Source organism: Arachis hypogaea, chromosome 16 (assembly GCF_003086295.3).
Source record: "Arachis hypogaea cultivar Tifrunner chromosome 16, arahy.Tifrunner.gnm2.J5K5, whole genome shotgun sequence".
NCBI classification, from domain to species: Eukaryota; Viridiplantae; Streptophyta; class Magnoliopsida; order Fabales; family Fabaceae; genus Arachis; species Arachis hypogaea.
Window position 1 is genome coordinate 59,462,492 of NC_092051.1, and position 72,089 is coordinate 59,534,580.

The 72,089-nt window shown below is 36.3% G+C and overlaps 2 protein-coding genes, 1 long non-coding RNA gene, 2 other non-coding genes and 1 pseudogene across 6 annotated transcripts; 2 read left to right on the forward strand and 4 right to left on the reverse strand.

Moving 5' to 3' along the window:
- The first annotated feature begins 3,914 nt into the window (after positions 1-3,914).
- LOC112761708 (small nucleolar RNA R71) lies at positions 3,915-4,022 on the forward strand. The gene has a single exon (XR_003182090.1). It is a non-coding gene; the product is annotated as a small nucleolar RNA R71 (small nucleolar RNA).
- Positions 4,023-11,298: 7,276 nt separating this feature from the next.
- Positions 11,299-11,402, reverse strand: LOC112761383 (small nucleolar RNA R71). The gene has a single exon (XR_003181780.1). It is a non-coding gene; the product is annotated as a small nucleolar RNA R71 (small nucleolar RNA).
- A 9,090-nt stretch (positions 11,403-20,492) lies between these two features.
- On the forward strand, positions 20,493-22,687 carry LOC112754286 (ras-related protein RABE1d). Its single transcript, XM_025801870.3, has 8 exons — positions 20,493-20,781; positions 21,116-21,188; positions 21,415-21,515; positions 21,626-21,691; positions 21,772-21,869; positions 21,966-22,028; positions 22,112-22,204; positions 22,294-22,687. Exons 1-8 carry the CDS (start codon positions 20,703-20,705, stop codon positions 22,384-22,386), a joined length of 666 nt encoding a protein of 221 aa, XP_025657655.1. The 5' UTR covers positions 20,493-20,702; the 3' UTR covers positions 22,387-22,687.
- Positions 22,552-26,029, reverse strand: LOC112754287 (ras-related protein RABC2a). 2 transcript variants are annotated; one of them, XM_025801872.3, is made up of 7 exons: positions 25,945-26,029; positions 25,627-25,871; positions 25,273-25,341; positions 24,999-25,064; positions 24,285-24,406; positions 23,379-23,507; positions 22,552-23,037 (listed from the first exon to the last, which is right to left on the reverse strand). In XM_025801872.3, the coding sequence occupies exons 2-7, from the start codon at positions 25,763-25,765 to the stop codon at positions 22,927-22,929; spliced, it is 636 nt and encodes a 211-aa protein (XP_025657657.1). In that variant the 5' UTR covers positions 25,766-25,871; positions 25,945-26,029; the 3' UTR covers positions 22,552-22,926. The 2 variants fall into 2 exon arrangements, with proteins under 2 accessions (XP_025657657.1, XP_025657656.1); XM_025801871.3 differs by lacking the exon at positions 25,945-26,029 and having other exon boundaries at positions 25,627-25,922.
- A 4,799-nt stretch (positions 26,030-30,828) lies between these two features.
- LOC112757106 (uncharacterized) lies at positions 30,829-31,268 on the reverse strand. The gene is made up of 3 exons (XR_011873624.1): positions 31,156-31,268; positions 31,012-31,080; positions 30,829-30,937 (listed from the first exon to the last, which is right to left on the reverse strand). It is a non-coding gene; the product is annotated as an uncharacterized lncRNA (long non-coding RNA).
- A 2,429-nt stretch (positions 31,269-33,697) lies between these two features.
- Positions 33,698-45,632, reverse strand: LOC140180128 (protein DA1-related 2-like; annotated as a pseudogene).
- Positions 45,633-72,089: the final 26,457 nt, after the last annotated feature.

Genomic DNA, 72,089 nt, shown 5'->3' on the forward strand with positions numbered 1-72,089 from the left:
ATATTCATAACTTTAAGACATAGTTACTAACTACTAATGATCATGTGATGAAGACACAAACATAGATAAGCACTTAGCATAGAAAACGAAAAACAGAAAGTGAGAACAAGGAATGAGTCCACCTTAGTGATGGTGACATTTTCTTCTTGAGGAACCAATGATGTCCTTGAGCTCTTCTATGTCTCTTCCTTGTCTTTGTTGCTCTTCCCTCATTACTTTTTGATCTTCTCTAATTTCACAAAGGATGATGGAGTGCTCTTGATGTTCCACCCTTAGTTGTCCCATGTTGGAACTTAATTCTCCTAGGGAGGTGTTGATTTGCTCCCAATAGTTTTGTGGAGAAAAATGCATTTGAGGCATCTCCGGGATCTCATGGTGATGAGCTTCCTGCGCCTCTTGAGCTCCATGAGTGGGCTCTCTTGCTTGCTCCATCTTTTTCTTAGTGATGGGCTTCTCTTCCTCAATGTGAATGTCTCCTTCTATGAAAGCTCCAGCTGAGTAACATAGATGGCAAATAAGATGAGGAAAAGCTAGCCTTGCCCCAGGGGAGGGCTTTTCGGCTATTTTGTAGAGTTCAAGGGAGATGACTTCATAAACTTCTACTTCCTCTCCAATCATGATGCTATGGATCATGATGGCCCGATCCACAATAACTTCAGATCGGTTGCTAGTGGGGATGATGGAGCGTTGGATGAACTCCAACCATCCTCTAGCCACAGGCTTGAGGTCCAGTCTTCTTAGTTGAACCGGCTTGCCTTTGGAGTCAATCTTCCATTGAGCTCCTTCCACACATATGTCCATGAGGACTTGGTCCAACCTTTGATTAAAGTTGACCCTTCTAGTGTAGGGGCGCTCATCTCCTTGCATCATAGGCAAGTTAAACGCCAACCTCACATTTTCCGGACTAAAATCTAAGTATTTCCCCCGAACCATTGTAACATAATTCTTTGGATTCGGGTTCTTACTTTGATCATGGTTCCTAGTGATCCATGCATTGGCATAGAACTCTTGAACCATTAGGATGCCGACTTGTTGGATGGGGTTTGTTAGAACTTCCCAACCTCTTCTTTGGATTTCATGACGGATCTCCGGATACTCATTTTTCTTGAGTTTGAAAGGGACCTCGGGGATCACCTTCTTCTTGGCCACAACATCATAGAAGTGGTCTTGATGGGCTTTGGAGATGAATCTTTCCATCTCCCATGACTCGGAGGTGGAAGCTTTTGTCTTCCCTTTCTCTTTTCTAGAGGATTCTCCGGTCTTAGGTGCCAACAATGGTAATGGAAAAACAAAAAGCTTATGCTTTTACCACACCAAACTTAGAATTTTGCTCGCCCTCGAGCAAGAGAAGAAAGAATAAATGAAGAAGAAGAAGAAAATATGGAGAGGAGGGGGGAGGTGTGTTTCGGCCAAGAAGAGAAAGGAGGGTTGTGTTGTGAGAAAATGAGGAAGAATGGAGGGGTATATATAGGGAAGGGAGGGGGGTAAGTTCGGCCATTTAGGGTGGGTTTGGGTGGGAAATTGATTTTGAATTTTGAAGGTAGGTGGAGTTTATGAGGTAGGTTTATGGGGAAGAGTGGATGGATGTGAGTGGTGAAGAGGTGATGGGGAAGAGAGATTGAGGTGATTGGTGAAGGGTTTTGGGGAAGAGTGTTTATGGGATTGTGTGAAAGAGGGGTGAGAAGAAGTGAGTGGAGGTAGGTGGGGATCCTGTGGGGTCCACAGATCCTGAGGTGTTCAAGGATTTACAATCTTGCACCAAATTGGGCATGCAAAATGCCCTTGCACACAACTCTGGGCGTTCAGCGCCAGATTGGTGCTTGTTCTGGGCGTTGAACGCCCATTTGTAGCCTATTTCTGGCGTTGAACGCCAGAACCATGCTTGTTCTGGGCGTTCAGCGCCAGCTCTTCTCCAGGGTGCATTTCTGGCGTTCAAACGCCCAGATGCTGCCCATTTCTGGCGTTTAGCGCCAGAACCATGCTCTGTTCTGGCGTTGAACGCCCAAAACATGCTTCTTACTGGCGTTTAAGGTCTTCCTCCAGGGTGTGATTTTTCTTCTGCTGTTTTTGATTCCGTTCTCAAATTTTTGATTTATTTTGTGACTCCACATGATCATGTACCTATAAAGACATATAACTAATAAAAATATAATTGAATAAAAATTGGGTTGCCTCCCAACAAGCACTTCTTTAATGTCAATAGCTTGACAGTGGGCTCTCATGGAGCCTCACAGATGTGCAGAGCTTTGTTGAGACCTCCCAACACCAAACTTAGAGTTTGGATATGGGGGTTTGACACCAAACTTAGAGTTTGGTTGTGGCCTCCCAACACCAAACTTAAAGTTTGACTGTGGGGGCTTTGTTTGACTCTGCTTTGAGAGAAGCTTTTTATGCTTCCTCTCCATGGATGCAGAGAGAGATCCTTGAGTTGTAAACACAAGGTTGTCCTCATTTATTTGAAGGATCAATTCTCCTCTGTCCACATCAATCACAGCTCTTGCTGTGGCTAGGAAGGGTCTTCCAAGGATGATGAATTCATCCTCATACTTCCCAGTATCTAGGACTATGAAATCAGCAGGGATGTAAAGGCCTTCAACCTTTACTAACACGTCCTCTACTTGTCCATAAGCTTGTTTTCTTGAATTGTCTGCCATCTCTAGTGAGATTTTAGTGGCTTGCACCCCAAAGATTCCCAGTTTCTCTATTACAGAAAGGGGCATTAGGTTTATTCCTGAACCAAGGTCACACAGAGCCTTAAAGATCATGGTGCCTATGGTACAAGGTATTAAGAACTTTCCAGGATCCTGTTTCTTCTGAGGTAATGTCAGTTGATCCATATCACTTAGTTCATTGGTGAACAAGGGAGGTTCATCTTCCCAGGTTTCAATACCAAATAATTTGGCATTCAGCTTCATGATTGCACCAAGGAACTTGGCAGCTTGCTCTTCAGTAACATCCTCATTCTCTTCAGAAGAGGAATACTCATCAGAGCTCATGAATGGCATAAGGAGGTTTAATGGAATCTCTATGGTCTCTAGATGAGTCTCAGATTCCTTTGGTTCCTCAAAGTGAAGCTCCTTATTGATCACTGGACGTCCCAGGAGGTCTTCCTCCTTGGGATTCACGTCCTCTCCTTCCTTCACAGGTTCGGCCATGGTACTTAATTCAATGGCCTTGCACTCTCCTTTTGGATTCTCTTCTGTATTGCTTGGGAGAGTTCTAGGAGGGATTTCAGTGATCTTTTTACTCAGCTGGCCCACTTGTCCCTCCAAATTTCTAATGGATGACCTTGTTTCATTCATGAAACTTACAGTGGCCTTAGATAGATCAGAGACTAAGTTAGCTAAATTAGAGGTATTTTGTTCAGAGTTCTCTGTCTATTGCTGAGTGGATGATGGAAAAGGCTTGCTATTGCTAAACCTGTTTCTTCCACCATTATTAAAGCCTTGTTGAGACTTTTGTTGATCCTTCCATGAGAAATTTGGATGATTTCTCCATGATGGATTATAGGTGTTTCCATAAGGTTCACCTAAGTAATTCACCTCTGCTATTGCAGGGTTCTCAGGATCATAGGCCTCTTCAGAGGGCACCTCTTGAGTACTGTTGGATGCAGCTTGCATTCCATTCAGACTCTGAGAAATCATATTGACTTGCTGAGTCAATATTTTATTCTGAGCCAATATGGCATTCAGAGTATTAATTTCAAGAACTCCCTTCTTCATAGGCGTCCCATTATTCACAGGATTCCTCTCAGAAGTGTACATGAACTGGTTATTAGCAACCATGTCAATGAGTTCTTGAGCTTCTGCAGGCATTTTCTTTAGGTGAATGGATCCACCTGCAGAAGTATCCAATGACATCTTTGATAGCTCAGATAAACCATCATAGAATATATCCAGGATGGTCCATTCTGAAAGCATGTCAGAAGGACACTTTTTGGTCAGCTGCTTGTATCTTTCCCAAGCTTCATAGAGGGATTCACCTTCTTTCTGTCTGAAGGTTTGAACATCCACTCTAAGCTTGCTCAGCTTTTGAGGAGGAAAGAACTTGGCTAAGAAAGCCGTGACCAGCTTGTCCCAAGAGTTCAGGCTATCTCTGGGTTGAGAATCCAACCACACTCTAGCTCTGTCTCTTACAGAAAAAGGGAAAAGCATGAGCCTGTAGACTTTAGGATCTACTCCATTAGTCTTAACAGTATCACATATCTACAAGAATTCAGTTAAGAACTGAAAAGGATCTTCAGATGGAAGTCCATGAAACTTGCAGTTCTGCTGCATTGGAGAAACTAGCTGAGGTTTCATCTCAAAGTTGTTTGCTCCAATGGCAGGAATGGAGATGCTTCTTCCATGTAAATTGGAATTAGGTGCAGTAAACTCACCAAGCATTCTCCTTGCATTATTATTATTTTCGGCTGCCATCTCCTCTTCCTGTTCGAAAATTTCTGAAAGGTTCTCTCTGGATTTTTGTAATTTAGCTTCTCTTAGTTTCCTTTTCAGAGTCTTTTCAGGTTCTGGATCTGCTTCAACAAGAATATTCTTGTCCTTGCTCCTGCTCATATGACAAAGAAGAGGGCATAGAAAAAATAATAATAATGGGGATCCTTTATACCACAGTATAGAGGTCCTTGTGTGAGTAGAAGAAAAGAAGAAGAAAATCTGAACTCAGAGAGAAAGAGGGAGTTCAGATTTTTGGTGAGTGATGTGAGAAAGAGATATTAGTAGATGAATAAATAATTAGAAGGAGATGAGGGAGAAGAGTTTTCGAAAATTATTTTTTGAAAAAAAGGGTTAGAGATTTTCGAAAATAGTTTTTGAAAAAGGTTAGTAATTTTCGAAAATTAAAATAAAAAATTAAAATAATTAGTTAATTAAAAAGAAATTTTGAAAAAGAGGGAAGATATTTTCGAAAATTAGAGAGAGAGGGAGTTAGTTAGGTAGTTTTGAAAAAGATAAGAAACAAACAAAAAGTTAGTTAGTTAGTTGAAACAAATTTGAAAATCAATTTTGAAGAGATAAGAGGATAAGAAGTTAGAAAGGATATTTTAAAATCAAATTTTGAAAAAGATAAGATAAAGAGATATTTTTTAAAAGATATGATTGAAATTAGTTTTGAAAAAGATTTGATTTTTAAAATCACAATAAATGACTTGATTCACAAGAAATCACAAGATATGATTCTAGAACTCAAAGTTTGAATCTTTCTTAACAAGCAAGTAACAAACTTGAAATTTTTGAATCAAAACATTAATTGATGATGTTATTTTCGAAAAGTATGAGGTAAAATTAAGAAAAAGATTTTGGAAAAATATTTTTGAAATTTTCGAAAATAACTAAGAAAATTGAAAAGGATTTGATTTTTGAAAAAGATTTTGAAAAAGATAGGATTTTAAATTGAAAATTTGATTTAACTCATAAAAACAACTAGATTTTAAAAATTTTTGAAAAAGTCAAATCTAATTTTTGAAATTTTAAGAGAGAAAAAGGGAAAGAAATTTTTTTTTTATGATGAGAGGGAAAAACATGAAAAAGATGCAATGCATGAAATTTTTAGATCAAAACAATGAATGCATGCAAGAATGCTATGGATGTCAAGATGAACACCAAGAACGCTTTGAATGTCAAGGTGAACATCAAGAACTTATTTTTGAAAATTTTTATATGCAAAGAAAACATGCAAGACACCAAACTTAGAAATCTTTCATGTTTAGACTCTATGAATGCAAAAATGCACATGTAAAACAAGAAAAGACACAAAACATGAAAACATCAAGATCAAACAAGAAGACTTACCAAGAACAACTTGAAGATCATGAAGAACACTATGAATGCATGAATTTTTCGAACAATGCAAGATGAATATGCAATTGACACCAAACTTTCAACTTGACTCAAGACTCAAACAAGAAACATGAAATATTTTTTATTTTTATGATTTTATGATTTTTTGTATTTTCTTTTAATTAAATTTTTTTTTTGAAAATTATTTTGAAAAAGAAAAATAAGGATTCCACAATTTTTAATATGAATTCCAGGAATCTTGTACTCTTATTCTAAAGCTCCAATCAAAGGGTCAGGCATGGCTTAATAGCCAGTCAAGCTTTAGTATGTAACTCAGACATGACACACCTGACATTCCCTACAGCCAGCCAGGCTTCAACATGCCTCATGAAACACTAGAATTCATTCTTAAAAATTCTGAAGAAAAATATATTTTTGAAAACATTTTTATTTTAAAATTTTTTTTCGAAAACAAAGGAGAAATTTTTGAAAGATTTTTTTTTTTTGAAAACTTTTTGAAAAGAAAACGAAAAGAAAGTTACCCAATCTGAGCAACAAGATGAACCGTCAGTTATCCAAACTCGAACAATCCCCGGCAACGGCGCCAAAAACTTGGTGTTGTTGCCGGATCAAAATTTGGCACTAATGTTACCGGACCAAAAGCTTGCCGAAAACTCGAACAATCCCCGGCAACGGCACCAAGAACTTGGTGCACGAAATTGTGATCTCTGGTAATGGCTCCAAAAACTTGGTACTCTAATCTCAATTCATAATTTGTCACAACTTCGATACAACTAACCAGCAAGTGCACTGGGTCGTCCAAGTAATAAACCTTACGTGAGTAAGGGTCGATCCCACGGAGATTGTTGGTATGAAGCAAGCTATGGTCACCTTGTAAATCTTAGTCAGGCGAATAATAATTGATTATGGAGTTTTCGAAAATTATACTAATTAAACAGAAAATAGGGATAGAAACACTTATGTAATTCATTGGTGAGAATTTCAGATAAGCGTGTAGAGATGCTTTCGTTCCTCTGAATCTCTGCTTTCCCGCTGTCTTCATCCAATCAGTCTTACTCCTTTCCATGGCTGGCTTTATGCAAGGGCATCACCGTTGTCAATGGTTACATCCCCTTCTCTTGTGAAAATGGTCCAAATGCTCTGTCACAGCACGGCTAATCATCTGAGGTTCCCGATCATGCTGGAATAGGATTCACCTCCTTTTGCGTCTGTCACTACGCCCAGCAATTGCGAGTTTGAAGCTCGTCACAGCCATTCAATCCCAGAATCCTACTCAGAATACCACAGACAAGGTTTAGACCTTCCAGATTCTCATGAATGCCGCCATCAATCTAGCTTACACCACGAAGATTCTGATTAAGAGATCTAAGAGATAATCATTCAATCGAAGGTAGAACGGAAGTGGTTGTCAGGCACGCGTTCATGGGGAATGATGATGATTGTCACGTTCATCACATTCAGGTTGAAGTGCGACTGAATATCTTAGAAGCGGAATAATTTGAATTGAATAGAAAACAGTAGTACTTTGCATTAATCTTTGAGGAACAGCAGAGCTCCACACCTTAATTTATGGAGTGTAGAAACTCTACCGTTAAAAATACATAAGTGAAAGGTCCAGGCATGGCCGAATGGCCAGCCCCCATGATCTAAGAACCAGGCGTCCAAAGATGTCTAATACAATAGTAAAAAGTCCTATTTATAATAAACTAGCTACTAGGGTTAACATAAGTAAGTAATTGATGCATAAATCCACTTCTGGGGCCCACTTGGTGTGTGCTTGGGCTGAGCTTGAATGTTACACGTGCAGAAGCTCTTTCTGGAGTTGAACGCCAGGTTGTAACGTATTTCTGGCGTTCAACTCTGGTTTGTGACGTGTTTCTGGCGTTTAACTCTAGATAGCAGCGTAGAACTGGCGTTCAACGCCCTTTTACGTCGTCTAAACTCGTTCAAAGTATGGACTATTATACATTGATAGAAAGCCCTGGATATCTACTTTCCAACACAATTGGAAGCGCGCCATTTGGAGTTCTGTAGCTCCAGAAAATCTACTTTGAGTGCAGGGAGGTCAGGATCCAACAGCATCAGCAGTCCTTCTTCAACCTCTGAATCTGATTTTTGCTCAAGTCCCTCAATTTCAGCCAGAAAATACCTGAAATCATAGAAAAAGACACAAACTCATAGTAAAGTCCAGAAATGTGAATTTAACATAAAAACTAATGAAAATATCCCTAAAAGTAACTAGATTCTACTAAAAACATACTAAAAATAATGCCAAAAAGCGTATAAATTATCCGCTCATCAGTTACTCGCTTAGCCAAGATCGTGTGCCTGACAACCACAAAGCACTCTACATGATGTTCAACGTAGTCATTGTACGATAGCCAGAGTATATTCTCTTGGATATCTAATACACGGACCAAGTCCGTGAGATTAGTATCTTCGTGGTATAAGCTAGAATTATTGGCAGCATTCCTGGAATCCAGAAAGTCTAAACCTTGTCTATGGTATTCCGAGTAGGATCTGGGAAGGGATGACTGTAAAGAGCTTCAAACCTGCGAATGTTGGGCACAAGTGACAGTGTGCAAAAGGAAAATGGTCCTATTCTGACGCTAGCGGGAACCGACAGATGATTAGCCGTGCGATGACAACACATATGGATTTGTTTTCATCCGAGAGGATCATACAGCTTGCCATGGAAGGAGGTAACGCATGGTTGGAAGAAAGAAATAGGAAAGCAGAGGTTCAGAAGCAACAACGCATCTCCATACGCTTATCTGAAATTCCCACCAGTGAATTACATAAGTATTTCTATCTTATTTTATGCTTTATTTATATTTTAATTATAAAAACTTCATAACCAATTTAATCCGCCTGACTGAGATTTACAAGGATGACCATAGCTTGCTTCAAGCCGACAATCTCCGTGGGATCGACCCTTACTCACGTAAGGTATTACTTGGACGACCCAGTGCACTTGCTGGTTAGTTGCATCGGAGTTGTGAAGAAGTGTTGAGATCACGATTTCACCATACCAAGTTTTTGAATCACAATTTCGTGCACCAAATTTTTGGCGCCGTTGCCGGGGATTGTTCGAGTTTGGACAACTGACGGTTCATCTTGTTGCTCAGATTAGGTAATTTTATTTTATTTTTAAGCATTTTATTTTTTTTCAAAAAATTCAAAAAAATATATATTTTATTTTTTTCTTCAAAATTTTTAAGAATGAATTCTAGAGTTTCATCATGATCTGTTGAAGCCTGGCTGGCTGTCAAGTCCATGTCTAAATTTTTTGGACCGAGGCTTCCACTTATCATTGCAAGAGCCTTTTGATTCCCATCAATTTGGCTGTTGTATGTAATGCTCTGCTGAAGCTTGGCTGGCCATTGGCCATGTCTAATCTTTTGGACCGAAGCTTTTACATGAGGCTTGCTGGCTATTAAGCCATGTCTAAATTTTTGGACCGAAGCTTTAGACTAACATTGAATGATTCCTGGAATTCTTATTAAAAATTTTGAATTTCCTTATTTTCTTTTCCTAAAATAATTTTCGAAAAATCCAAAAAGAAAAAAATTAATAAAATCATAAAAACCAAAAATATTTTGTGTTTCTTATTTGAGTCTAGTGTCAATTTTTAAGTTTGGTGTCAATTGCATCTTTTTTATTTTTCTTAAAATTTTCAAAAACTCATGCATGATGTTCTTCATGATCTTCAAGTTGTTCTTGATTGTTTCCCTATTTGATCTTTGCATTTTCTTGTTTTGTGTTTGTTTTTGTTTTTCATATGCATTTTCAATTTGTTAGTGTCTCAACATTAAAAATTTCTAAGTTTGGTGTCTTGCATGTTTTTCTTTTCTTAAAAATTTTTAAAAATAAGTTCTTGGTGTTCATCTTGACATTCAAAGTGTTCTTGCATGCATATTTTTGTTTTGATCTTAAATTTTTATGTCTTGTGTCATTTAGATGTTTTTCTCTCTTCTCATTAAAAACTCAAAAATAAAAAAAAATATCTTTCCCTTATTCTTCTCATAAATTTCGAAATTTTGATTGACTGAGTCAAAAAATTTTAAAATTTAGTTGTTTCTTATGAGTCAAGTCAAATTTTCAATTTAAAAATCTTATCTTTTCAATTATTTTTTCAACAATCAAATCTTTTTCATTTTTATCTTATTTTCGAAAATTTAAAAAAAAAATTTTCAAAATTTTTTTCTTATTTTTGTTTCATATTTTCGAAATTAATGCTAACAATTAATGTTTTGAGTCAACAAATTTCAAGTTGTTACTTGCCTATTAAGAAAGGTTCAATCTTTAATTTCTAAAATCATATCTTATAATTTCTTATTAGTCAAGTAATCAACTTTAATTTCAAAAATAAAATCTTTTTAATTTTTTTTTCAAATCTTTTTTCAAAATAAATTTCAATCATATCTTTTTCAAAACTTAATTTCAAAATATTTTCTAACTTCTTATCTTTTCAAAATTGATTTTCAAATCTTTTTCAATTAACCACTTAACTTTTTATTTGATTTTTAAAATTTTTATCTTTTTCAAAACTACCTAACTACTTTTCTCTCTCTAATTTTCGAAAACCCCTCACCATTTTTTTCAAAATTCCTTTTTAATTAACTAATTATTTGAAATTTTAATTTTTATTTTAATCCTTTTAATAATTTCGAATTCTAACTAATAATTAAAATAAAAACAAAAATATTTTTCTTTTCTTTTTAAATTAGTATTCGAATTCTTCTATCTCTCATCTCTTTCTATTTATTTATTTAATTACTAACACTTCTCTTCTCCTTATAATTCGAACCCTCTCCCTCTCTCTGTGTTCGAATTCTTCATCTCTTTTCTCTACATCATTCTTCTATTCTTCTCTTCTTCTCTTCTTCTACTCATATAAAGGAATCTCTATACTGTGACATAGAGGATTCTTCTTCTTTTCTGTTCTCTTCTTTTTCATATGAGCAGGAGCAAGGATAAGAATATTCTTGTTGAAGCTGATCCGGAACCTGAAAGGACTCTAAAGAGGAAACTAAGAGAAGCTAAAGCACAACACTCTAGAGAGGACCTGACAGAATTTTTCGAAAAAGAAGAAGAGATGGCCGAACCCAACAACAATGGTGGAGATGCAAGGAAGATGCTTGGTGACTTTATTGCACCCTCTTCTGACTTCTGTGGAAGGAGCATCTCAATTCCTATAATTGGAGCAAACAACTTTGAGCTTGAGCCTCAACTAGTTTCTCTAATGCAGCAGAATTGCAAGTTTCATGGACTTCCATTGGAAGATCCTCATCAGTTTTTAGCTGAATTCTTGCAAATATGTGACACTGTTAAGACCCATGGGGTTAATCCTGAGGTCTACAGACTTATGCTTTTCCCTTTTGCTGTAAGAGACAGAGCTAGGACATGGTTGAACTCACAACCTAAAGTAAGCCTGAACTCTTGGGAAAAGTTGGTCATTGCTTTCTTAGCCAAATTCTTTCCACCTCAAAAGTTGAGCAAGCTTAGAGTGGAAGTCCAAACCTTTAGACAGAAGGAAGGTAAATCCCTCTATGAAGCTTGGGAAAGATACAAGCAATTGACCAGAAGGTGTCCTTCTGGCATGCTTTCAGAATGGAGCATCATATACATATTCTATGATGGTCTGTATGAATTGTCCAAGATGTCATTGGACAACTCTGCTGGTGGATCTCTTCATCTGAAGAAAATGCCTGAAGAAGCCCAGGAACTCATTGAAATGGTTGCAAATAACCAGTTTATATACACTTCTGAAAGAAATCCTGTGAATAATGGGACAACTCAGAAGAAATGAGTTCTGGAGATTGATACTCTGAATGCCATATTGGCTCAGAATAAAATATTGACTCAGCAAGTCAATATGATATCTCAGAGTCTGATTGGAATGCAGGCTGCATCAGGCAGTACTAAGGAAGCCTCCTCTGAAGGAGAAGCTTATGACCCTGAGAATCCTGGAATGGAAGAAATGAATTACATGGTAGAATCCTATGGAAACACTTACAATCCTTCATGGAGGAATCATCCTAATCTCTTATGGAAGGATCAACAGAAGCCTAATCAAGGCTTCAATAATAATAATGGTGGAAGAAACAGGTTTGGCAATAGCAAACCTTTTCCATCATCTTCTCAGCAATAGACATTCTAAGCAGAGCCACTCTGACTTAGCAACTGTAATCTCTGATCTATCTAAGACCACTCTCAGTTTCATGACTGAAGCAAGGTCCTACATTAGAAATTTGGAGGCACAAGTGGGTCAGCTGAGTAAAAGAGTTACTGAACTCCCTCCTAGTACTCTCCCAAGCAATATAGAAGAGAATCCAAAGAGAAAGTGCAAGGCCATAAACACGTCCCACATGGCCAAACCTGTAGAGGAGGGCAAGGCAGTGATTTCTAGTGAGGAAGACCTCAATGGACGTCCACTGGCCTCCAAAAAATTCCCTAATGAGGAACCAAAGGAATCTGAGACTCATAGAGAGACCATATAGATTTCACTGAACTTACTATTGCCATTCATGAGCTCTGATGAGTATTCTTCCTCTGAAGAGGATGAAGATATTATTGAAGAGCAAGTTGCTCAGTATCTAGGAGCAATCATGAAGCTGAATGCCAAGTTATTTGGTAATGAGACTTGGGAGGATAAACCCCCATTGCTCATCAATGAACTGAATGATCTGGTTCAACTGAAATTACCTCAGAAGAAACAGGATTCTGGAAAGTTCTTAATACCTTGTACCATAGGCACCATGACCTTTGAGAAGGCTCTGTGTGACCTGGGGTCAGGGATAAACCTCATGCCCCTCTCTGTAATTGAGAAACTAGGGATCTTTGAGGTGCAAGCTGCAAGAATCTCATTAGAGATGGCAGACAATTCAAGGAAACAGGCTTATAAACTTGTAGAAGATGTCTTAGTGAAGGTTGAAGGCTATTACGTCCCTGCTGACTTCATAATCCTAGACACTGGGAAGGATGAGGATGAGTCCATCATCCTAGGAAGACCCTTCCTAGCCACAGCAAAAGCTGTAATTGATGTGGACAGAGGAGAGCTAGTCCTTCAATTGAATGAGGACTACCTTGTGTTTAAGGCTCAAGGATCTCCATCTGTAACCATGGAGAGGAAGCATAAAAAGCTTCTCTCAATACAGAGTCAACCAGAGCCCCCACACTCAAATTCTAAGTTTGGTGTTGGGAGGCCACCACTAAGCTCTGAATCTCTGTGAGGCTCTCTAAAGAGCTCACTGTCAAGCTATTGACATTAAAGAATCGCTTATTGAGAGGCAACCCAATGTTATTTAATTATATTTATTTATTTTTCATTGTTATTTTATGTTTTCTTTAGGTTGATGATCATGTGAAGTCACAAAAACAACTGAAAAATCAAAAACAGAATGAAAAATAGCATAAAAAATAGCACACCCTGGAAGACAGGCTTACTGGCGTTTAAACGCCAGTAAGGATAGCAGAATGGGCGTTTAACGCCCAGCCTGGCAGCATTCTGGGCGTTAAACGCCAGAATGGGCAGCACTCTGGTCGTTTAATGCCAGAAAGGGCTGTCTGGCATCTGGCTGGCGTTAAACACCAGAAATAGGCATCTGGCTGGCGTTTAATGCCAGAAATGGGCAGTAGAGTGGCGTTTAACGTCAGGAAAGGTAGCAGGACTGGCGTTTAACGCCAGAAAAGGTAGCAGAGCTGGCGTTAAATGCCAGATTTGGCACACAATGGGCGTTTAAATGCCAAAATGGTGCAGGGAGCAGAATTCCTTGACACCTCAGGATCTGTGGACCCCACAGGATCCCCACCTACCCCACCTCTTCTTCTCTCCTCTTCACACTTTTCCATAACACTCTTTCCCAAAAACCCTTGACCAATCACCTCAATACCTCTTCCCCAAACACCCTTCACCTATCAAATCTTACCCTCTTCTCCATACTCTCTTCACCACTCACATCCATCCATCATTAAACTCCACCTACCTCACCATTCAAATTCAAACCATTTCCCTCCCAAACCCATCCCTTCATGACCGAATTCTCTCTCTCCTTTACCCTATAAATACCCCTCCTTACCACCTTTATTTTCACACAACATACACACTACTACCCCCTTAGCCGAAACCATCACTACCTTCCATCTCCTCTATTTCTTCTTCTTCTCCTCCTTTCTTTCTTCTTTTGCTCAAGGACGAGCAAACATTTTAAGTTTGGTGTGGAAAAAGCTCTGCTTTTTTGTTTTTTCATAACCATTGATGGCACCTAAGGCCGGAGAAACCTCTAGAAAGAGGAAAGGAAAGGCAATTGCTTCTACATCCGAGTCATGGAAGATGGAGAGATTCATCTCAAAAGTGCATTAAGACCACTTCTATGAAGTTGTGGCAAAGAAAAAGGTGATCCCCGAGGTCCCCATCAAGCTCAAAAAGAGTGAATATCCGGAGATCCGACATGAGATTCGAAGAAGAGGTTGGGAAATTCTCACCAACCCCATTCAACAAGTCGAGATCTTAATGGTTCAAGAGTTCTATGCTAATGCATGGATCACTAAGAACCATGACCAAAGTGTGAAGCCGAACCCAAAGAATTGGCTCACAATGGTTCAAAGGAAATACTTGGATTTCAGTCCGGAAAATGTGAGGTTGGCATTCAACTTGCCAATGACGCAAGGAGACCCTCACCCTTTCACTAGAAGGGTCAACTTTGATCAAAGGTTGGACCAAGTCTTTAAGGACATTTGTGTGGAAGGCACTCAATGGAAGAGAGACTCAAGAGGCAAGCTGGTTCAACTAAAAAGGGTTGACTTCAAGCCCGTGGCTAGGGGATGCTTAGAGTTCATCCAACGCTCTATCATTCCTACTAGCAACCGGTCTGAAGTTACAATAGACCGGGCTATCATGATCCATAGTATCATGATTGGAGAGGAAGTAGAAGTTCATGAGATCATATCCCTAGAACTCTACAAGGTGGCGGACAAGTCCTCTACTTTGGCAATGTTAGCCTTCCCTCATCTCATTTGTCACCTCTGCAATTTGGCTGGAATTGTCATAGAGGAAGACACCCTCATTGAAGAGGACAAGCCCATCACTAAGAAAAAGGTGGAGCAAACAAGAGAGCCTACTCATGGACCTTAACAAGAGCATGAGGAAATTCCTCATCATGAAATCCCTGAGATGCCTCAAGGGATGCATTTTCCTCCACATGACTATTGGGGGCAAATCAACACCTCTTTAGGAGAACTGAGTTCCAACATGGAACAACTAAGAATGGAGCACCAAGAGCACTCCATCATCCTCCATGAAATTAGAGAGGACCAAATGGCCATGAGAGAGGAGCAACAAAGGCAAGGAAGAGACATTGAGGAGCTCAAGCACTCCATAAGATCTTCAAAAGGAAGAACTAGCCACCATCACTAAGGTGGACCCGTTCTTTAATTTCCTTGTTCTTTATTTTCTGTTTTTTGTTCCCTATGCTTTATATTTTATCTATGTTTGTGTCTTTATTACATGATCATTAGTGTTTAGTGTTTATGTCTTAAAGCTATGAATGTCCTATGAATCCTTCACCTTTCTTAAATGAAAAATGTTTTTAATTATAAAAGAAAAAAAATACATGAATTTTGAATTACATCTTGAAAATAATCTAATTATTTTGATGTGGTGGCAATACTTTTTGTTTTCTGAATGAATGCTTGAACAGTGCATATTTTTGATATTGATGTTTATGAATGTTTAAATTGTTGGCTCTTTAAAGAATAATGAAAAAAGAGAAATGTTATTGATGATCTGAAAAATCATAAAATTGATTCTTGAAGCAAGAAAAAGCAGTGAATACAAAGCTTGCGAAAAAAAAAGAAAGAAAAAGAAAAAGCAAGCAGAAAAAAGCCAATAGCCCTTTAAACCAAAAGGCAAGGGTAAAAAGGATCCAAGGCTTTGAGCATTAATGGATAGAAGGGTCCAAAGGAATAAAATCCTAGTCTAAGCGGCTAAACCAAGCTGTCCCTAACCATGTGCTTGTGGCGTGAAGGTGTCAAGTGAAGAGCTTGAGACTGAGCGGTTAAAGTCGTGGTCCAAAGCAAAAAGAGTGTGCTTAAGAGCTCTGGACACCTCTAACTGGGGACTCTAGCAAAGCTGAGTCACAATCTGAAACAGTTCACCCAGTTATGTGTCTGTGGCATTTATGTATCCGGTGGTAATACTGGAAAACAAAATGCTTAGGGTCACGGCCAAGACTCATAAAGTAGCTGTATTCAAGAATCAACATACTGAACTAGGAGAATCAATAACACTATTTGAATTCTGAGTTCCTATAGATGCCAATCATTCTGAACATCAAAGGATAAAGTGAGATGCCAAAACTGTTCAGAAGTAGGAAGCTACTAACCCCGCTCATCTAATTGGAAATGAGCTTCATTGATATTTGGGATTCATTGTATTTTCTCTTCTTTTTATCCTATTTTGTTTCTAGTTGCTTGGGGACAAGCAACAATTTAAGTTTGGTGTTGTGATGAGCGGATAATTTATACCCTTTTTAGCATTGTTTTTACATAGTTTTTTTAGTATGTTTTAATTAGTTTTTATCATATTTTTATTAGTTTTTATTCAAAAATCACATTTCTAGACTTTACTATGAGTTTGTGTGTTTTTCTGTGATTTCAGGTATTTTCTGGCTGAAATTGAGGGACCTGAGCACAAATCTGATTCAGAGGCTGAAAAAGGACTGCAGATGCTGTTGGATTCTGACCTCCCTGCACTCGAAGTGAATTTTCTGGAGCTACAGAAGCCCAATTGGCGCGCTCTTAATTGTGTTGCAAGGTAGACATCTTGGGCTTTTCCAGCAATATGTAATAGTCCATACTTTACCCGAGATTTGATGGCCCAAACTGGCGTTCAAAGACTGCCTAAAATATTATGGCGTAAAACGCCCAAACTGGCACCAGAATTGTAGTTAAACGCCCAAGCTGGCACCAAAGCTGGCATTTAATTCCAGGAACAGCCTATGCAAGAAAAAGCTTCAATGCTCAGCCTAAGCACACACCAAGTGGGCCCTGTAAGTGAATTTCTGCACTATCTGCACTTAGTTACTCATTTTCTGTAAACCCTAGTTACTAGACTAGTATAAAAACTACTTTTAGAGATTTATTTCATATCTTATCAAGTTTTTAATCCTATCAACTTGGATTATTGTACACGTTTGGAGGCTGGCCTCACGGCCATACCTAGACCTCTTTCACTTATGTATTTTCTATGGTGGAGTTTCTACACCCCATAGATTAAGGTGTGGAGCTCTGCTGTTCTTCATGAATTAATGCAATTACTACTGTTTTTCTATTCAATTCACACCTACTTCTTCTCCAAGATATACTCTCATACTTAATTCAGTTAAGTCATAATGAAGGGGTGACCCGTGACAATCACCCAATCTTCGTTACTCGCTTAGCCAAGATCGCGTGCCTGACAACCACAAAGCGGTCTATATGATGTTCAACGTAGTCATTGGACGACAGCCGGAGTATATTCTCTTGGATATCTAATACACGGACCAAGTCCGTGAGATTAGTATCTTCGTGGTATAAGCTAGAATCATTGGCAGCATTCCTGGGATCCGAAAAGTCTAAACTTTGTCTGTGGTATTCCGTGTAGGATCTGGGAAGGGATGACTGTAAAGAGCTTCAAACCTGCGAATGTTGGGCGCAAGTGACAGTGTGCAAAAGGACAATGGTCCTATTCTGATGCTAGCGAAAACCGACAGATGATTAGCTGTGCGGTGACAGCGCATATGGATTTGTTTTCATCCTAGAGGATCATACAACTTGCCATGGAAATAAATCATGAACTAATGGCTAAGATCAACCTTAGGATACAAATACCAAGGTAGAAATTATTTTTACCACTGATTCTGATTTTTCGGTTACCAACTTTTTCCTGACATGCACAAAACAGTTTCTAAAGTGAATTTCTGGCTTAAAAAGTCTCTTGTGAGAAAAATAAACCAATGGCAAGCAAGTTTTGCCTTTCACTATCAAAATTTGAATTAGAGGAATTAATTACCCTCATAAGATCAAGTTTGACTTATTAATTACTTTTTTCTATTTAATTTTTATTTTTTTTTCACTATTCGGTCTGCCTCACTAAATCTTGTTGGGCTGTGGTTCAGAATTTTGTGAAATAACTTACAAAATAGTCAAAAAAAGTTAGTTTACTAAAAATCGGGTCCTTACAACAGTAACACACAAAATCCCAACACAAAACAAATGCCCTGAACTATCTTCCTGATACGGTTTATTTCTTTACCAATCTGACTAAATATGCTCTGTAATTTCTTCACATCTTGCTTCACCTTTGTTACCGTCTTAGCCAATCTTCTTAGGGTATGACTATTTTTATGGACTTTCTTAAGTCATTTCCTCTGCCTCCATATTTCTGATACTTCTTTTAGCTTCATCAGCCCATACAAAATACTCACACCTTCATTCAACACTCTGAGCATTTTACACGCTTATAATAAATCAAGGAGAAAAAGAAAAAAAATGGATGAAAGCCTAAACCCAATTTCAAATAGCAAGGCAAGATGACAAATTACCTCACAGAGGACATCGAAAAAATAATCTGCTTAGATTCTAATTCATTTCAGACTTCAATATCATTGCTTCAAGCCCGTGCAAATACTTGTCATTATTGTAGTCGAATTTCTTTTTCTTCTTCTTGATCCTCAATAAGAAAGATTTGTCGCCAAAAGCGCTACCACAACTTAAGGATATGGGGCTCTTTGTTCTCTGCGGTGAAGCCATGGTCTTTGTTCTTTGTTAGGGTTCCAAGAATTTCTGCAATTTTTGGAGAAAAAAGAATAAAGAGTTTAGATTTATTTTTACTTAAAAATTTAATTTTAAAATGATTTTATCTTATATGACAATAAAACAGACACATCACTCATAGTAATAATATAATTATGGACCAAAGTCTCCCACATGTGCAATAAAATTAAAGGAAGTATACGCCTATGGCTAGAAGGGTAAATATATCCGTCAAAACAAACAAATAATGTATGCGCGTAATTCATTAAATAATTTGGATGCAATTGTGACCACCGCATGAATTTTCATGTTTAATTTTGTCCAACTTTTCTTATTTTTAAAATCTTTTATGACAAAATACACTCTAGCTAGTCATTGCTTGGTTGGAACACTCGAATATAGGTGGACGGTTTTGTGTAAGCTTAGTTTTAAAAGAAAACTTCTAAGTGTATTAGTTAGTTCACTTAATCATAATTTAGTAACCTATTTCTAAATCCCGATGGTTGCAACTAAGTTTCTTTCTTCATTTATAAATGTGATTTTGCCAATTTCTGAGTGAGTAAGGAACATTATAATTTATTTTATAAAAATATTATTAGTATATTAAAATCAGTCATTATTATATTTATATATAAATATATGTGTGGTTTAATTATTTTTAATATATATTTGTGTTTTAATATATATTTATATATTAATGAGTAATTTTTAAATGATTTTGTGAATTTTTCCTAAGTGTGCTTAATGATTGAAAACATGTTTTCTAGGCTATTAAATTACTAAATTTAATTTACTTTTCTTCCATTCGATGCATTGATGTGTTCATTTGAGTGATTTAAAGTTTTGAAGGTAAGAATGACTTGAAAAATATGGAAAAAAGCATACAAAGTGGAGAATTCATGAAGAAATGAGAATTTGCTGAATTCATGGCGACGCGTACACGTGTACCCATGAGATGGAAGTCTGCCAGGCGACGCGTACGCGTGACAAGTATTACGGGAGACACGTCAAACTTTTCCCGTTGAGTCTGACAGGGGCATTTGGACGGAGGGACTGATCCGTCCAAGTTTTATGAAGGTCAAGGACTTAAAAGTATTTTTCAATGGTTAAAGACAAAAATGTCCGCGGATAAAAGGTCATAAACCTATTTATCCTTTTCTCTAATCTTAATGTACACGTTATTTTATGTCAACTTTTTCCAACGGCCATAGCGTGACATGTCGCTTGTTGGTTACTTAGTAAACTATGCTTATTATATATCTTACGCGGATAAGAATTAATGAGGAAGGAGAATTCAATTCATCAGCTCAAAGTAGAAAGGACCAAGCGAAAAGAACACCGTACAGCAACCCAACTTAACTTTTGAATCATAATAACGTAAACACAAACAAAAGAGCAATAATAATGGAACACAGTACAGCTGGCTATGGCATTGGTGGCAACAAAATGCAGCATAAGAATACAAGGACAAGCATCGTAAAAAATGAGGGAAGAGGGGTCACAGTGGGCCTATGCACCCATGTAACCGATATTAGAAAAATGACATTTCTATTGGTTTATTTTGATATTAAATTCATTTACACATAAAAGGAGTTGTTGTAAAATAATACATATTTAGTACATTCGTAAAAAAAGTTTGATTATTTTATTACAATAAGTTTCACTATTTCATCATAAAATATTTGGTTATTCTAATGATTAATTATTTAGTTTAATATATATATATATATATATATATATATATATATGTATCGACTAATTTTTAATATATATATAGAACAATTTTTTGTTTTTCAACACATTGTCTTGCTCATATTTTTCAACATCAAAGACATTCTTTATGTTTATAATAACTGTCTCTATGTTTATACCTTACTTCGACTACCCAATACAACAAACGAATAAATACAAATGACACATTCTTGCTGCTATGTAGTGTATAACAATAATAGTGCAGCTCACAACCCTTATCCAACGTTTGCGCTGCAGCACAGCACAACACAGTCTGTCACACTTTTCCATTTATTTTTTGTTAAGATATATATATATAGTGCTGGTTTTCTTTGTTGTTAGTTGTGACTCTGTCTGATATTGTCTCATAAGAGAGACATGGCTCTTCCTCCTACACCTTCAAGGTCTCGTGCTGACTATGATTACCTTATCAAGCTTCTTCTTATAGGCGATAGCGGCAAGTCATCATCTTAATTCCCTTAGCTTCTTTACACCCATTTTTTTTTGTCATTCAATATGCTCACCAATCTTCAACTTCGGGGATTTCATGTTTATTTCCCATTTTTTATTTATTAGCTTCAAGTTCTGTTCTATACCTGGATTACTGCTTGCTAATTATAAAAACTTAGAAGTCAAAATTTTCTGTGAGTTGTTTCATTCTTAAAAGAAGTTTCTCAATTCATGTATATACTTTTTCTTCTGCTCTAAACAGTTCTTTTATATTGTTATGCATATGTATATATGTGCTTTTAAGTTTTATTTCACATGGCAGCTATTGACTAAACCTGCAGGAGTAGGAAAGAGTTGCTTACTATTACGTTTCACAGATGATACTTTTACTACAAGTTTCATCACCACTATCGGGTATGCGGAATATAATGAAACTAACATCTTTAGGAGGCAGCATTTGTTGTTAACAGTACGAATTAATAGTTCATGGAATTAAGGCATTGCATTACATGTGCTAAAGAAAGCAACAAAAGTTAATGAACAAGTTGTTGTCTGAGAAAAACTGGAAAAGATTTGCATGTACTTGATGGGTTTGGTTGGTGAGTCTTGAGAAATATATTGAAGACTTTCTTTCTTTCAGGATTGACTTTAAGATTAGAACACTTGAACTTGATGGGAAGCGCATCAAATTGCAAATATGGGATACTGCTGGTCAAGAACGTTTCAGAACAATAACATCTGGTAACTCTCATCGGCATAAGAAACTTGAGATAAAGTTGTATGACCGTGGATGGATTAACTATGTACGCATGCATGTGTGGTTATTTAATTTTCTTTATGGTTCCTTACAGCTTATTACAGAGGGGCCATGGGGATACTGCTGGTATATGATATAACAGATGAGTCATCTTTTGAAAGTATTGCACTATCTCATTCTCTTTCACCTAACAGAATAGCAAATTTCATACTCATGACTATAGTTTAATATTGGTGTTAGATATCAGGAACTGGATCAGGAACATAGAGGAGCATGCTTCCGACAATGTTAACAGAATATTAGTGGGAAATAAAGCTGACATGGATGAGAGCAAAAGGGTAATCAATCACTGAAACTTGTTTGGAATTGGAAGCATATATCGTTGCATCATTGCATGCTTTGTTGCATCTGATTTTTCTAAGGGTTTCTTGTAGGTTGTCCCAACATCAAGAGGCCAGGCTTTGGCTAATGAATATGGTATCAAATTTTTTGAGACGGTTAGTAATTAGCATTGAAATTGTTATGCAAAATAAACTAGCTCTTTTTATTCACTTTTCATGATTGAAAATTTTCTAAGCAGAGTGCTAAAACAAATTTAAATGTGGAGAAGATCTTCCTTTCCATCTCAAGAGAGGTAAAGCATAGACTTTCAGATCGTGGTCCAAAACCAGAGGTAAATCCTTGCACTCATCTATCTTTATGAATCAGAGTATTGATTTTCTTTGCTATTATTGAGTACTGACTTTTAAGTTTGTTGCGCAGTCTCAAACTGTTAAGATCGGCAAACATGAACAAACAAGAGGTTCAACTGCTTCAGCAACCGTGTCGCATATACCAGCATGCTGCAGCTTATGAGTTCTCAAATAGTCAAATGTGAAATGTGTTGTTCATTGTTTGCAAAGGCAAACAAACGGTTTTCTATTCATATCATAATTTTGCCCAAGATTCTTTTGGATGAAACCTCTCCAGGACTCAGATTTGATGTAGCTTTCATCGACAGATTGCTTAGATAAATTTAGATAGCTTAAAATTGTGAGTATATATATATTAGATAATTTTGTTGCAGGAATTGATTGGAGCAATACTTCTTACAGAATTTAATTCAGAAATTGTGTACAAACTAGTGATGCAATAAAGTACCCTTATTTCATTAAAATTGTATAAGCTGGAAACAAGTGCACTTAGTTGCAAGAATCTGCAGTTGCAGTATCAAAGACTTCGGACTTGGGAGTAACACATAAACCCTAAACCCATTCTGATATTGCAAGTAATTCGGCAAGCAACAAACAATGGCAGCATGGCGGAGCAGTAAGAAACTAAAGAGGCAGCTTTACATGTACAGGATTTGTCCAAGATGTGCTAGCTAGAGAACTCAGTGTATACAAACGCAGGATTTTAAGAGCAACAACCACCATTTTGTGATGCTTGGGGTTCCTGTTTCTGCTTTAAAACATTTCTTTTAACTGCTGTTGATCCTTCTTCCAAAAGACTAGGAGCTTCCATTATCTATGAAACGGTGCCATATTATTATTTGTCAGGATTGTGCAGTAAAAAAGCATTACACAGTAGTTGATCTTTCCCTTCCACTTATGCATGCATTTTCAATTTTCATTCGTTTCTTAGCATTTTTTTAAGTCACTTTTAGGTAACAATCATTTTTTTGGTGCTTCTGCATTAACAGCTGTAAATGCTATGTACCCAAATATGTTCATTGAATTATTTAGAGCAAATGCCTATGATATAGCCGCTTCCACTTAATAGGACAATCTTATCTTTTTGTTGTTTATGCTTTAAACTATGTGTTCCCTAAAGAAAACCAACACTGAACCAGATATCTAAAACTGTACCTTTAGAGCAAGTTCCTCAAAGCACTGCTCCACATTTTCTCGAGTTTTAGCGCTACTTTCGAGAAGCAAACACCCCAACTCTTTGGCGAGAGCTAAACCCTCTTCTCTGCTAACAGCCCTTTCAGACTCCTATAATAGAGAAAAAAAAACCAAAGAAGTCAGTGGATGAAATATGTCAATAGAAGAGTCCTCAAAAAGAAATCTAGACTTCAAATTTCAAATGCAAATCTAACGTATGTGTCTGGAAATGATGTTTAGGGTTAATGGCTTAGTAAGAAAGAACACGAGACATTCAATATCAGAAACTGCTTTCTGTCCCAATTTTCACTCAACCATAGGCATGTCCATATACACCAACCATAGGTAGATAAGGTCATATTCTCGCCAATCTTTGTTGGTTTCTAAGTTAGTCCTAACTCATGAGGGATATAACTAGAAGTCGCTAAACTTGAAATGATGATGGTTTAATGTTCCAATGATAGAATATTGGATTACTGTTACAGAATAGGGATCTGCTCTATGAAAGTAAGAACACAAGATTTTCTATAAAAATTCGCAGCAGAATGAAATAAAAATAATTTATGAAACCTAAGAAGATAAATAAGAAATTTAGATTATAAATAATTTTGGCATATGGAAGACAAGACTTCTCATTTCCCGTGACCTTAATAGTTAATAATAAGAAATTCAGATTATATTGGTCTAGTAGTAGATATAATTTTTGACAGGAGATGTTATCTGATCTGTGTCGCTGATCCCATCTAATGGGAAAAGGTTTAGTTGTTGTACCCGAATATAGTAAGATCAGAACCACAAATCTTATGGTATTCCATTAACCAATTTCTCAACCATCTTACTTAGATATATTATCAAGCACAATAGTAAAATGTAAAAGCATGGACTTACTCTGTCAACTTTGTTTCCAACTAGTATCTTCACACAATCTTGATTAGTTGAATAGAGTTCCAATTCCTTAGACCACACTTCCGATAAGTTTGTGAAGGTTTCTCTCCTCGTGACATCGTAAACTTAACAGAGACAATGGGGAAAAAAGCTCAAAGGAATTTGTAAATAGAAAGCTTTGAATAACATAACTTAAGCAGATGCATATCTTATCTTACAAACTGATGGTTCCAGAAAGATCTCAATAACCCCATAAAAAATCTGCTTAACAAATTCTTAATGCCAAAAATAAACACAAAACACAATAAGATAAAATATGTTGCTGTCGCAAACTTGAGGGAATGTATTTGAGGAGACACTGCTTACCCTAGTTGCAATTGTAAAGGCCTAATTATAGGAATCGGAGTTTGAAGAAGGGGAAGGAGACCTTGAACAGGAACAAATGGAGGAGGCTTTTGTTTGGAAACCTCGAATCCACGGTTGGATTTTCAAACAAAAGCCTACACATGTTACTGATAATTGTTGTCACTACATAAGTTAATTTACTACATATATATAACTCAAAATCCTAAAAGCAACCCCCTAACACTGCTAATAAATTCTAAATTTTGAAGTTTCTTATCCAGCATCCTTCTATTCTAAGAAATGCCAAGAGCATCAACAAAACAAGTTTTAAATTTGAAAATTTTCACATATATAAATCATTTTAGCATTTACCGAGAATGATTCCTTGCGCTCCTCTGTAATAAGAACTCGTTAGAGTCCTGAACCTTTCCTGCCCAGCTGCAATAATGTCATGTTATTTCAAGTCAATATCTTCTCTTTAGTTTATTCATTTATGTCAATCCACAATTCATTCAAAAGAAAGATTCTTAGGGGCATTTTACTTTATCGGTCTAAACTTTGAACCCAATTTACTTTCTGTTAGAAATTAAGGTCTGATGTTCCAAAAATAGAAGCATAAAATTTGATTTGAAGTACGATAATTTACCAGTATCCCAAATTGTAAGCTTTAACCTCTTCCCAGCCACTGTCAACACCTTGATCTTAAAATCAACACCTGAGGATATCATAGAATTAAAAATTATATCATCTCAAACCTCAAATCAAATTGTTTATAGAGCAGTTAACTTATGCACAATGACATAATAAATGCAATGTAACTTGTCAACTGAAACTCAATTGAAAATCACAAATTTGGCACTCAAAAACTTCAAAAGTGCCAGTGAAAATGACAGATGGGCAAGAATGAGACAATGCTAAATACTAACAGTGTCTTTTTCCTCATGATGAACAAACAGAAATAAAGGGTAATAGGTAGTGACAATAATGAAAATGAAATCACCAATTGTTGGTGCAAGATCTTCAACAGAGTTGGAAATGAAGCTAACAAGAAGGCTACTTTTTCCAACACCAGAATCACCAATCAACAAGATCTTGAAAGAGAGATCATAGCCACTGCTCTGGCCTGAGGATGAACTCATTCTGTGACACAATGATTATGTGTGTGTGCTTGTCACTGACTCCAAAAAAGTTGAGTGAAAGGAACTTGTGCTAGTTCAGGAGGAAGAAAGTAGAGAAAGAGAAAGCCTGAAATAGCAAAAAGGGTGTGTTTGAGAGAAGCCAAAGAAAAGAAAAATTAATCAAATAATGCAATGCTAACCTGTAAAAAATGCAATGGGGCGTAACTCCAGTAACATGTTTCATTTATTTGCTGTTTTATGAGAGACAAGGAAATAATCAAATACTACCATTTTTCGGCTAATTTTTTTGTATATTGAAAAAATTTTGATATAATACTTAATTATTGGATTTTACGGTGTTTTTAAAATTGTGGGAGCAAACACAATACACTTTTTTTGTATTGACAATACGTCCTCTTGTAATTTGTATTGTATATTTTAATAATATACCATACAAGAGTAGTGTATTGTGCTACTCCCACAATTTTAAAAAATACCATAAAATATATAATTGAGTATTACATTAAAATTATACCAATGCTTAAAAAAATAAACGCTATTTTTCTTTTTTTTTTATTTTGTCATGAAAATATTTAAACGTTGAAAGTTTTAATAATAAAATATTTAATTTTACAATATTTGATGATATTAACATCTTTCATAAGTAGAAATTTCAGTCCTCAATTTTTTTTTTAGGTTCATAATTAATTATTTCTTTTAAAAATAATATCTAAAACATTGTATCAACTTTATAGTATTTAGTATTTACCAAAATCTTAAGAATAAAAAGGAAAGAAAAATTGAAATATGACCGCAGCAAAATTTGAAGTTAGCAGGTAAGGATCATACACAAGTATGCAACCTTTGCTTGAATTCAAGAAAAAAAAAAAGGAAAAAAAATCACCTGTGATGAGCTAACAGATATTTAAACTTAACACTTAACATAGACCAACGTATATATTCTTTTCTTTCTTTTATGATTAGATCTGTTTCTTTTTTTTTTCTTCTTGATCTCATGTTTTGGTTTCTTTCTTTTGTTCCAAGCCTTATGCGGTGCCGTTTTTTAAGGAGTACAAGGTTGCTGTCCCCACGTGCGGTGAAGGGATTGGATTGGTGTGGTTTTCTCTGAAAGCAATGCTATTCAACCTGGTCCAAGCAAAGCATTTTTATTTATTTATTGTTTACACAAACAAAACAAACCAAAGTGGAGGTAATTAATTTACTTTGGTTTATCAGTTCAACCTTCAATCTTATTGCTTTTGTCTCTCCACTTAATCATTTATAACACGTTACTGTTCCCTCTTATGCTGCCAAAATAAGGGAATGCTAGCTGCCACTTGGTTATACTTAGCTGTTTATTGATTCTTGCCTCTCTTTCTTCCATTGTTCCATTCTCCTCTTCAAAATAATTAAAGTTTTTAACATTGCTGTAACATTCGCAGAAAAATGTAAAAAAAATATTAGTATACACTAAAATTTGACCACCAAATTAATTATCCATTTGAATATAGCACACATATTTGCTGCATATTGTGTATTCTAATATATATTTATATGAATAACTAATTTGCTAGCTAATAGCTAATATTTAGTATACATATAATCCTACATGATTTTGCAAGAACATATATTTTTTTTACTTTTTGTATTTTCGTTATGGGTTTTGAATTCATCTGAGTAGAAATAAAAAGTAAGGAAAGGGAAATGACTGTGGATTTGGGGTCATGAAGAGGCAACCCGCGTGATAGCCAATCCAATCCAAAGACGAATGAAAGGTGAAGTGTTATTGTCAAAAGGGAGTGACACCAATATGCATGGCCCATTGTGACCAATCTAATCACTAAACTTCTCCATTTTTTTTTTTTAGTTTTTTACATTCGATGAGATGTCGATTTCCTTCTTTCATTCCATTTTTTAATGTTTCCCCTCTTTACAGTTTCCTATTTTTTGATCCATGGAGCTTTATCACATAGATTCACTTTGCGAAGAAAACGGCTTCTAATTAACAGACTATCCATTGAATTGGAGTAGCAAATATTCTTTTCACTTAATTGATCATTTTCGGTTTGGGTGCTGAAATTAAAATGTTCGACTAGAAAATAGCCTCTCAAGATATGCTTCTTTTATTTTCCTTCTTAGATTTGTATGAGAAATCAAGTATACTGAGCAAAGAAGTTGACCTTATTGTTGTGATAATATATAATTAAAAGAGCCATAGGATAAGTAAGTTTCTAAAAAAATTTCCTATGAATTTATAGGTCTTTAAGAAAAATAAAATATTAAATATATAGTTATCAGAATCGAACCGGTAATCGAACTGGTGATGGAATCGGTCAAGTTATTGGGTCATTGGGTCATTAGTTCAGCTGGTGAGTCACTGGTTGAACCGATTGATCCGGTCCTATGTAAATAAAAAACAAAATATAGTCAAAAATTTAGAATTAAAAATTTAAAATACATATTTTTACTAATATTTTAAAAATATCTAGCTATTCTAAACAATATGGAACAAAAACAATAAGTATTTTATTAATTTTATTCTATCATAAATATTTTTATTTTGTTTTTATATTAAAATAACTACTATTTTTGAATTTTAATCATTTATTAATTAGTTTATATCTATTTTACTATTATATACTACAAATATTTATTGAAAAATAATATTAATAGATATTATATAATTATGAAAGGAAAATAACAAGTGAGTTTATAATTATTGTTAAATAAAAATATAATTAATTTAAGAATGAGTGAACTTATAATTAAAATTAAAATAAATTAAATAGAAGTAAATTATTTGCTGAAAGATATCAATATGTATTTTAATTTGCATATATAATAGTAACAAGTAAATTAGCTGGGTGGTTGTGGCTACTATTTATCTCTTTGCAGGAGGGGGCTTTGAACCCCATCTGTTTCATTTTGAGGAAATTTTGAAATTGAAACGGTTCGGTCGGATCGGTCTTTACCGAGTTTGACTGGTTTCTATCTGTTCACTCTGGGTTTGATTGGTTCGCACCGATTCCTTACTTTGTGCGATCCAATTATTGGACCAGACCGGTATAAAGTCAGGTTCACCGATTTTTCAGTTGAATCGGTCGATCTGGTCCGATTTTGATAACAATGATTGAATAAGCCTGAGAAAAATTTGTGACGACTTTTGAAAAAGTATCATTCTTGGATATTTGAACTTATAGGTTCATTTTTTTTTTTTCTGCATTATTCCCTAACTCGACAAGTCAATAACTAATTTGTTAAATATAATACCCATAATTTATTATCCCACGATCACTCACTCAAATAATAGTATCATCTTTTTGGCTTTCAAACTCACCAACAATCCACTCACAAAGTAGAAGAAAATTTCTAATGACCATATTGCACAAATATTAAGAATTATTATTTGTGACACTACCTTTTGATTATTTCATGTATTCCGTCCCATATTAGGAATATCAAACGATGTCAAACTAACCACACAAGAATTGAAAACTGTCGGCATCACCAAATAGAACTTCCATACACGATAGATTGAGCATTTATTCATATATATGTAAGGTTTTTTATAATAAAAAAAATGAATAAATGACATCAATCATGGAATCTATCTAACTATCTATTTATCAATCTATCTATATTATATAAACATTAAAATAAAATATTAATAAATCTATGAAAATTTACACTTTAAATATATTAATTTATAAAAAAAATCAATAAAGTCCTCCACAATATATAGCAAACATTGATATATTACTACCAAATTAGTTTTTATGGTAGAAGATTTTAATTTAAATATAACTTATTCACGTTTATTATTATAGAAAAATTTATTAATATTTTTTTTTAAAATAATCTATCTAAAATATAAATTTTTAAAAATTTATTTGTGACTTTACTTTAAAAATCAATACCAACATATAATAGAATGAATTTATGCTATATTATCTTTTGCATTCGTGTCATGTTAACAATTTTGTATATAGATGGTTATTTTATAATTTTACGGTATAAAAAAATCAAATTTTTTTTATAGTATTATTATAAGTGTAATAACTCGTGCCATGCACGTGATAAGATTGAAATTATAATTTTAAATTATTCTATTAAAATTAATTTAAATTATAATAATTTAATTAATAAATAAGTAATATGATGTGTATTGTTCTTTCTTTTTTTTAATATGGTATTAAGTGTATTAACTCAAAGGTAACTATTAAGTGTATAAAAATTATGTTTGAATTATGAATTCTCTAGATGAAATTATCCCATTTAAAATATTTAAATTATAATTTCAATCATAAATTACAATTATGATTTTAAAAAAATTGATATGATATTACATTTTTTTCTCCACTTCACTATTAATATACTGATATTGTAACTAGAAAATGGCTTAATACAGACAGATTTACAGTAGATTTGGTCCATATTACAGACTGATTTTTGGTTACCGACGAAATTACTGACGGATTTTGTCCCTTTGTAAAAGCCTCGTCAGAAATTATTTACCGACGGATTTTTACCAGTTACTGACAGATTTTCCCTCGATAAATTCTCCCCTCCATTTTCCTGAAACGTCGAACTTTTCGACGGATTTTCCGTCGGTAATTACAGACAGATTTTTCATCGGAAAATTCATCGGTAATTAGAGACAGATTTTTCGACGGATTTTTCATCGGTAATTTGAGCCTTGGAATACCATCCCATACTCTTAATACAGACAGAAAATCCGTCTGTAAATCCGTCAGTAAGATAAAATAGAATTTTTTTTTTAATTTTTTCATTGCAAAATAAACATGTTTTTATACAAAATAAATATAAATTTAAACAAGTTCATTGTATTATCAAATCAAAAGAAAAGTACTATAAACAAGCAAGTTAATATAATTTAAAATATAAACAAAGTATATTAATACATCAACTATAATAATAAGTAACAACCATACATCAATAAATGTATTGATACATCAACTATGATTCAAAATATAAACTCAATGTATTGTCCAACTATACTACATCAAAAACAAAAGAAGATTCTGTTTTTTAAAGTTCTACAGCTCATTGGCAGTGTGTAGAAATTGAATTCTGGAAGTGGTTCACCAGTGCAACCTTTCCTTGGATTCGTGCATATGCCAGGGAAGCAACTTTTTCACTATTAAACTTCTCCCACTTCTTCCCATTAAATGTCTGCAAAATCAAATACATTATTTATAATCAAACACATTAGTTACAATGAGAAATATGCACAAAAAACTAATAACCTCATAGAATGGAATAATGTGTGATGCCGACATCATGTTGATAAATGCGTATCCCACATTGCATTTATTCTGAAATCAAAAGGGGAAAAGGATTAATTAAGCTTCACTAGTTTAAATGGAGACTATAGGAAAGGCGCTCTCTACCTTAAAGTCGATTGGTAGATAGAAAAAATCATAGGTACCCTTGTGCTTTTCATCAATAGCAGCTAATAACATTTTTGAGGTGTATCTGCAGGTCATCAACAACAAAGTATGATCATTCAACAAAAAGAATAAGTACAAAGGATATACATGGTGAAATAGAAGGCCATGGTGCACTTTCTAGATCTAATTTCCTTTCCAAGATAGCATCAAAGATCTGCTTTTCAGTTTCTGAAATTGTCCAACAATGATAGTGATGAGTGAGTCCGAAACAGAGCGACAGAGGAGTCGAAAATAATAAGTACAAAAATCTTAAATAATAAAGGTAATAATAATAACAATCAATAGTGTAAATCAAAACAGTGGTGGCCAGAGATACCAACATCATGAAGGATATTCAATAGCTTAGAAACCTACCAGGTGGAGAATTGGCCACAGGTATGTTAAACTCAACATCAAACGGATTTGGTGCAATAATAAACTAATCATTTCAAAACCATGGAAGCAGCACAAAAGTAGCAAATATTTTGTTGTATATACCTGTCTAGCAGCAATGAGAGCCAGCAAGGCCCACGATGTGTTTACGAGATGAGCCCTATTGTTTTCAAGATTTGAATACACCTGAAAAATAGACATTGGGAGAAAAATAGTTATAACTCTCAGCCTTTAGATTCCTGAAAGTAATAAAGTATTCTAACTGAATGTTACTTATAAACAAAATGCAATACGTTATATGAAAATTGTATCAGTTTCATAAAATTCATCATCTTATACTCTCTCCTTTCCTTCCTACACACTTCCCAGAAAGTTATAATCTCAGCAACTTCTTTATCATGTTTATGCATGCACTACTCGGAAAAGACTCTCCTACAAGCAAATGCTTCGTAGTTTTAGGGATTTCTAAATTATAAGAAGAAAAATAAATGATATTAACATTTAGAAACAGTAAAATTAACCTTGTTTTGATAAGACAAATAACTCTCTCCCCATCCACCATTTGAAAGCTTCTTAGACAGCAGAAATTCACAAGCTTTGCGAATGGCTGGGCAATCACTGTAACTCTTTCCAGCAGCAATCAACCCATTTATCCCAAACCATGCGGCATAGGTGAAGCAAACTCCCCATGAACCATACCTGTTAAGCAGATTTGAGTGGTTTAGAGGTCTACTAAACTAACAGTTCCATCCATGCTAAAGCAAGAGGTCGAAACCACAACATGCATAAATCAACTATCAAATGAATAGAAAAAACTTGAAAATAGTGGTTTCCAAAAAGAGAGTAGCAAACCATGAACCATCTGAAGCTTGAATGCTTTCAATATATGCAATGGATTTTTTAATACAGCGGCTTATTTCGTCTGGGCGATGTATGGGATATAATTTCCGAAATGATGCCAATGCTTGCAAAGAGGCTGATGTACATTCCACATAACTATAACATATAGCAAATAGAAATATTAAAATATTCAAATGATGGGTTAAGGGATAGGAAGAGGAATGCAAAAAGTTATAATGAACAAGCATTTGATAGCTTACCAATAATCAATAACTATATCACCAAAAGTTTCCGCTGGATTTATTATCTGCAAGAGAAAGCATTCATCTAAGTGTGTATCTAATCTAAATCCAAAATCAACTTCCTAAATTTTCAGGATCAACTCGTCAGCTGTAATTCCAAAATCTAGAAGAAAGTCCAAAACATTTTGTTCACAAACAACAATTTCAAAGTTGTAGCTTTTGTGGCATAACTTCAAATACATGTGCTTGACGAATTGAGAAATGAATTTTAGGGAAAGATGGCAGAGGGAGACTTGACTACACTAGCAGATTTTCATACTTTATTATTCACATGGTGTAATTCAAGTAGGCTAATTTCTAATTATTCATAAAAGAAAGTTACCTCTAGCCATCTATATGATCGTGTGAGTTCATATGTTGCAAAGCCATCATCTTTGTTCTGAAGAGTTGGGAAAAGAAAATTAATAAATACATCTCTAGATAATAACATTGATTCTTCAAACAGATTCAACAAATTTTAAGGAAGCTATTTGCTCATGCACCGTGGATCACAGTCAGACAAACAAGATATTTAAAATAAATAAATAAATAAATATTAATAGAAAAAATGAACAAATTAATGAGAAAGAAAAGGTTAAATAGAGAGGATATGATATCTTTACAAGAAAGAAAAAGATAAAATAAAGATCTTCTTCCACCAATCTATCAATGATTTATTTGCTCAAACTATTCAGATAATCTAGCTTCAGCCAAGACGAGTCTATTACCTGCAATTGGCTCACCAACAATCTTCGGTGAAATTTTGGAAAGTAATAGAGCAGCCTGAAAGTAGCATATTTAGCAATGTGGCAGAATAAATTAAACAAGTTCAATTTCTTCTACTTTTTTTCAATCAATAATTACTTTTAGTCCTTCAGATGTGCAGTCAGATATCAGCCATCCATGATCTCTAGTTGAAAAAGGCCAAGCACCTTTTACTCCTTTTTAATGATTTTAGTGCTGCTTCTGTAGCCCTCACATCATAAAATTCAATAAACTTGTGATGGCCTTTGTGAGACGTTTCCTGTATCTGTAGTTATTTTAAATCATTAATGTGATATTCAAAAGATATATGACAAGTGTGTAAACAAATAAAGACGGATAAATTGTCACCTCTTTGACCTCCCCATATGCCCCAAATATGGGCTAAGATTGCACCTGTGAGTAACATGTGTCAGGTGAATAGTGTCAACAGCTGTTACAAGGTTGTCCAATATGTGTATGTATGATTTTTTTAATTATCTTGGAAGACCATAAAGAACAAGAATAGCTGTAACTTCACATTTTCTAGTCTGCTTTTGATGTTGAGTTCTCATTCCTATGAATCTATGCCCTCCCATTTTTGGCCATCTATGTACCTGAAAGTATAGTAACAAAATCATGATTAGTAGAGATTGATAAACACATTCTAATAAGATAAAACCATAAACAAGCAAGTGTTTCTAAACAATCATACACTGATGACAGTTTGCTCTTCTGAGAGGCACAAACCCCTTGTTTCAGGAAAATGATGGAAACCCTGCAAGAAGATAAATAAAATAGAGTAAGAGGACTTAAATTAATTCTATGATTGAGAAAAAAAAGAAAAGAGTGAATTCTGATAGTTAATTTTACATTCTTCTCCCCAACAATGGCTTCATCAAGTGCATCTCTACCCACAAGAAGCATAGGAACTTGCTGATCTATTCTCATGTTCATCCCTTCATAATAATCTCTGATGGCATGGTATAGAGGTTCACATTCACCAGTATCTGTTATAGCAGATTCCATTCACTCAAAGCACAAAATCCGTCCATCATCTAGTCTATAATAATTTTCGTTGCGCGACTTTGAGAAGGAAAACAAAGGATCAGAGAAAGGAAACAAGTTGGAAAAGTTGTTGCAATCAAGAGTGAAGTGAGTACCTCTAATCTTTCACAACTACAACAGCGAGCTGTATTATCATACTCATGTGATGGACAATACTTTTGGTACCAATAGGGATGGCACCTATACTCAATCAAACCAGGTGCATTTATTGGAATCTGAGAGTGAAATATATCAGAACAAGTGCTTATATATATATACAATGAGTACAATATAAAATCATTCCAGATGAATTAGTCTTACACATTGAAATTAGTAATATAGTGGATACTTGGGGAAATTAAAATTGATGCTTTCATATTAATTATTAATTATTAATTATTACCAGAGCTGTGTAGTATTGTGTGGGCAACTGTGTTCGTTTTCACGAGCCATCCAAATTACAAGAAGAGAGTGCAACAAAATACCAAAACAAGCTAAGTTAGAGCCACAACCACAAGAAATTAAAGCATTATGGTTGGTAGCATAGCATACCATAGCTAGCTCCAGGAGACAACCCACGAGGTTGAATATATCACTGCATAGGCCATAGCATATACGTATATTAATATCCAAATTGTTTAATTAACAGACCAATAATAATGATGGAATCAAATTAAACTAGTGATTAGGATTTATAAATTAGTATAAAAGAAAAAAATGTAAAGAATCTTGCTGGACTGAGTGCATGGATGAGTCTGTTAAAGTGTTTAACTAGAACTAGGAGTCCAGGATGTTGTTGAGCAAGACTCCGATGATGATCTGATTTTGGTGAACTAGCAAAGGAAAATGAGAAGTGTAGAAGAATGGTCAAAGACAAGGCTGTTGGTGGTCAAACAACTTTCTCTTAGCAAATTTCCCAAACTTATCTGAAACTCATTCCTATCAAAACAATAATTTCAGTAAATTGATCAATAATATTCATGAGTCATGATGTGTGTATGTGTTTTGGGGGAAGGAGGGTTGTTTTTGTTTACTTTCTTACTTTTAAACTTCAATTAACGACTATAGGGGACCTAGATGAGAGAAGGATCTTGAACTGTAGGTCCTGTTTCACCAACCAGCAAAGCTTGTAAATGCTCACCTCCTCCTACTTTTTATAAAATTCAAGAAAGAAAAGAGGAAGAAGAAGAAATTAAGCCCAAAATAGAAATTGAACAAGTTAGCAGAGAAGAATTAAAAGAAGAAGAATCAAATTCCAGATCTCAATCACAACCACCACGGTACAAAGAAGGATCAATAGAAATTACAAATTAACCAAAATTACATCATATGGATATAGAAATTACAACTTTAAGAATTCAACGATCTTCTTCAATACCTCAACATCAGTTCTCAGCATCATCAATCACAATTCTAGATTTTACAACACGGGCAATCCAACCAGTAGATGATGAAGGCGAGATCAAAATGCAGATGTTCTTACCAAATGCAGCATCCAATGAAGCGAAGTTGAGTAACTTAATATCTGATCTCATGAGGAGGTAAAAAGATATAACAGATGAAAAAATAGCTTGAACAATAGAGAAGTTTTTGCAATACAAAATGTTGTTCAAGCAAAAGTATCAATTATGGAACAAATCTACAAACTAAAATCATAACGCAAAGGAATTTTACCTATTATTCCATTTTTTTTATTGCTTAGTTTAACATATCTCATGAACAACAGAGAACTCATAATAACTATCTATCTATAAATTAAACAAAATAGGTTGAATAGATAAGCAAAAATACAATTCTGCTAATACTCCAAATGTAAAACTATCGAGAAGAAGCATTACCAAAGAAGAAGCCATTAACTGAATTAAATTTCAGACAACATTCATCAAGCTCATATTAACAATGTTCAGCAATGTTTAGCAATCCAGATTAACAATCTAAATATTTTTCAGCTATTCAGAATCAAAACCTAATCTAATCCTATTTTAACAACCTAAAAATCTACTAATCAGAAAATAAATCTAACTAAAATAATTACTAAAATCAAACTAACTAAACAAAATTAACTGAACTCAACAGAAATTAAAAGAATTTTAAACCCAAAACCTGGAAGCAGAGACAATCAAAATAGGACAGAGGGAAAGAAGGATGCCTAGGTCTCTACGGTTCGAACAGGGGGAAAGAGAGAGGTGGAACCGCGGCTGACGATGGAACCAATTTTGGTCGTCACGGAGCTAGGGCTTGCGCAAAGGTAGCCGCGGCATTGACTGGAGGAGATGATGGCTGTAGCATTGGAAGAGATGATAGATGTAGCAAGAACTGAAGAGGATAAAAGGAGAGAGAGAGGCACGGCGGTGGTGGAGCTTGAGCTTGCTTTCTTCTGCGAACGAGAAAGAACGAGAGAGACAGGGGCTATCTTCTACTGGTTCAGTGTTTAAAAAAGAGGAGAAGAAGGAGAAGGTAGCTGCGGTGGTTAGGATGGCCGGTAGTGGCGCTGTGGGTGAGGAAAGGAGAAGAAGAAGTAGCCTGTTGACGGAGAAGAAGGGCGAGGAATGCTAGGTTTATCTCGTTTGATTTGTGTGCTGTGAAAGGAGCTCGGGCAATGGTAGGTTTAGCTTATTATTTTCGACGGAAAATTTTAAATTACAGATAGATTTTTCATCTATAATAACTTAATAAAATGCAGCATTTTTGTCCACTTAATTACAGACGAATTTTCCGTTTGTAACCATTTCCCACGAAAAAAATTAATTTTTCTGACAGAATTATCGACGGATTCTCTTTTCCATCTGTAATTTATGCCAATTCATTTTTTTTGTTTTCCGACAAAAAATTCCTCTGAAATTCCGTCTGTATTTTTGTGGGATAAAATCCATCGAAAATATCCATCTGTAATAACTAGTTTTCTAGTAGTTTATTTCAAGTCTACGTTATAGTATTTTTCTGAATCTTGATTGAAAAAGAAAATAGTTACGTGTTTCTATCATTCAATTTATTTAATACACCATGTGCTAACACTAACGATATTTTTTTAAAAAACTATTGATAAAAATAGATATAATATGATTACAAATATAACATAAATAAATAAAATATATAAATAAATGCTAAACTAATATGTTTACCAATGTCTTTGTTTAATTTTGTAAATTAGAGAATAATTATATATTCAGTTGTTCGGTGATCACATAGATGATCAAGTAATTAGATTGTAAATTGATATCACAGTGTGCATGTTATTTTTTTCTCATTTATGAATGAAAACGAGAATTAAAAGAAATAAGTAGTAATATATAAAGAAAAAAAAAGATTTTGCACTACAACACATAATTATTACTAAAAGAAATATTCACATTAAAATATTAAAATTTTACATACTGCAAATCATAAAGATCAATCACAATGTACTGATCATTTCTCCTTATTTTTGACCATAATATAAGTTTTTCTTCTTCAGTTAAGAGTCCAATAACATCTAATATTTTAACTGAACAAAAAAAAATAAATTAAAAGTACCAAATTAAGAACAAATAAGTGAATAATATAAGAAATTATAAGAACAAATGAGTGAATAATATAAAAAATTAAATTCCGTTTGATTCCTAAATCTCAAAATTTGAGAAGACATAGACATTCCTTTCTATCAATTCATTCTCAAACATTTTTATCAAATAATTCTGGATTGAACAATGAATTTTATTGTACTACAAAACAAATTAAATATAAAAGCTATTAGCATCTACAAAGCTATTAAAAAGAATTGTCTTTGACTTGTGAAATGGTATACTTATAAAATTAACTTAAAATACGAACTATAAATATTTTTAAGAATTTAATTTTGATGCACTGACAGTATAAAGTAGTTTTACACGTGCATCGAATTATGTAATGACACATCAGTAAAAATAACTACCTTTCACATTGACCGCGTGAATGGTCATCCAGAAGAACGGATGTGACTGCACGACTGTGTAAAATATTTTACACTGTTGGTGTATATTAAACTCCATTTATAAACTGAACTTAGCATTACTTGAAAAAATTTAGTAAAAGAATCAACTAATCTTATCATCTATTAGAACTATTTCTATGTAAGACGTCTTGTTCTTGTTAAACTTGGATAGAACTTTCTATAGCCTTATAATTCTGGTCTTTATTTTTTATACTTTCTCGTCGTATAATCTACTATAGGTGATACTATTGATAGGATCGTATAATTAATACCCAAAATATTTGTTTCCGGTATTGTCCAAAATTGAATTGAGATCATATTCAAAGTTTTAATATCACAATTGGGATATAATTAGTACCTAAACTTTTAATAATTAAATACCTAAAATAAGTAAATTAAATAACAATAATTAATACCTAAAATATTGAAAAGAAATTTTTAATAAATGTGAGAAATAAAAAGAAAAAGAATTAATAAATAATAATAGTGTTTAAATAAAAGATTTGATAAAGAATAATAATTATAGGTAAAAATAGTGTTTTTATTTCGGAGAAAAAAATATATGAGAAATTATTTAATAACCCGTGCCATGCACATAATAATAAATTGTTCAATAACTTGTACCATGCACGTGATTAGGTTGAAATTATAATTTTAAATTATTTTATTAAAATTAATTTGAATTGTAATAATTTGATTAATAGAAAAGTACCATGTTATGCGTTCGTTTTTTTCTAATCTGGTATTAAGTGTAACAACTCTAATATAGTTATTAATCATTTTTGTTAATATTCTTTTTTTATCTAAATTTATGATTAAAACAACGATTATAAATATTAATAATTAAATAAATCATTATATTATAATTATTTACGTTTTATTCCGAAAATAAAAAACGTACTATTTCTTTTTTATTTAAGGGTTTTCTTATTTATTCTACCAGTATATATTGATCGTTTAGTCAATGGTTTTTTATTGGTAGGATATATTTATTTATTTTGTTTAAATAATTTTAAATCTTTCCTTATTTAAGTATACATATATATTAAGTCACCTATGCTAATTATTTTTTGATTTTCTGATTATGAATATTTTTTTTGAGTCTACAATCATTCAATAATTTTGTTATTCCATTAACACCATCATATGCATAATAATCTTCATAAATAATAATAATTTTATTATTTATTTATATGTATATATTAATTATTTAGTTAATGATTTTCTTATTCTCAGAATATATTTAATTTGTTAAATAATCCTAAATATTTTCTTATTTAGTTTATACATATATATTAATTGTATATAGATATATTTAAATTGCATATATTAATTATTTTCTTATCATAATTATTTCTTTTTGAGCCTACAATCATTCGATAATTTTTTTATTCTTTATTATTAATGTCATTATATGTGTAATCTTCATAAATTATAGTAATTTTTTTATTTATGTATACGTATATATTAATTTTATTAAATAATTCTAAATATTTTTTTATTTATGTGTACATATATAATTGTACATAAAAACATTTAAGTCACATATATTAATTTTTTTGTTATGATTATTTCTTATATATATGATTATTTTTTATTCTACAATCGTACAATATTTTTTTATTTTTTATATCCATGCATATTTCTCAATCCCCTTTCATACGCTTGATTAACCATTTTTATTTTAAATGGTGATATTTTAATTTTTCTTTTCTTTCACGTATTTCTATATATAATTAGCAAAATCACGTATTGTGAGTCTTTTTTCTTTTTCACGATTTAATCTTAATTAATCAGTCTTGTGTCCACGTAATATAATTAAACTTTTAATTAATCACTCTAATCTATTGATGAATTACACTTCTCTTAAAAATTACATCACTAATCTGAAATAAAAAAATAAAAAAAAGTTGATACATATATCCAAAAAGAATAAACTTAAAAATAATAAAAAAAAAGAAATTTCGTATTAAAAAAATTTAAAAATAACATATCTAAAAAGAATAGTCACAATATATAAATTGAGGCAACAATTTAAATTTCTTTAAACCTAATTTAATCAAATACAAATATTAGAACTAAATTATTTAAATAATATTTAATCTATAGATTAGAGTCATTCTAGTAATGACAACCAACCAAAATAACATCATAAGATCAAACATTTAGAATCCGTACAAATTCAGACCATCTTCTTGTTAAAATTGTCAAACTAAATTGACCTTTATTTTTCTCAATGGCATTGCATTGATGCACCAAAAGGCTGGTAGTTTCTAAAAAAATCACAATATGTTATAAAATTATTTTTAATACAAAAAGCTTAAGAGAAGAAAATTTAAATATAGTACCAATCTTTGAAATTGCATCTTCAAATATGACATGAATTTTCTAAAATTGAACCTAAATTGAGAAAATTCAATCTCATTACATGCTCCACTTCGAATATTTTTGGGAAAACGTAGAAAGCGTGGAGGGAATGAGACTTAAACGTGACTTACAAAACTCTTTGGAAACAATTTCTCAATCAAAGAAGAATAACAAATTAAAAAAATACTTTGTCTCTTAGATTTAGACTCACGAACCCAAAAAAAATACTATATATAACCTTTAGTAGTACAAAAATAATTATAGAAATTAATTATTGATATCAATATCAATTTACCACTATCAACGTTAGGAGTGTGGTGCACAAATTGTGAATCACACTTTTCACAACTCATACCACTAACCAGCAAGTGCACTGGGTCGTCCAAGTAATACCTTACGTGAGTAAAGGTCGAATCCCACGGAGATTGTTGGTTTGAAGCAATCTATGGTTATCTTGCAATTCTTAGTCAGGAAGTCAATTATATTTATCAGTTGAATTGCGAATAAACAAGAGAGCATGGGTTAAAGGTTACTTGTTATGCAGTAATGGAGAATATGTTGGAGTTTTGGAGATGCTTTGTCTTCTGAATCTCTGCTTTCCTTTGTTCTCTGATTCACGCATGCACATCCTTCTATGGCAAGCTGTGTGTTGAGGCATCACCGTTATCAATGGTTACATCCCCTCCTCTTGTGAAAATGGTCCAAATGCTCTATCACAGCACGGCTAATCATCTGAGGTTCCCGATCATGCTGGAATAGGATTCACCCTCCTTTTGCGTCAGTCACTACACCCAGCACTCGCGAGTTTGAAGCTCGTCACAGTCATTCAATCCCTGAATCCTACTCGGAATACCACAAACAAGGTTTAGACTTTCCAGATTCTCATGAATGCCGCCATCAATCTAGCTTATACCACGGAGATTCTGATTGAGGAATCTAAGAGATATTCATTCAATCTGATGTAGAACGGAGGTAATTGTCAGATACACGTTCATGGATTGAGGAAGGTGATGAGTGTCACTGATCATCACCTTCTCCATAGTTAGGCGCGAATGGATATCTTAGATAGGAACACGCATGTTTGAATGGAAAACAGAAATACTTGCATCAATTCATCGAGACACAGCAGAGCTCCTCACCCCCAACAATGGAGTTTAGAGACTCATGCCGTCAAAGAGTACAAAGTTCAGATCTAAAATGTCATGAGATACAAAATAAGTCTCTAAAAGTTGTTTAAATACTAAACTAGTAGCCTAGGTTTACAGAAATTGAGTAGACTATGACAGATGATGCAGAGATCCACTTCTGGGGCCCACTTGGTGTGTGCTGGGGCTGAGACTTAAGCAATTCAAGTGTATAAGGCCATTTTGGGCGTTCAATGCCAGGTTTGGATCCATTTCTGGCGTTGAACTCCAACTTTTAATCCTTTTCTGGCGCTGGACGCCAGAATTGGGCAGAGAACTGGCGTTGAACGCAAGTTTACGTCATCTATCCTTGAGCAAAGTATAGACTATTATATATTGCTAGAAAGCCCTGGATGTCTACTTTCCAATGCAATTGGAAGCGCGCCATTTCAAGTTCTGTAGCTCTAGAAAATCCACTTTGAGTGCAGGGAGGTCAGAATCCAACAGCATCAGCAGTCCTTTTTCAGCCTGAATCAGATTTTTGCTCAGCTCCCTCAATTTCAGCCAGAAAAATACTCGAAATTACAGAAAAACACACAAGTCATAGTAAAGTCCAGAAATATGAATTTTTCCTAAAAACTAATGAAAATAAACTAAAAACTAACTAAAACATACTAAAAACTATATGAAATTAACCCCAAAAAGCGTATAGAATATCCGCTCATCACAACACCAAACTTAAACTGTTGCTTGTCCTTAAGCAACTAGACAAATAAAATAGAAGACTAATAGGTTGAGAAGCAAGAATATCTCAGAGTTTTTTGAGTGAAGCTCAGATTCTAATTAGATGAGCGGGACTAGTAGCTTTTTGCTTCCGAGCAGTTTTGGCATCTCACTTTATCCATTGAAGCTCAGAGTGATTGGCATCTATAAGAACTTAGAATTCAGATAGTGTTATTGATTCTCCTATTTTAGTATGATGATTCTTGAACACAGCTATTTCATGAGTCTTGGCCGTGGCCCTAAGCACTTTGTTTTCCAGTATTACCACCGGATACATAAATGCCACAGACACATAATTGGGTGAACCCTTTAGATTGTGACTCAGCTTTGCTAAAGTCCCCAATTAGAGGTGTCCAGAGTTCTTAAGCACACTCTTCTTTCTGCTTTGGACCTTGACTTTAACCGCTCAGTCTCAAGTTTTCACTTGACACCTTCACGCCACAAGCACATGGTTAGGGACAACTTGATTTTGCCGCTTAGGCCAGGATTTTATTCCCTTAGGCCTTCCTATCCACTGATGCTCAAAGCCTTGGGATCCTTTTTATTACCCTTGCCTTTTGATTTTAAGGGCTATTAGCTTTTTCTGCTTTTTTTTTTGCTGCTTTTTCTTGCTTCAAGAATCATTTTTATGATTTTTCAGATTATCAATAACATGTCTCATGTTCACCATTCTTTCAAGAGCCAACATATTTAACAGTCTTAAACAACAAATTCAAAAGACATATGCACTGTTCAAGCATTCATTCAGAAGACAGAAAGTATTGCCACCACATGCAACTAATGAGAATTTCTCTTATTAAAACTCAAAATTTTATTGCCTCTTATTCAAAAGATCTACTATTTTATTCATGTTTGCTGATGATGAGAAAAATAAACTATGGCTTAATTGGGGATAAAATCAAAATAGATACTAATTACTACTATATGACTCCTAAGGTGAACTTCTATAACGACACTATCACAGAGTTAAAGCAGAAATTGGAATTTAACAACCTTTGTTCTGGAAAATGGGTGTTCCTCTGATCCGTGGGGTGCTTGATTCTTCAAGAGAAAACTTCTAGCGCTTCAATTCCCTTAAGTCACGCCCTTGCTCCTCTTGTTCTTTAAACATATAGGTCAGCATTTGACTGTGTTCCTTCTGTTCTTTTATTATTTGCTCCATAGCTTCCCGTATCTTGGTGACAGACGTCTCAAGATACTCCCAGTATTCAGATTGAGGGATTTCTGGGAGAAATTCCTGTGTTTTCTTCTTGGTGGGATCCTCCTGCGCTTGTTGTTTTTCCATTGATACTTTGGTGATTGGTTTCTCAACTGAGATATACTCAGTTATTCCCATTCTTACTCCGGCGTCCTTGCAGAGCAGAGAAATCACGCTTGGATAAGCCAACCTGGTCTCTTTAGAATTTTTGTTAGCAATTTTGTAGAATTCAGCTGAGATCAGCTGATGAACCTCCACTTCCTTTCCCATCATGATGCAATGGATCATCACTGCTCTTTTAACTGTGACTTCAGAACGGTTGCTAGTAAGCAATAGAGAATGACCAATGAAGTCCAGCCATCCTCTGGCGACTGGTTTGAGATCCTCTCTCTTGAGTTGATTTGGGACACCCTTTGTGTTGGTGGTCCACCTGGCTCCAGGGATACATATGTCCTCTAGAATCTTATCCAGGCCCTTGTCTGTTCTCATCATTCTCCTGTTGAAGGAGTCTGGATCGTCTTTCAGCTGAGGTAGCTTTAAGATCTCTTTGATCTTATCAGGGATGGTATGAACAATCTTTCCTCTGACCATGGTCCGATATTCATAGAAAGCAGTTCCAGATAGTTTTTGCTTGTCAGTCTGCCACATATTAGCATAGAACTCCTGGACCATATTCCTTCCCACTTTTGTTTCAGGATTAGCTAGGACTTCCCAGTTCCTGATTCGAATTTGCTCCTGGATCTCCGGATATTCATCTTCTTTCAGATCGAATCTAACTTCCGGGATCACTGATCTCAGACCCATTATTTTGTTATAATGGTCTGAATGTTCTTTAGATAAGAACTTCCCTTGATTCCAAAGTGGTTTTGGAACGCTCTCTTTCTTGCCTCTTGGAGTGGGTTGTTTTCCTTTGGGAGCCATGATCCACTACAAGAAAAATACCCATTCAGCCACACTTTTTTTAAGCTACATTTGAAAAGTTGAATAGGCTACGCTTTTCTCAGTGATGCCTTTTTATAAGAGAAAAAGAAACACAATTTTGGCATCATTTAAAAAGTGTAGCCTTAGGTATTATAGAAATCACTTATAATGCGTAGCCGAATGTTGATATTTATGGGTCCACTTTTTATATCTAAGGAAGCGCTTTTAAAGTGTAGCCTATTTGTTAAGTTTTGGGTGCAGTTCAAAAGTGATGCCTAATGTATCTAAAGCAAAAAACTTGACAACTGATAAATTTTATTCGTTAATTTCCCGAAAGCAAAACTCACATACTTAGTGAAATTTTTGTCCCTCCAAAACTCACACATAGCCTTCATCTCAGCCTTCATCTCAATCCCCTTTCAGAAACCCTGTCACCATCGAAGAAACCCTTCAAAGCTTACCATCGCGAAGAAACCCTCTCGCTACAGAAACCCTCTCACTCACCACTCATCCTCGCTCCTCTTCGCCCCCCTCCTCGTCGCTGTGCCGCCCTCACCAGCGTCATCTCTGCGCTTCTCATCGTCCTTCCCCTTTCAATTCAATCGAGTAACCCTCATCTCTGCGCTATATACTGAGCTTAATGAATATTTTTTCTTTGATTCGTCACCAATTCACGCTACCTGTACAAACTCGCGCGCCTTCTCCTTCGATTCGTCGCCGCTACTCATCTCTTCTTCAAGGGTTTTCACCTTCGATTCGTCGTCGCTCATCTCTTGTTCACCGTTGCCATTCATCACCGCGCTCACCAAGTAAGCATTATGTGCCTCGTTCTTTTCTTCTCGCTCATTCTCTTACTTGCTCTCTCTCACTCGCCCTCTCTGTGCAGTGTCAAAGAAACTGTATGCTCTCTAGCGACCTCTTCTCTGCTCTACTGTGAAGCATCAAGGTTTCCAATGAGGCAAAGCATCGATCCCTAACAAGCGAGGTAAGCGCCCGATGATGATGATGGTTCTGTGAAATTTGGGAGGTTTTGGGTTTTGGTTTTAGGGTTTTAATTGGGGTTTTAGCTTCTGTATTCTGCGTTATTTATCTGTGGACTGCCAGATCAAAACTAAAATCACCAATGTAAATTTCACTATGTGCCAACTGAATTATTATTCTTATTTTTGTTATTGTTCTTGTTGATTTTTTCTTATTTAAATTTCACTTTTTGCTTACGACGAATCATTGTCTAGTTCTGTAGTTTATTTCATGCCATTGGATTTGTTAAGCTTATCATAGATGTGGCCTCTTCAATTTAATTTCTCCTGTTTATGTTTTTCTGTCTTTTAGGCTTGGATTATGCTGACCCGAAAAGGAAAGGCAATTTTCTTGGAAAAGTTTTTCTTGCTGCTGGATTAATAGCATTATGCATTATCATGATCAAGCAATCTCCATCTTTGAGTTCCACTAGTCCGGTAATCGCTAGTCATCTTACACATGTTTTCTTTGAGAGCTTTTTATGTCTTTGCTTCTTTCCCCTTTTTTTGTCCCCTCCACACCAGAGATGTGCATATTCATTATAGTTTCATAGCTGTTTGATTATTACCCTTTGAAAGATATCTTAAAAGTGGTAGATTGTTGATAGAGATGAATTGATGAATGATATGAACTATTTTAATTTTTTGTCCATAAAGAGTGAAGCTTGATTATGTTTAATTACCGTTCACAACTTTTGTCAGCTAGATAGTTGAAAGAAGGAGAAAAGGGGATAGTTTGTAAGGGAAAAATTATAAAGACAAGATATATATATTTTTCAGTTATAGTTTTCTTCTTTCTTTGAACTATCCTGATATAAGAGTTTTCCTTCTCTAAAGCTAATTTTCTTTATTTATTCAAGCTAATTTATCATTTTCGTTTCTGTTTTCCCCCTTTTCTAGTTTGCCATTCGCGAACCTGGGGTAACTCATGTTTTAGTAACAGGCGGTGCAGGCTACATTGGTTCACATGCTACGCTTCGGCTTCTGAAGGAAAATTATCGTGTCACTATAGTAGTATGTCTATTAATAAAAATGAAATATTTCTCTGACAAAATCAAATGCACTTATCAGTGTGGTTGCGACAGGCATAACATTGTTTTTTCCTTTTTGGCAGGACAATCTGTCACGAGGAAATATGGGTGCCGTCAGAGTTCTTCAAAATTTATTTCCAGAACCAGGAAGGCTTCAATTTATATATGCTGACTTGGGAGATCAGACATCTGTATCCTTACCCACTTTCCTCATCACTATAAATATTTTGTTGTCATATTTTTAACTTTGATTGAAACGTATGTGGAGAATACCGAAGAAAGATTTTCTACTTAACTGGTTACCAGGTTAATAAAATATTTTTGGAGAATAAGTTTGATGCTGTGATGCACTTTGCTGCTGTTGCATATGTTGGGGAAAGCACTGAGGATCCTCTCAAGTAAGTACTTCTGGAGTTTATTCAAGCACTTCAATCTCAGTTGAATGTTGCATTCTGCTTGTAATTTGCTCCTCCTTCCAAGTTGCACAAGTAACATGTCTATTTAGATACCGATTGACTTGTTTAGTGGCATATTAAACAAATCACCCTTGATGGAATAGGTTCAAATCTATCTATTAATTTGCTCCTTAATTTGCTCCTCCTCCTCCTTAATTAGAATGGTTAAAATTGAATTTTAATGCTTTCTTTAGGATCCGGAATTGTTTATCTCAGCTGTACGCCAAAGACATCACTCCTGATGATAAGCAAGAACTTGATGAGGCTTTGCAGCAGGAGGTAAGTTGGTAATTTAATTTTCGCACCTTTAGATATGAAATTACAATTTTTGCACCTAAATTAAATTGGTAATTCATATGCTATCTGATCTTTTCCACTAGAACAGGACAAGTACATTTCAGCAATGCAAACTAGAAAGTAAATTTGGTGATTTCTTTTTCTTTCTTAATTTGTGTACTTAAAGTACTGAAAATATGCTCCTAAGATATTTATTCAATCAAGAATATAGACAATGGTATCAAGTACTTCATTCTTTATAATTCCAAGGTTTTTTCTTTTTGAAAGAAAGAAAGAGCTCAACACTTATAGTGGAGCTTATTATACAATTGAAGAATTAAAAAAAGAAACAAAGACAATTAAAGTAATTCCAAGATTCATTTTCTCACATGGTGAAGCATTTTTATTAATCATCTGTGTTTGAATTTATTCTGCAGAGAATTATATCTCCGATAAGCTTCTTATGTAACTTTTGTTTGTGTATATTCAAGCTGCATTTCGAATGGACGAAATTAGGAGAACTCACTACAAGAAAAATACCCATAATCATAATATAACATTGTGTCTCCGTCTGTCTCCCTCATGAATTCACAGACAGTAGAGAGAGCGCAAGGAACAGAGGAATAGCCAAAGCACCAGGGAGCAAAAACAGGAGCGTTCTTCAAGTTTTTGGCTCTTCATCAATCATAGCACCAAGAGAAAGAGAATGATGGCCAAGGAGGGAGCTGACTGAAGCTTAAGAGGGAGCTGCATTCCACTCACCCAACTATTCTTCGAGTTTCTTTGCTAGGTGAGGACAGCGACTTCATCTTCTTTCTTTTCTCCTCTAATTCAAAATTCTGATAATTCTCTTGCTCCATTTTTTCCAGTTTATTCAATTTCTTTTAACACAACTACCACCACAAGCAAAGAGAGGTGAGTGATTTTCTCTCCTCTGTGTTTAATTTGGTCGAATGGCCTTGTGAAACGTAACCAAAATTCTGGTTCTTGGAACGGTTAAGGTTTGGGCTCAAGAGAAAAACAGGGACAAGTCTTGTGTATTTGATCAACAAAGAGGTAAGGGTTAGAATAGTTAGATATTGATTTTAGCTGTATTTGGTGATTAAATGGCAGAAACCTTTTCATTGAGTATGCTTATTCTCAAATAAGTTAGGCTACATAATATATTTATTGACCAGTCGGCTGCTTGATTCTTGGATCTGTATGTGAATGATTGTTGCTTTCTTAATCAGCAGTTTACTTTGTAGTGGTAAATGGTAATGTTCTAATAAACAAAAATTAAGTACTAATGGGGACTATTATTCATTTGTCTAGAGTAGTTTACTGATTTCATGTTAATTATTTTTGTTGCATGTGGATTATATATGCTGCAGTATTTTCGTGGCTCATGGCAATTTATCAACTATTGTCAACTATTGAGCTTCATGTTCCTAAATATTTCTATCATTGAATTCAGCATTTCAAAGTTTGTTCTTTCTCTGAGACTGTGCCAACTGGAGTTAAAATTTGAGTGAAGCAAAAGGAACATATTTGTTCTTTATCTTACCTTCTAATAAAGAATAGAATAGTGTCCTTATGTTTATCAATTTGCCTGGTTTTTATTTTTGACATTAACTCCACCTTAAACAATTTTGATACTCACACTTATTCACTTACAAAATCCACCAATATCATGGTTTTGCAGATTGACGAAGAGCTTCTTCAGGAAGTGGTTAATATGGGATTTGACAGAAATCAATTGGTTGAATCTTTATGCAACAAGATCCAAAATGAGGTCTGTGCCCTTCATTCTCTCCTTTCATGTCTTCTTGATTGTCTCTTATTATTATCTATATATTTCTGGTACTGTGGCAAACTACTTGTTATTGGATAACTGGTTCCATGTTTCTAGTGGCTATCTTGGAGCTGAGTTTCAAGAGACTATGGTTGACTCTTTACCTTAGATAGTTGACTCTTTTAAGTCTTAATGGATCTAATAATATCTCTTCCTCTGCTCAATATCTCCCACTTATTTATTTATTTTCATGTGGTTTTGTTGTTACCATGTTTGGTTAATGTGAGTGTTGAGCTGAAAAAGAGCAATGTTTCTGTTCTTTTAGCAATTGACTAATGTTGTTGGACCCTTCATTTTTAATGTTTTCCTTTAATTTTTCAATATGAAGTGAATGACCCTTTTTGCCTTGTGAACATGGAGGTTACTAAGGAAGAGCTTAATGCAAAAATGAGAGAAAAAAGTTTCCAACTTTTGGTCTGAAAAAAACCATGCAAAGTTTCCAACATGTTTGTGTTTTGTTTTGTGGCAGATGGGGCTGGTGATGATTTGTTTAAAGAGCTATGGAGGCTGTGCAGGGCCATTAATGGTATGATATACACTTCTTTACCTTGTTTCTGATTTTGTTTGTGAATTTTATTTTTTTCCATTTTTGTGCTATGTATGCTTTCAAATTTAAGCCTTAAGGGGTTTAGTAAGTGTTATATAATTTTGATTTTTTTCTTTTGTAGTTGCCAGAACCTACAGAACAAGATTTGAGGCAGATGAAGAACCAGAAATCTCCCAAATACAGTCTTCCGTCGAACAAGATATTTAAATAACAAGATTTTTTTCTCTCCTATCAGAAGGATAATAACTTTTATTAGAAGATACTTATGTAGGATACAATATTTTGGTTTTTTATAGTTTATTAGTAGTAAATTCTAAGTGGTCTAATGTATATTTTGATATGGGTATGTTTAATTTAGTGAGATGTATGAATACTCATTTATGATCATCCCAATATTTTTAGTTCATTATAAATATATTTTGTTAAAGGATAATTTTTATTATTTAAAGAATATTGTATGGTATTATTATGTATTTATTTTTATTTTATAATTTTTAACTAATTTAATTAAAAAAATAGAATTATATATATAATCATATTACTAAATATTAGGTTTTAGAAAAAAAATTATTAGAATATATATATATAGAAAATAAAAAAAAAAACAATGAGGGACCTAAGGCTACACTTATATACAGTAGCTATAGTATACAAAAAAAAAAGAGGGATCTAAGGCTACACTTATAAAAAGTAGCTATGGTATACAATGTGGCTACGCTTTACAAGTGATGCAGTAGTGTTGAAAAGCGTAGCCTATTCTGAAAAAATGAAAGCTGAAAAGCGTAGCCTTTGGTCCTGGACAGCATCACTTGAAAAGCGTAGCCTATTCCCAAACGCCAAAAGCGTACCCCTTGGTGCAGAAAAGCGTAGCCTTTGAGAATAGGCAACGGCCGAATAGGAATCACCTCAAAAAGCGTAGCCGTAGCCCAAAAAGCGTAGCCGTAGCCTAAGGCATCATTTTTTTTCACTTTTGGCTACACTTTTCAAGTGTACCTAAATGGGTGTTTTTCTTGTAGTGATCTTAGAGGCCGAACTCAAATTTATAGGGGGGGTGGGTTTTTTTTCGAAAAAAAAAGAGATAAAGATATGATAAAAAGATTTATTTGGAAAAGATAAGATAGAAGATATGATAAGAGAAGATATAGTTTAAAATTGAGAGGATATGAAAGATTTTTGAAAAAGATAGATTTAGATTTTGAAAAAGATAAAATGGAGGTTTTGAAAAAGATATTGATGAGTTGAAAAGATAGATTTGTAAAAAAAAGTTTTGAAAAGAGTTGGATTGAATTTGCAAAGAGGCCTGGTGCTTATGGATTAAAATACATTTGATATTTTTAAGGTAGGGTTTTTAGAAATTAGGGATTTTAGAAATCAGGGTTCTTAACATGTTTATGTAAGAAATCATGTATTAAAGTATGAAAATCAAGATTTAGAATGAAAAAATTTGAAGAAAAATGAGTTTTGTCTCCTCCCTGCCATCCTGGCGTTTGAACGCCCAAACACTGCCTGTTTTGGGCGTTCAACGCCCAAATGCTGCTCTCCTGGGCGTTCAACGCCCAGCTGCTGCCATTACTGGCATTCAACGTCCAGTGGGTGCCCATTTCTGGCGTTGAACGCCCAGATTGCTACCATTACTAGCGTTCAACGCCAAGTGGATCGGATGCCCATTTTGGGCGTTGAACGCCCAAAATACACTTTTACTGGTGTTTTCTTGCCAGTGAGCTCTTTTTCTCTGTTTTGTGTGCCAAGTTCTTCTGTAACTCTGTGGATTTATACAAATGATTCCTCACCTTAGTGTCAGTGAACTGTATATAAACAAATAAAAATAAAAATAGGGCAAAATGCTTAGAGGATTGTTGCCCCATGGCTGGGTTGCCTCCCAGCAAGCGCTTCTTTATTGTCTTTAGCTGGACCTTGCTGAGCTTTTAATCTAGCTTCAGCCTTGAGCACTCTTGCTCAATGTTGCCTTCAAGATAGTGCTTGATTCTCTGTCCATTGACAATGAACTTCTTATCAGAATCAATATCTTGAAGCTCCACATAACCATATGGTGATACACTTGTAATCACGTATGGTCCTCTCCACTGGGATTTCAGTTTCCCGGGGAATAGCCTGAGTCTAGAGTTAAACAACAGAACCTTCTGTCCTGGTTCAAAGATTCTAGATGACAGCTTTCTGTCATGCCACTTTTTTTATTTCTCTTTATAAAGCTTGGCATTTTCGAAAGCTGTGAATCTGAATTCCTCTAGCTTATTTAGCTAGAGCAATCATTTTTCTCCTACTAATTTGGCATCAAAGTTTAGGAATCTGGTTGCCCAGTAGGCCTTATGTTCCAGTTCCACGGGCAGGTGACATGCCTTACCATACACGAGTTGGTATGGAGAGGTCCCTATAGGGGTCTTGAATGCTGTTCTGTAAGCCCACAGAGCATCATCCAAGCTCCGTGCCCAATCCTTTCTATGGGTATTTACTGTACGTTCCAAGATTCTCTTTAATTCTCTGTTAGAGACTTCAGCTTGCCCATTAGTTTGTGGATGATATGGAGTAGCCACCTTGTGGCGAATCCCATACCGAACCATGGCAGAGTAAAGCTGTTTATTGCAGAAGTGAGTGCCCCCATCACTGATGAGTATTCTAGGGACACCAAACCTGCTAAAGATATGTTTCTGGAGGAACTTCAGCACTGTTTTAGTATCATTGGTGGGTGTGGCAATGCCCTCAACCCATTTTGATACATAGTCAACTGCTACCAGAATATAAGTGTTTGAGTATGATGGTGGGAAAGGTCCCATGAAGTCAATTCCCCATACGTCAAACAACTCAATTTCGAAGATTCCTTGTTGAGGCATGGCGTAACCATGAGGCAGATTACAAGCTCTTTGGCAACTGTCACAGTTACGTACAAACTCTCGGGAATCTTTATAGAGTGTGGGCCAATAGAAGCCACATTGGAGGACCTTGGTGGCTGTTCGCTCACCTCCGAAATGGCCTCCATATTGAGATCCGTGGCAATGCCACAGGATCCTCTGTGCTTCTTCTCTAGGTACACACCTACAGATTATTCCGTCTGCACATCTCTTAAAGAGATAAGGTTCATCCCACAAGTAGTACTTTGCATCAGTAATTAATTTTTTCTTTTGTATCCTGTTGTACTCCTTGGGTATGAACCTTGCAGCTTTATAGTTTGCAATATCGGCAAACCATGGTGTTTCCTGAATGGCAAATAAATGCTCATCTGGAAAAGTCTCAGAGATCTCAAGAGAAGGGAGGGGCATCCCTTCTACTAGCTCTATCCGGGATAGATGATCAGCCACTTGGTTCTCTGTCCCTTTTCTGTCTCTTATTTCTATATCAAACTCTTGCAGAAGCAACACCCATCTGATGAGCCTGGGTTTTGAATCCTGCTTTGTGAGTAGATATTTAAGAGCAGCATGATCAGTATACACAATCACTTTTGATCCTACTAAATATGATCTGAACTTGTCAATGGCGTAAACCACTGCAAGTAATTCTTTTTCTGTGGTTGTGTAATTTTTCTGGGCATCATTTAGAACGCGACTGGCGTAATAAATGACGTGCAGAAGCTTATCATGCCTCTGTCCCAACACTGCACCAATGGCGTGATCATTGGCATCACACATTAGCTCAAATGGTAATGTCCAGTCTGGTGCAGAAATGACTGGTGCTGTGACCAGCTTAGCTTTCAGCGTTTCAAATGCCTGTAGGCACTCTGTGTCAAACACAAATGGCGTGTCAGCAGCTAGCAGATTGCTTAGAGGTTTTGCGATTTTTGAGAAATCCTTTATAAACCTCCTATAGAATCCTGCGTGCCCCAGAAAGCTTCTGATTGCCTTAACATTGGCAGGTGGTGGTAATTTTTCAATTATCTCTATTTTTGCTCGATCCACCTCTATTCCCTTGTTTGAAATTTTATGCCCAAGAACAATCCCTTCAGTCACCATGAAGTGACATTTTTCCCAGTTTAAAACTAGGTTGGTTTCTTGGCATCTTTTCAGAACAAGTTTCAGGTGATCAAGACAGGAGCTGAATGAGTCTCCATATACTGAGAAGTCATCCATGAAGACTTCCAGAAATTTTTCCACCATATCAGAGAAAATAGAGAGCATGCATCTCTGGAAGGTTGCAGGCACATTACACAGCCCAAATGGCATCCTTCTATAAGCAAACACTCCAGATGGACATGTGAATGCTATTTTCTCTTGATCCTGAGGATCTACTGCAATCTGGTTATAGCCTGAGTAGCCCTCCAAAAAGCAGTAATAATCATGACCTGCTAGTCTTTCTAGCATCTGGTCTATGAATGGTAAAGGAAAATGATCCTTTCTGATGGCTGTATTGAGCCTTCTATAGTCAATACACATGCGCCACCCTGTAACTGTTCTAGTAGGAACCAGTTCATTTTTTTCATTATGAATCACTGTCATGCCTCCCTTTTTTGGGACGACTTGGACAGGGCTCACCCAGGGGCTATCAGAAATAGGATAAATAATCCCAGCCTCTAGTAATTTGGTGACCTCTTTCTGCACCACTTCTTTCATGGCTGGATTTAGCCGCCTCTGTGGTTGAACCACTGGTTTAGCATTATCCTCCAATAAGATTTTGTGCATGCATCTAGCTGGGCTTATGCCCTTAAGGTCACCTATGGACCACCCAAGAGCTGTCTTGTGTGTCCTTAGCACTTGAATAAGTGCTTCCTCTTCCTGTGAATTTAAGGCAGAGCTTATGATCACTGGAAAAGTGTCACCTTCTCCCAGAAATGTATATTTCAAGGATGGTGGTAATGACTTGAGCTCGGGTTTAGGAGGTTTTTCTTCTTCCAGAAGAATTTTCAGAGGCTCTTTCATGTCCTCTGAATCCTCTAAATCAGGCTGAACATCTTTAAAGATGTTTTCCAACTCTGATTCGAGACTCTCAGCCATGTTGATCTCTTCTACAAAGAGTCAATAGGATCAAATTTCATGCAGTCTTTTGATGTGTCAGGATGCTGCATGGCTTTGACAGCGTTCAACTTAAACTCATCATCATTGACTCTCAGGGTTATTTCCCCCTGTTGGACGTCAATGAGGGATCGTCCAGTTGCTAGGAAAGGTCTTCCTAGAATGAGAGTAGCACTCTTGTGCTCCTCTATTTCCAGCACTACAAAGTCAGTGGGAAAGGCGAATGGCCCAACTCTGACAACCATGTCTTCAATCACGCCTGATGGGTATTTAGTGGAGCAATCAGCAAGTTGGAGACATATCCGGGTTGGTTTAACTTCTTCAGTTAAGCCAAGCTTTCTGATAGTGGACGCAGGTATTAGGTTGATGCTTGCCCCAAGATCGCATAAAGCTGTCTTGGTGCATTGACCTTCTAATATGCATGGTTTCAGAAAGCTCCCAGGGTCTTTAAGCTTCTCAGGAAAGCTTTTCAGAATGACTGCACTGCATTCTTCAGTGAGGAGAACTCTTTCTGTTTTTCTCCAATCCTTTTTATGACTCAAGATCTCTTTCATGAACTTGGCATAAGAAGGTATTTGCTCAAGTGCTTCTGCAAATGGAATCTTTATTTCAAGAGTCCTGAGATAATCTGCAAAGCGACCAAATTGCTTATCCTGCTCCTCTTTCCGGAGTTTTTGAGGATAAGGTATCTTGGCTTTATATTCTTCAACCTTAGTTGTTGTAGGTTTATTGCATACAGAAGTGGTTGAAGAAGCCTTTTTAGAGGGGTTGCTTTCAGTATTTGTGTGTGTCTGATCCCTCACTGGCAATTGAGTGCCAGAGTTAGAGACTGGAGTGACGTTAGATGCCAACTCCTTGTCTGTTCCTGGCGTCTGAACACCAGAACTGTGCCCATTTTGGGCGTTCAGCGCCAGATCTTGCCTATTTTGGGCGTTCAACGCCAGATCTTTGCCTATTTCTGGCGTTGAACGCCAGTCCTGCCTTGTTTCTGGCGTTGAACGCCAGTCCTGAGCATGGTCTGGGTGTTCAGTGCCAGCCTTCCACCAAATTTCTAGCGTTTTAGTTCCAGAATTACTCTTCCCTGGGCTCTTACTGTCCTCAGGTGAATTTTGGGTGGTTTGCTCATTTCTTAGCTTTTTGCTGCCTTGAGGTGGGGTGTTTAATGTTTTCCCACTTTTTAGTTGAACTGCTTGGCATTCTTCTGTTATTTGCCTTGACAGCTGCTGCTTTGTTTGCTTAAACTATTCGTCCATATGTATATTATCCATCCTTGTCTCTTGTAGTCTATCTTTGAATTCGGCTAACTACTTTGTTAGAAAATCCAATTGCTGATTGAATTTAGCAGCTTGTTTTACAGGACTGAGTTCAGCAGTTGCTGTTTTAACCTCTTCTTTCATGGAAGGGTCACTGCTTAGGTACAGATGCTGATTCCTGGCAACTGTATCAATGAGCTCTTGAGCTTCTTCAATTGTCTTTCTCATGTGGATAGATCCACCAGCTGAGTAATCCAAAGACATCTGAGCTCCTTCTGCAAGCCCATAATAGAAGATATCTAACTGAACCCATTCTGAAAACATTTCAGAGGGGCATTTTCGTAGCATCTCTCTGTATCTCTCCCAGGCATCATAAAGAGATTCATTATCTCCTTGTTTGAAGCCTTGGATGTCCAGCCTTAGCTGTGTCATCCGTTTTGGGGGAAAGTATTGATTCAGGAATTTTTCTGTTAGCTGTTTCCATGTCCTTATGCTGGCCTTAGGTTGGTTATTCAACCACCTCTTAGCTTGATCTTTTACAGCAAATGGAAACAGTAATAGTCTGTAGACATCCTGATCTATTCCTTTATCATGTACTGTGTCGGCAATCTGTAGAAACTGTGCCAGAAACTCTGTAGGTTCTTCCTGTGGAAGACCGGAATACTGGCAACTTTGCTGCTCCATGATAATGAGCTGAGGATTCAACTCAAAGCTACTGACTCCAATGGAGGGTATGCAGATACTACTCCCATATGAAGCAGTAGAGGGGTTAGAATATGACCCCAGAGTCCTCCTGGACTGTTCATTTCCGCTTAGGTCCATGATGGAGAAAGGGAGATGATGTAAAATAGAAAAAATATTTTTATTTATTTATTTATTTATTTATTTCGGAAACAAAATAAATCAAAATAAAATAAATAAAAATGAGTGAAAGATTTTCGAAAAAGTGAGGAGAGAGAAAGTGGTTAGGAGATTTTAAAAAGGATATGATGAATTTTGAAAAAGGTTTTAAATTTTTAAATAAAAATCTGAATTTTAGAAATAGATTTCGAAAAGATGTTTTAAAATAGAGAGAAAAGATATTTTTGAATTTTAAGAAGAGAGAGAAAAATAATAAGATAGCACAAGATTTAAAATTTTTAGATCTAATGCTCCTTGTTTTCGAAAATTTTTAGGAGGGAAAAACACCAAGGAACACCAAACTTAAAAATTTTAAGATCAAGACACAAGGAAAACTCAAGAACACTTTGAAGATTCGCAAGAACACAAAAACACAAAGGAAGAACACCAAACTTAAAATTTTTAGAAAACCAGAATAAATTTTCAAAAATTTTAAGAAAAATCAACAAGAAAATACCAAACTTAAAGTTTGGCATAGGATTTAATAGAAAAATTATTATTATTTTTTTTTTGAAAAAGATTTTAAGAAAAGGAAAATAAGGGTTCTAAAATTTTAACCCGACAACAATAAGAGACTCTAAACTAAAAAAGAGAAATTTTTCCTAATCTAAGCAACAAAATAAACCGTTAGTTGTCCAAACACGAACAATCCCCGGCAACGGCGCCAAAAACTTGGTGCACAAATTGTGAATCACACTTTTCACAACTCGTACCACTAACCAGCAAGTGCACTGGGTCGTCCAAGTAATACCTTACGTGAGTAAGGGTCGAATCCCACGGAGATTGTTGGTTTGAAGCAATCTATGGTTATCTTGCAATTCTTCGTCAGGAAGTCAATTATATTTATCAGTTGAATTGTGAATAAACAAGAGAGCATGGGTTAAAGGTTACTTGTTATGCAGTAATGGAGAATATGTTGGAGTTTTGGAGATGCTTTGTCTTCTGAATCTCTGCTTTCCTTTGTCCTCTGATTCACGCATGCACATCCTTCTATGGTAAGCTGTGTGTTGGGGCATCACCGTTGTCAATGGTTACATCCCCTCCTCTTGTGAAAATAGTCCAAATGCTCTGTCACAGCACGACTAATCATCTGAGGTTCCCGATCATGCTGGAATAGGATTCACCCTCCTTTTGCGTCTGTCACTACGCCCAGCACTCGCGAGTTTGAAGCTCGTCACAGTCATTCAATCCCTGAATCCTACTCGGAATACCACAGACAAGGTTTAGACTTTCTGGATTCTCATGAATGCCGCCATCAATCTAGCTTATACCACGGAGATTCTGATTGAGAAATCTAAGAGATATTCATTCAATCTGATGTAGAACGGAGGTGATTGTCAGACACACGTTCATGGATTGAGGAAGGTGATGAGTGTCACTGATCATCACTTTCTCCATAGTTAGGCGCGAATGGATATCTTAGATAGGAACACGCATGTTTGAATGGAAAACAGAAATACTTGCATCAATTCATCGAGACACAACAGAGCTCCTCACCCCCAACAATGGAGTTTAGAGACTCATGCCGTCAAAGAGTACAAAGTTCAGATCTAAAATGTCATGAGATACAAAATAAGTCTCTAAAAGTTGTTTAAATACTAAACTAGTAGCCTAGGTTTACAGAAATTGAGTAGACTATGACAGATGACGCAAAGATCCACTTCTGGGGCCCACTTGGTGTGTGCTGGGGCTGAGACTTAAGCAATTCACGTGTATAAGGCCATTTTGGGCGTTCAACGCTAGGTTTGGATCCATTTCTGTCGTTGAACTCCAACTTTTAATCTTTTTCTGGCGCTGGACGCCAGAATTGGGCAGAGAACTGGCGTTGAACGCCAGTTTACGTCGTCTATCCTTCAGCAAAGTATGGACTATTATATATTGCTGGAAAGCCCTGGATGTCTACTTTCTAATGCAATTAGAAGCGCACCATTTCGAGTTCTGTAGCTCCAGAAAATCCACTTTGAGTGCAGGGAGGTCAGAATCCAACAGCATCAGCAGTCCTTTTTCAGCCTGAATCAGATTTTTGCTCAGCTCCCTCAATTTCAGCCAGAAAAATACTTGAAATTACAGAAAAACACACAACTCATAGTAAAGTCCAGAAATATGAATTTTTCCTAAAAACTAATGAAAATAAACTAAAAACTAACTAAAACATACTAAAAACTATATGAAATTAACCCCAAAAAGCGTATAGAATATCCGCTCATCAGAGTGTTCAAAATCGATCCCGACCAATCTAAACCGATCAACCAAACCAAGAAAACCGAAAACCGAATAAATCGAAAACTGAATAAACAAAAAAAATACGTTTTTCTGTTTTTATTGCGGTTCGGTTCGGTTTTCGGTTTTGATTATGAAAATCCCAATCGAATCGAACCGAACCGGTATATTAAAAACCTTAAAAAACTAACCCCACACCCCACCCCCAAAATGTGCGTGACCTAATCCCCCCACCCGCAAATCCCCAATTGCCCCAAATGTAAACCTAGCTCTATTCTCTCAGTCTCGCACTCTCGCACTCTTAGTCTCGAGCTCGAAGCCCTTCCTCCCACCATCTGGCAGCGCCGTAGAAGCCTTCTTCCCAGCACCACCGAAGCTCTCTTCACAGTGCCACTGGTGCACGAATTGTGAATCACACTTTTCACAACGCGTACCACTAACCAGCAAGTGCACTAGGTCGTCCAAGTAATACCTCACGTGAGTAAGGGTCGAATCCCACGGAGATTGTTGGTTTGAAGCAATCTATGGTTATCTTGTAAATCTTAGTCAGGAAGTCAATTATGTTTATCAGTTGAATTGTGAATAACCAAGAGAACATAAATTAAAGATTACTTGTTGTGCAGTAATGGAGAATATGTTGGAGTTTTGGAGATGCTTTGTCTTCTGAATCTCTGCTTTCCTCTGTCTTCTGATTCACGCACGCACGCCCTCCTATGGCAAGCTGTGTGTTGGTGGATCACCGTTGTCAATGGCTACCTTCCGTCCTCCCAGTGAAAACTACGCTCACGCGCTCTGTCACAGCACGGCTAATCACCGATTGGTTCTCGATCCGGTTGGAATAGGATTTACTATCCTTTTGCGTCTGTCACTAACGCCCAGCCTTCAAGAGTTTGAAGCTCGTCACAGTCATTCAATCCTTGAATCCTACTCGGAATACCACAGACAAGGTTTAGACTTTCCGGATCCTCATGAATGCTGCCATCAGTTCTAGCTTATACCACGGAGATTCTGATTAAGGAATCTAAGAGATACTCATTCAATTGTATATAGAACGGAGGTGGTTGTCAGGCACACGTTCATGATTTGAGGAAGGTGATGAGTGTCACAGCTCATCACCTCCATCACAGTTAAGCGCGAATGAACATCTTAGATAGGAACAAGCGTGTTTGAATGGAAAACAGAAATACTTGCATTAATTCATCGAGACACAGCAGAGCTCCTCACCCCCAACAATGGGGTTTAGAGACTCATGCCATCAGAGAATACAAATTTTAGATCTGAAAATGTCATGAGATCCAAAATAAGTCTCTAAAAGTTGTTTAAATACTAAACTAGTAGCCTAGGGTTACAAAATATGAGTGGACTATGATGGATGATGCAGAGATCCACTTCAGGGGCCCACTTGGTGTGTGCTGGGGCTGAGATTTAAGTGTGTCACGTGCAGAGGCCATTTGTGGAGTTGAACGCCAGTTTTTGTGCCAGTTTGGGCGTTCAACTCCAGATTTTGATCCTTTTCTGGCGCTGGACGCCAGAATTGGTTAGAGAACTGGCGTTGAACGCCAGTTTACGTCGTCTATCCTTGTGCAAAGTATGGACTATTATATATTTCTGGAAAGCCCTGGATGTCTACATTCCAATGCAATTGGAAGCATGCCATTTCGAGTTCTGTAGCTCCAGAAAATCCACTTTGGGTGCAGGGAGGTCAGAATCCAACAGCATCAGCAGTCCTTTTTCAGCCTGAATCAGATTTTTGCTCAGCTCCTTCAATTTCAGCCAGAAAAATACCTGAAATTACAGAAAAACACACAACTCATAGTAAAGTCCAGAAATATGAATTTTTCCTAAAAACTAATAGAAATAGACTAACAACTAACTAAAACATACTCAAAACTATATGAAATTATCCCCAAAAAGCGTATAAAATATCCGCTCATCACAACACCAAACTTAAACTGTTGCTTGTCCTCAAGCAACTAGACAATTAAAATAGAAGACTAATAGGTTGAGAAGCAATAATATCTCAGAGTTTTTGATTGAAGCTCAGATCCTAATTAGATGAGCGGGACTAGTAGCTTTTTGCTTCTGAACAGTTTTGGCATCTCACTTTATCCATTGAAGCTCAGAGTGATTGGCATCTATAGGAACTCAGAATTCAGATAGTGTTATTGATTCTCTTAGTTTAGTGTGATGATTCTTGATCACAGCTTCTTTATGAGTCTTGGCCGTGGCCCTAAGCACTTTGTTTTCCAGTATTACTACCGGATACATAAATGCCACAAACACATAACTGGGTGAACCTTTTCAGATTGTGACTCAGCTTTGCTAAAGTCCCCAATTAGAGGTGTCCAGAGTTCTTAAGCACACTCTTCTTTTTGCTTTGGACCTTGACTTTAACCGCTCAGTCTCAAGTTTTCACTTGACACCTTCACGCCACAAGCACATGGTTAGGGACAGCTTGGTTTAGCCGCTTAGACCAGGATTTTATTCCTTTAGGTCCTCCTATCCATTGATGCTCAAAGCCTTGGGATCCTTTTTAATTGCCCTTGCCTTTTGGTTTTAAGAGCTTTTGGCTTTTTCTGCTTGCTTTTTCTTTTTCTTTCTATTTTTTTTTTTCTGCAAGCTTTGTTCTTTGCTGCTTTTTCTTGCTTCAAGAATCATTTTTATGATTTTTCAGATTATCAATAACATGTCTCATGTTCATCATTCTTTCAAGAGCCAACATATTTAACAGTCTTAAACAACAAATTCAAAAGACATATACACTGTTCAAGCATTCATTCAGAAGACAGAAAGCGTTGCCACCACATGTTACTAATTAGAATTTTTCTTATTAAAAACTCAAAATTTTATTGCCTCCTATTCAAAAGATCTACTATTTTATTCATGTTTGCTGATGATGAGAAAAATAGACTATAACTTAATTGGGGATAAAATCAAACTAGACACTAATTACTACTAATGATCATGTAATGAAGACACAAACATAGATAAGCACTTAACATAGAGAAAACGAAAAACAGAGAGAGTAAGAACAAGGAACGAGTCCACCTTAGTGATGATGGCATTTCCTTCTTGAGGCACCAATGATGTTCTTGAGCTCTTTTATGTCTCTTCCTTGCCTTTATGGCTTGATTCCTAGTGATTTTTGGTATTTCTATCCTCAGTTGCTTCCAATAATTATGTGGAGGGAAGTGCATCCCCTGAGGTATCTCTTGATTTGCAGCCACATGTTCTACCACTGAGCTATAGATCCTTCACATAATTGTTTTACCACACCAAACTTAGAATGTTGCTCGCCCTCGAGCAAAAGAAGAGGGAATAGATGAAAAAGAAGATGTGGAAAAAAAAAACTAAGATTATGAGGAGGGAAGGTGGGGATCCTGTGGGGTCCACAGATCTTGAAATGATCCTGTGAGGTCCACAGATCTTGAGGTGTCAAGGCATTTACATCCCTGCACCAATTTGGGCATGCAAAATGCCCTTGCACACAACTCTGGGCGTTCAGCGCCAGGTTGGTGCCCATTTTGGGCGTTCAACGCCCATTTACTAGCCATTTCTGGCGTTGAACGCCAGAACCATGCTTGGTCTGGGCGTTCAGCGCCAGGACTATGCTCTGTTCTGGCGTTGAACGCCAGACAGGTGCTTCCTCCAGGGTGTAATTTTTCTTCTGCTGTTTTTGATTCCGTTTTCAATTTTTAATATTTGTTTTGTGACTCCACATGATCATGAACCTAACAAAACATGAAAAACCATGAAAGTAAATAAAAATTGGGTTGCCTCCCAACAAGCGCTTCTTTAATGTCCTTAGCTGGACCTTGCTGCGCTTTTAATCTAGCTTCAGCCTTGAGCATTCTTGCTCAATGTTGACTTCTAGATAATGCTTGATTCTCTGTCCATTGACAATGAACTTCTTATCAGAATCAATATCTTGAAGCTCCACATAACCATATGGTGATACACTTGTAATCACGTATGGTTCCCTCCACCGGGATTTCAGTTTCCCGGGGAATAGCCTGAGTCTAGAGTTAAACAACAGAACCTTCTGTCCTGGTTCAAAGATTTTAGATGACAGCTTTCTGTCATGCCACTTTTTTTATTTTTCTTTATATAGCTTGGCATTTTCGAAAGCTGTGAATCTGAACTCCTCTAGCTCATTTAGCTAGAGCAATCTTTTTTCTCCTGCTAATTTGGCATCAAAGTTTAGGAATCTGGTTGCCCAGTAGGCCTTATGTTCCAGTTCCACGGGCAGGTGACATGCCTTACCATACACCAGTTGGTATGGAGAGGTCCCTATAGGGGTCTTGAATGCTGTTCTGTAAGCCCACAAAGCATCATCCAAGCTCCTTGCCCAATCCTTTCTACGGGTATTTACTGTCTGTTCCAGGATTCTATTTAATTCTCTATTAGAGACTTCAGCCTGCCCATTGGTTTGTGGATGATATGGAGTGGCCACCTTGTGGCGAATTCCATACCGAACCATGGCAGAGTAAAGCTGTTTATTGCAGAAGTGAGTGCCCCCATCACTGATTAGTTCTCTAGGGACACCAAACCTGCTAAAAATATGTTTCTGGAGGAACTTCAGCACTGTTTTAGTATCATTGGTGGGTGTGGCAATAGCCTCAACCCATTTTGATACATAGTCAACTGCCACCAGAATATAAGTGTTTGAGTATGATGGTGGGAAAGGTCCCATGAAGTCAATTCCCCAGACGTCAAACAACTCAATTTCCAAGATTCCTTGTTGAGGCATGGCGTAACCATGAGGCAGATTACCAGCTCTTTGGCAACTGTCACAATTACGTACAAACTCTCGGGAATCTTTATAGAGTGTGGGCCAAGAGAAGCCACATTGGAGGACCTTGGTGGCTGTTCGCTCACCTCCGAAATGGCCTCCATATTGAGATCCGTGGCAATGCCACAGGATCCTCTGTGCTTCCTCTCTGGGGACACACCTACGGATAATTCCGTCTGCACATCTCTTAAAGAGATAGGGTTCATCCCACAAGTAGTACTTTGCATCAGTGACTAATTTCTTCTTTTGTATTCTATTGTACTCCTTGGGTATGAACCGTGCAGCTTTATAGTTTGCAATATCGGCAAACCATGGTGCTTCCTGAATGGCAAATAGATGCTCATCAGGGAACGTCTCAGAGATCTCAAGAAAGGGGAGGGACGTCCCTTCCACTGGCTCTATCCGGGACAGATGATCAGCCACTTGGTTCTCTGTCCCTTTTCTGTCTCTTATTTCTATATCAAACTCTTGCAGAAGCAATACCCATCTGATGAGCCTGGGTTTTGAATCCTGCTTTGTGAGTAGATATTTAAGAGCAGCATGGTCAGTATACACAATCACTTTTGATCCTACTAAGTATGATCTGAACTTGTCAATGGCGTAAACCACTGCAAGTAGTTCTTTTTCTGTGGTTGTGTAATTTTTCTGGGCATCATTTAGAACGCGACTGGCATAATAAATGACATGCAGAAGCTTGTCATGCCTCTGTCCCAATACTGCACCAATGGTATGATCACTGGCATCACACATTAACTCAAATGGCAATGTCCAGTCTGGTGCAGAAATGACTGGTGCTGTGACCATCTTAGCTTTCAGCGTTTCAAACGCCTGCAGGCATGCTGTGTCAAACACAAATGGCGTGTCAGCAGCTAGCAGATTGCTTAGAGGTTTTGCGATTTTTGAAAAATCCTTTATAAACCTCCTATAGAATCCTGCATGCCCCAGAAAGCTTCTGATTGCCTTAACATTGGCAGGTGGTGGTAATTTTTCAATTACCTCTATTTTTGCTTGATCCACCTCTATTCCCTTGTTTGAGATTTTATGCCCAAGAACAATTCCTTCAGTCACCATGAAGTGACACTTTTCCCAGTTTAAAACTAGGTTGGTTTCTTGGCATCTTTTCAGAACAAGTTTCAGGTGATCAAGACAGGAGCTGAATGAGTCTCCATATACTGAGAAGTCATCCATGAAGACTTCCAGAAATTTTTCCACCATGTCAGAGAAAATAGAGAGCATGCATCTTTGGAAGGTTGCAGGCGCATTACATAGCCCAAATGGCATCCTTCTATAAGCAAACACTCCAGATGGACATGTGAATGCTGTTTTCTCTTGATCCTGGGGATCCACTGCAATCTGGTTATAGCCTGAATAGCCATCCAAAAAGCAGTAATAATCATGACCTGCTAGTCTCTCTAGCATCTGGTCTATGAATGGTAAAGGAAAATGATCCTTTCTGGTGGCTGTATTGAGCCTTCTGTAGTCAATACACATGCGCCACCCTGTAACTGTTCTTGTAGGAACCAGTTCATTTTTTTCATTATGAATCACTGTCATGCCTCCCTTTTTTGGGACGACTTGAACAGGGCTCACCCAGGGGCTATCAGAAATGGGATAAATAATCCCAGCCTCTAGTAATTTGGTGACCTCTTTCTGCACCACTTCCTTCATGGCTGGATTTAGCCGCCTCTGTGGTTGGACCACTGGTTAGGCATTATCCTCCAATAGGATTTTGTGCATGCATCTAGCTGGGCTTATGCCCTTAAGGTCACCTATGGACCACCCAAGAGCTATCTTGTGTGTCCTTAGCACTTGAATAAGTGCTTCCTCTTCCTGTGAATTTAAAGCAGAGCTTATGATCACTGGAAAAGTGTCACCTTCTCCCAGAAATGCGTATTTCAAGGATGGTGGTAGTGGCTTGAGCTCGGGTTTAGGAGGTTTTTCCTCTTTCAGAAGAAAGTTCAGAGGCTCTTTCATGTCCTCTGAATCCTCCAAATCAGGCTGAACATCTTTAAAGATGTCTTCCAACTCTGATTCGAGACTCTCAGCCATGTTGATCTCTTCTACCAAAGAGTCAATGAGATCAACTTTCATGCAGTCTGTTGATGTGTCTGGATGCTGCATTGCTTTGACAGCGTTCAACTTAAACTCATCATCATTGACTCTCAGGGTTATTTCCCCCTGTTGGACATCAATGAGGGATCGTCCAGTTGCTAGGAAGGGTCTTCCTAGAATGAGAGTAGCACTCTTGTGCTCCTCCATTTCCAGCATAACAAAGTCAGTGGGAAAGGCGAATGGCCCAACTCTGACAATCATGTCCTCAATCATGCCTGATGGGTATTTAGTGGAACCATCAGCAAGTTGGAGACATATCCGGGTTGGTTTAACTTCTTCAGTTAAGCCAAGCTTCCTGATAGTGGATGCAGGTATCAGATTGATGCTTGCCCCAAGATCGCATAAAGCTGTCTTGGTGCAATCACCTTCTAATATGCATGGTATCAGAAAACTCCCAGGGTCTTTAAGCTTTTCAGGAAAGCTTTTCAGAATGACTGCACTGCATTCTTCAGTGAGGAGAACTCTTTCTGTTTCTCTCCACTCCTTTTTATGACTCAAGATCTCTTTCATGAACTTGGCATAAGAAGGTATTTGCTCAAGTGCCTCTGCAAATGGAATCTTTATTTCAAGAGTCCTTAGATAATCTGCAAAGCGAGCAAATTGCTTATCCTGCTCCTCTTTCCGGAGTTTTTGAGGATAAGGTATCTTGGCTTTATATTCCTCAACCTTAGTGGTTAAAGAAGCCCTTTTAGAGGGGTTGTTATCTGCACTTGTGTGTGTCTGATCCCTCACTGGCAATTGAGTGCCAGAGTCAGAAGCTAGAGTGACGTTAGACGCCAGCTCACTGTCTGTTCCTGGTGCCTGAACGCCAGAAATGTACCCATTTTGGGCGTTCAACGCTGGATTCTGCCCCATTTGGGCGTTCAACGCCAGATTCTTGCCCATTTCTGGCGTTGAACGCCAATCCTGCCTTGTTTCTGGCACTGAACGCCAGTTTTGGGCATGGTCTGGACGTTCAGCGCCAGCCTTCCACCCATTTTCTGGCGTTTTAGTGCTAGAATTATTTTTCTCTGGGCTCTTACTGTCCTCAGGTGAATCTTTGGTGGGTTGCTCATTTCTTGAATTTTTGATGCCTTGAGGTGGGGTATTTAATGTTTTCCCACTTCTTAATTGAACTGCTTGGCATTCTTCTGCTATTTGCCTTGATAGCTGCTACTTTGTTTGCTTAAACTGTTCGTCCATATGTATATTAGCTATCCTTGTCTCCTGTAGCCTGTCCTTGAATTCAGCTAGCTGCTTTGTTAGAAAATCCAATTGCTGATTGAATTCAGCAGCTTGTTTTACAGTACTGAATTCAGCAGTTACTGTTTTAACCTCTTCATTCATGGAAGGGTTGCTGCTTAGATACAGATGCTGATTCCTGGCAACTGTATCAATGAGCTCTTGAGCCTCTTCAATTGTCTTTCTCATATGGATAGATCCACCAGCTGAGTAATCTAGAGACATCTGAGCTCCTTCTGCAAGCCCATAGTAGAAGATGTCTAACTGAACCCACTCTGAAAACATTTCAGAGGGGCATTTTCGTAGCATCTCTCTGTATCTCTCCCAGGCATCATAAAGAGATTCATTATCTCCTTGTTTAAAGCCTTGGATGTCCAGCCTTAGCTGTGTCATCCTTTTTGGAGGAAAATACTGATTCAGGAATTTTTCTGTCAGCTGTTTCCATGTTCTTATGCTGGCCTTAGGTTGGTTATTTAACCACCTCTTAGCTTGATCTTTTACAGCAAATGGAAACAGTAATAGTCTGTAGACATCCTGATCTATTTCCTTATCATGTACTGTGTCAGCAATTTGTAAAAATTGTGCCAGAAACTCTGTAGGTTCCTCCTGTGGAAGACCGGAATACTGGCAACTTTGTTGCACCATGATAATGAGCTGAGGATTCAACTCAAAGCTACTAACTCCAATGGAGGGTATGCATATGCTACTCCCATATGAAGCAGTAGAGGGGTTAGAATATGACCCCAGAGTCCTCCTGGACTGTTCATTTCCACTTATGTCCATGATGGATATATGGATATAACTTGGACTGATTTATCTTTTTATTTATTTTATTTTATAAGAAGTAAATACTTAAATAAAATAAAATAACTAAAAAGAATTTGAATTTTGAAATTAAATTTTTTTTTCGTAAAAGAAAATAAGAATTAATTAGTTAAAAAAAGAAATTTTTGAAAAAGAGGGACGATATTTTCGAAAATTAGAGAGAAAGAGTTAGTTAGGTGGTTTTGAAAAAGTTAAGAAACAAACAAAAAGTTAGTTGGTTAGTTGAAACAAATTTTGAAAAGATCAGAAGTTAGGAAGTTAGAAAAGATATTTTGAAAAGATATTTTTGAATTTAGTGAGGAGAGAGAAAAACAATAAGATAGTACAAGATTTAAACTTTTTAGATCTAATGCTCCTTGTTTTTGAAAATTTTGGAGGGAAAACACCAAGGAACACCAAACTTAAAAATTTTAAGATCAAGACACAAGGAGAACTCAAGAACACTTTGAAGATTCACAAGAACACAAGAACATGAAGAAAGAACACCAAACTTAAAATTTTTAGAAAACCAAACCAGAATTTTCGAAAACCAAAGGGAAATCAACAAGAAAACACCAAACTTAAGGTTTGGCACAAGATTTAATAGAAAAAATATTATTTATGAAAAAGAAGGTTTTGAAAAGAATATAAAAGACTCTAACCCAATTACCAAGAACACAGATTAACGCTCTAGCCAAATGAGTTATGAAAATTTTCGAAAATTTTAAGAAAGATTATTTTTGAAAACACCAAACTTAAAGTTTGGCACAGGATTTAACAGAAAAATTATTTTTGAAAAAGGTTTTAAAAAATATGATAGCCAATTACCATGAACATAAACACCACGTTCTAGTTAACTGAGCTATAAATTTAAAGTGTTTTAATAAGGGATAAATAATAAAAGACTCTAAACCAAAAAGAGAAAATTTTTCCTAATCTAAGCAACAAAATAAACCGTTAGTTGTCCAAACACGAACAATCCCCGGCAACGGCGCCAAAAACTTGGTGCACGAATTGTGAATCACACTTTTCACAACACGTACCACTAACCAGCAAGTGCACTGGGTCGTCCAAGTAATACCTCACGTGAGTAAGGGTCGAATCCCACGGAGATTGTTGGTTTGAAGCAATCTATGGTTATCTTGTAAATCTTAGTCAGGAAGTCAATTATGTTTATCAGTTGAATTGTGAATAACCAAGAGAACATAAATTAAAGATTACTTGTTGTGCAGTAATGGAGAATATGTTGGAGTTTTGGAGATGCTTTGTCTTCTGAATCTCTACTTTCCTCTATCTTCTGATTCACGCACGCACGCCCTCCTATGGCAAGCTGTGTGTTGGTGGATCACCGTTGTCAATGGCTACCTTCCGTCCTCCCAGTGAAAACTACGCTCACGCGCTCTGTCACAGCACGGCTAATCACCGATTGGTTCTCGATCCGGTTGGAATAGGATTTACTATCCTTTTGCGTCTGTCACTAACGCCCAGCCTTCAAGAGTTTGAAGCTCGTCACAGTCATTCAATCCTTGAATCCTACTCGGAATACCACAGACAAGGTTTAGACTTTCCGGATCCTCATGAATGCTGCCATCAGTTCTAGCTTATACCACGGAGATTCTGATTAAGGAATCTAAGAGATACTCATTCAATCGTATATAGAACGGAGGTTGTTGTCAGGCACACGTTCATGATTTGAGGAAGGTGATGAGTGTCACAGCTCATCACCTCCATCACAGTTAAGCGCGAATGAACATCTTAGATAGGAACAAGCGTGTTTGAATGGAAAACAGAAATACTTGCATTAATTCATCGAGACACAGCAGAGCTCCTCACCCCCAACAATGGGGTTTAGAGACTCATGCCGTCAGAGAATACAAAGTTTAGATCTGAAAATGTTATGAGATCCAAAATAAGTCTCTAAAAGTTGTTTAAATACTAAACTAGTAGCCTAGGGTTACAAAATATGAGTGGACTATGATGGATGATGCAGAGATCCACTTCTGGGGCCCACTTGGTGTGTGCTGGGGCTGAGATTTAAGTGAGTCACGTGCAGAGGCCATTTGTGGAGTTGAACGCCAGTTTTTGTGCCAGTTTGGGCGTTCAACTCCAGATTTTGATCCTTTTCTGGCGCTGGACGCCAGAATTGGGCAGAGAACTGGTGTTGAACGCCAGTTTACGTCGTCTATCCTTGTGCAAAGTATGGACTATTATATATTTCTGGAAAGCCCTGGATGTCTACTTTCCAATGCAATTGGAAGCATGCCATTTCGAGTTCTGTAGCTCCAGAAAATCTACTTTGAGTGCAGGGAGGTCAGAATCCAACAACATCAGCAGTCCTTTTTCAGCCTGAATCAGATTTTTGCTCAGCTCCTTCAATTTCAGCCAGAAAAATACCTGAAATTATAGAAAAACACACAACTCATAGTAAAGTCCAGAAATATGAATTTTTCCTAAAAACTAATAGAAATAGACTAACAACTAACTAAAACATACTCAAAACTATATGAAATTATCCCCAAAAAGCGTATAAAATATCCGCTCATCAGCCACCGAACCTTTCCTCCTCGCGAACACCACCACCGATCCCTAGCCAGCACCACCCTCGTGGAGTCGTGGTCGTCGACACACACCAGTGCCACCCCCAGCACCGTTTCTTGCCACCCATAGCACCGAGCTACCCATGTAACAACCCCGGTTTTCGAGAACACGAAATCTTTTCTGAAAGTACGGATTTCTCCGGAAGATCAATAAGGGGAAAACCTTTGATATATCATCAAGTATCTCAATCCTCATTGTCATTATGTCATCTTTAAGTTAGAACCTTTTCCGAGACAAGCTCGATAACGCGGTCACGAAGAACCTGGTTTTTGAACCGTATCGGTTAGAAGTTTTGATTTGGTTTTTTGTAAATAGTCTCAGTTTGATGAACCGGACTCGATTTATGAGAGAAGAGAGATAATAGGATGATATTATCATTATATTAATATTAGAAGCTTCTTGAATAATATTATAAGGTTACCTGGTCAGTTTTAGTTAAAAACAGAAAATCGGTTTAACCAGGTTTACGGTTTACTGGTGCAGCTTAGCACCAACACTCTCTGATGAATTTAGCAATTCTAAGGCCTCATTATACATGTACTATTCTCATAATAAATATGTTACTAGTGTCATTTATGCTAGTAGCTCAGAAAATAAATTTTAGAGATATTTTTACGAGTGTTCCGATACACCTAGTTTTAGTAGTTGTACACCAGAGATATTTTAATATTATTTTAATCCACCTCCAAGCCAACCAATCACAACTCACCTTACACCCCCAAGACCTCCAAGGCTGTCTCATTTCATCATTTTGGCCGAAAATAACAAGAGAGAAAAGAGAGAAACTTTCATGAACACTTAATCTTTAAAGCTTGATTTCTTCTGAACTAAAACTCAAATCAAAACTCTGATTTCACCAAAATGATTCTCTCTTCTTCCTCTACATAACCATGTAACTTATCAAGGATGGAAATAAGGTGAGATGGCTGTCTCCCTCCCATTTCAATTCGGTTTTCAAGGAAAACCATGCAAAACATGTGTTTTCTTGATGTTCTTCCTTAGGAATCATGCTTAACTTGACTTGAGGGCCAAGAAACGTGAATTTCCAGCAAGTCTAAGGTGATATATCTCTTCCTAACATACTGAGTGAGATTTGGTCAGTTGAGAGTTTTTGGATTTAAAGTTGTTCTTGATGTGATTTAGGAGGAAAAAGTGCTTAAGGACCACCTGAAAGTTTAACCGAATTAGGAGCAGCAAAACCAGGTAGGGATTGACGAATTTAATCTTGATT

Coding starts and splice junctions, on each gene's coding strand:
- LOC112754286 (XM_025801870.3), top strand. CDS start 20,703: ATGGCTCTTCCTCCTACACCTTCAAGGTCTCGTGCTGACTATGATTAC. Junction 21,189..21,414: donor AGTTTCATCACCACTATCGG/GTATGCGGAATA, acceptor TCTTTCTTTCAG/GATTGACTTTAAGATTAGAA. Junction 21,870..21,965: donor ACATGGATGAGAGCAAAAGG/GTAATCAATCAC, acceptor GGTTTCTTGTAG/GTTGTCCCAACATCAAGAGG.
- LOC112754287 (XM_025801872.3), bottom strand. CDS start 25,765: ATGAGTTCATCCTCAGGCCAGAGCAGTGGCTATGATCTCTCTTTCAAG. Junction 23,508..24,284: donor TTGGAAACAAAGTTGACAGA/GTAAGTCCATGC, acceptor TCTCTATTATAG/GAGTCTGAAAGGGCTGTTAG. Junction 23,038..23,378: donor TTGAGGAACTTGCTCTAAAG/GTACAGTTTTAG, acceptor ACCGTTTCATAG/ATAATGGAAGCTCCTAGTCT.